This window comes from Cyprinodon tularosa, unplaced genomic scaffold, assembly GCF_016077235.1.
Source record: "Cyprinodon tularosa strain WSP-4 unplaced genomic scaffold, ASM1607723v1 ctg622, whole genome shotgun sequence".
NCBI lineage: Eukaryota > Metazoa > Chordata > Actinopteri > Cyprinodontiformes > Cyprinodontidae > Cyprinodon > Cyprinodon tularosa.
In genome coordinates this window covers 91795-152253 of record NW_024039366.1, presented here as the reverse complement: position 1 = coordinate 152253, position 60459 = coordinate 91795, and the positions used below count along the sequence as shown (strand labels likewise).

At 39.8% G+C, this 60459-nt stretch overlaps 1 protein-coding gene and 2 long non-coding RNA genes across 5 annotated transcripts; 2 read left to right on the top strand and 1 right to left on the bottom strand.

Annotated features, from left to right (window-relative positions):
* Positions 1-1178: 1178 nt before the first annotated feature.
* On the bottom strand, positions 1179-6233 carry LOC119798412. The gene is made up of 2 exons (XR_005282716.1): positions 5944-6233; positions 1179-1265 (listed from the first exon to the last, which is right to left on the bottom strand). It is a non-coding gene; the product is annotated as an uncharacterized LOC119798412 (long non-coding RNA).
* A 14750-nt stretch (positions 6234-20983) lies between these two features.
* Positions 20984-48286, top strand: LOC119798410 (oxysterol-binding protein-related protein 7-like). Of its 3 annotated transcripts, none has more exons than XM_038307869.1 (24): positions 20984-21002; positions 21131-21210; positions 22256-22448; positions 23750-23878; positions 24195-24248; positions 24340-24453; positions 24604-24771; positions 26207-26342; positions 26492-26610; positions 26892-26978; positions 27531-27687; positions 27851-27984; positions 29042-29134; positions 35384-35564; positions 35650-35724; positions 40346-40560; positions 40661-40798; positions 40873-40936; positions 41005-41083; positions 42517-42661; positions 42761-42911; positions 45811-45937; positions 46025-46147; positions 47520-48286. In XM_038307869.1, exons 3-24 carry the CDS (start codon positions 22326-22328, stop codon positions 47626-47628), a joined length of 2721 nt encoding a protein of 906 aa, XP_038163797.1. In that variant the 5' UTR covers positions 20984-21002; positions 21131-21210; positions 22256-22325; the 3' UTR covers positions 47629-48286. The 3 variants fall into 3 exon arrangements, with proteins under 3 accessions (XP_038163797.1, XP_038163796.1, XP_038163798.1); XM_038307868.1 differs by having other exon boundaries at positions 20991-21037; XM_038307870.1 differs by lacking the exons at positions 20984-21002; positions 29042-29134 and having other exon boundaries at positions 21012-21210.
* Positions 48287-58113: 9827 nt separating this feature from the next.
* Positions 58114-59043, top strand: LOC119798406. Its single transcript, XR_005282714.1, has 3 exons — positions 58114-58269; positions 58563-58726; positions 58898-59043. It is a non-coding gene; the product is annotated as an uncharacterized LOC119798406 (long non-coding RNA).
* The last annotated feature ends 1416 nt before the right edge of the window (positions 59044-60459 follow it).

The following is a 60459-nucleotide window of genomic DNA, read 5'->3' as shown; positions in this document are numbered from 1 at the left end:
ATATACGCCTGAAAGTGCACATACACAGAAAAAGATAATTAACTGGGGAGGAGCACATAGAACCGCCTTTCGTAAACGTATCAACAGAATAATTGACAATTAGGAGGACCACTTATTGAGATGATCCACCCAGAAATAAAAGATCTCCCTCTATAACTTTTAGGCCTGAGCAGAGCAGCTCTGTGAGATTGTAAAGCAACTCTTCACCTTCAGTTTGACCCTGGAGAAAGTTCCAGTGATGTGAAAGACCTCCTGCTTTGTTCCAGTACCAAAGAAGACTCAGCCAACAGTCCTCAGTGACTATAGACCTTTTGCCCTGAGATCCCACATTATGAAGGACCTAGAGAGGCTGCTGTTGGTTCCCCTCAGCAAACCAACAAGCAGCTATTAGGACCCACATGTGGAAACAATCATCTGATCCTGAATGTCAACAAAACACGGGAGATGATTGTAGATTTAGTAGAGGAAACAGGAACAAGTTGAATCCTGTCTACATCATGGTAGAAGAGGTTTAGGTGGTGAAGGAGGAGGGAGTGTCCTTGGTGTTCACCTGAACAACAAACTCGATGGGGGACACAACTTCAGCTGTCAAAAAGAAGGGAAAGAGCAGATTGTAGTTCCTAAGGAAGCTTAGGTCCTTCCGTGTTTGAAAGAAAATGCTACATATCAGATAAAATTACTTATAAAAGCTCAACAAACTAATAAACAAGGCCAGCTCTGTTCTAGGAACTACTCTGGGGATTATTTCACGTATTCTTTGTAAAGTAAAGACCATGTACAACAGTGATCTTCCTCTTCAGAAGACTTTCAAACAATAACGAAATGTCATTAAAAGGCTTCTCCGGATCTGGTGAAAGACAGACTGCCCTCTGGAGATCGTTCCTGCCTTCCTGTAGCTGCAGATAAACCTACAGCTACAGCCTATCAACACCTACAACACCTTGATGAAAAAAAATTAATTGAAATACTTAACAACTACATTCATCCATCCCTGGTTTACAATTAGGTTTAAATCCCATAAAATATCCTGAAATTCATGTTTTTTACATGTTAAGATAGGAAAAAAGTTGAAAGGGGTATATTAAGTGCTCTAACTTGTAAATGAAACCTGTGATACAGAACATTTGAACAAAGCAAAAGATGATGACTTTATAACACTGAAATACATACCATTTTTATTAAGTTTGCGGCCCTTGCTTCCCAGCAGCATCTTCAGGCTGTTTCGGAACATAGTTACAGCTTAGTACGCTTTTTGCGGACAGCCCCTGGGGACAGAAGGAGACAAAGAACTCATTGGTTAACTTTGCAGGTGGCTCAAAACATTGAGAAGTTTATGTAAAGTTTAATAAAAAGTACATTAAGGAATGATCAGCTAAGACTATCATCTAATAGAGCACGAATCACGCAAAGGCAGTGAGTATGGCAAGGGTCCCGATGTTTTCCCAACATTGACCTGGACTGAGTTTACCCTACTTCAACATTCAGGCGCAACAACAGGCAGCCCTGCTGTCTAGTTTGCTTCTCATAATTCCAACAACAACAATGCTGCACCTGATCAAACTGTACGGTTGTAGCCATTCAAAATGTCCCCACTTTCCTTGATGGGCCCCTGGCTGGGCCCCTATAATTCATTTTTAAAAATCAATCTTTGTATTAAAATATCCTTTCTGTCATGATTTGTGCACCATCTGCTTGCCAGAGCCTGTAATTCAGTCAAAGGGTGGAGTCCGACTAAAGAAGATGCACAGCAAGGAGAAGGCCAGTGGCTGGAAGTTGGGTGGGATTTTGCTGGGAGTTGCAGGGAAGTGGGCTTTCATTCGCCTTTGAATGATTGGAAAGGGCTATTTTGAACGGCAGCGACTGTACAATAACCCTTAAATTTAAATCGGAGATCTTCAACAGTGGGTCCGCGACCCCTAGGGAGTCCACAGAGGTACTGCATGGGGGTCGCAAAAGTTTTTTGTTGATTACATTTTTTTAATATTCCCTCCTGCAACTTTTTCCACTAATCAAATGTTTTTAAATCCACATTAACATGAATTCAACACACTGTAGTAAACAGATAAATGGAGGCAGAGGATGTCTTTCAGTCATCAATGAAAACATTCAGCGACACACAGGAGCTCTTTCAAGCTGGGCACCGTTTCATTCACAACACCTGTCCCATCAACCAGGAATCAGAATCAGAATCAAAGGCGTTGTTGGCCCATGTTTGGGGGTGCTGAAGCACCCATAAATTAAATCAAAGCCCCTCTGTCATGATCACAGCCCCGGTAGCTGATCTGATTACTCACTTAAATCACCTGCCGTTCCCCCGTGCAGGAGGAGCTTGGGTTTTGGCCCTTTCCATGGACCTCCAGGTTTTGGCTCGGAACACTGGGGAGGGTCAGTTTTGGTAAGCTTGGCTCCTAGGATCGGACTATCGCCTGCTCACTGGGGTTGCTGCATTGGGGACACTGATCGGCTCCTTGTGCTGCATCTTTTTTTACAGCCCATCGGCTGGATCCTGCCTTCCTCTGAGAGGACTGTTAAACCAGGTAAGTGACTCACTCAGATAATCATCTCTTGTCAGATGAACATGACCATTTAAGGGCTGGTTATCCTCCCGCAGCAGTGTGTTGCAGTGAGCTTGATGCAGATATTATTGATTGATTTATGCCCCAATATTGAAGCGTGGTCTGCACTCTGTTAGTCCACGCCACAACACAAGAGGGACAATCAGGCACTAGCTGTGGGTCTAGATACGGCCGAGGCGGTGAGGAAGTGGGGGCAAGTTTGTGCGACAACGAAGGGACATGAGATAGAAAAAGAGCGGGGATCCAGGTGGAAAAAGGGTCCCAGCGTTCTCGCACACCTCGCTCTTCTAGCTGGTCCATCTTCTTTTTGAATTGAGAAAGCTTCCTGGAGGGGAAGCGAAACGTCTTCAAATCTTGGAAACCAAGTCCAGTGGATTTCTTTTTTAAACTTTTACGGAACATCTTCACAAGTCGTTTTCCACAATGGCAAACATACAAAAAAAAACAAGTGGGTTAGCTACTAAAAAGAATATACACATAGTGTAGAGAAGATGTAGAATTGACCAATCAGAGGCCTCCTGTCTGCAGCACTGTCTGAGGTCACCTACAATTTTGGAGAGGTGCAGCAGAGTGTCTGTGGAAGGGGCGGGCATATCTGCGTTGTGGGGGGGTTGTTCATATGACAACCTCCATACATCAAAGGTTAGACAAGTTGTGTGCTACTCATCAGGGTCAGAAATCTCACTAATGTGGGAGTATGTTTGCCATCCATAGATGGTTTGAGGATTCACTGCCCATACTACATGCATCTTTAAAATTAAAACACGAATCTGTCAGTTATGTTAATAGTTTAGTATTTTTTGTAATATTCCAGGTTTATTTATTCATGCCAGTGGCACTAACAAGCATCACTGATTTTCCTTTCCACATTTATGTATTAAAAATGTCCATTTGAATAGCTTTTATGCATGATTACATGAAATTTACAGACATTGTTGATCTTGGCAGGTATCAGTTTATTGCGTTATTTTATAACTTTTAGAAAAACGCATTTTGGCATGGCCGCCCTACTAACTGTACCAAGCACATGTTTAAAACAAAAACATGAATATATGAACCTCTGTCTTATTTGAGTATCTTAATATTGAATGCCAAACCATAAGGTACATTTACACAAAGCACTAGAGGACCAGTTTGATATAACACAATTTCATAAAATATATATAATTAGGGAATCCCCGCTCCATCTTGCCATTAGTTTAGGGGTCCTTCGCCTGGAAAACGTTGAAAACCCCTGTTTAAATTATTCAAGCAAACTTGGTTACTGCACACACATGTCTGTTAGCCAAATGGATGACGTGTTCTGCTATGGAAATGAACAAAAAAGCGGAAAACAATTTTCATCTCTGTATATTAGCCCACACTTTGTAACTTTGGTTTCACTTGGTAATTTAATGTAAGATATGGGTACTGAAATACACTAACTTCTGATAATGTTAATCTTTTTTATGAGTTTTGTAAATAGTATAATTTTTCATTTTAAGGCAATCTGTCAAATCTCAAGGTTTATTCAAGTGTGAAAACATCGAAATCTCACTGAATTCCATTTAAAAACGAAAAACTATAAAATCTCAATCTGCAGGTCAATCTGCAATTGACTTGTCTGCACATTTCTCCACTGTGAGATCAATAAGGTCTATCTATCAGAGTGGTTCCTAGAATTTCTAGAAGTAGAATGTGAGGTAGATAGTTTAGTCCATCCATCCATTGTCCCAATTGGGGTCGCGAGGGATGCTGGTGCCTATCTCCAGCAGTCAATGGGCAAGAGGCGGGGTCCACCCTGCACAGGTCGCCAGTCCATCGCAGCGCAACACAGAGACACACATGACAAACAACCATTCACTCACACCTAAGGGAACTGTAGAGAAGTCAAATAACAGTCATGTTTTTGGACTGTGGGAGGAAGCCGGAGTACCCGGAGAGAACCCACGCATGCTCAGGGAGAACATGGAAACTCCATGCAGAAAGAACCTGGGCCGGGAATCGAACCCAGAACCTTCTTGCTGAATTATGTCCAGGAGCAAATGGATAAAAATAAACCGGAGGAAAAAAAAAAACATGAATCGATACTCTTGCGGACGTATCGATGCATTCAGATCGTCGGCTGTTGGATCGATGCAACGATACAAAACGATTATTATTCACACCCCTAATGAGTACGGTGGAGAACTTTAAATTGAACACAAGAAGAAGTTCCATTCACACAGTTAAAAGCTCTATCCCAGGTCTCATCTCATCTTTTTTTACAATAAACCCCAGTCAATAGTGACAGATGGGAAAATCACACTTCCTTATGTAGCTCTTTCCTACTCCTACCAAACTCAGCAGGGATTGCTGGAAAGTCAATGACTCAGTACAGTTGGTGGATTGCTTACATTTATAACATCTGTCCAGTTGGGATTACAAGCTTACCTTGAATAAGTTATACATTTGAGATCAGATTTAACGTTTGTCATAGTAGTTCTGTAGAAATGTAATTTAAATAGTTGTAATTGCATTTAATACCCTATTAATAGAATTGAAGCTATATCAATAAATTAAAAAAGAAGTGGACTAAATTACTGCACATAAACTGCCCAATATATGTGATTATTGTTGTTTTCAATTTAGCTGGGACACTAATGATTTGGTAAAATGGATTATTATTTTTTTTTTTGGGGGGGGTCTTTAACTGAAGCAGACCTCAACAATGAAGTGTAGTGTTAAGGAGATTAATATGGGATTATGCTCTTCTGCTCTGTCTGGGAAGAATAGGTGGCAGAACAGAATACAAAGGAACACGTTTGAAATATTGTTAACTTTGTTTTACATTCTGCACAAACATGGTTTAAAATCATCTCCAAATTGAAGTTGTACAGTGTGGGCAGACTGTAGTGTGGAATAATATCTCCATTCAGAGGGGAAACAGAGCTGTTTCCTGGCAAAACAAGCAGAAATGTCCTGCAGTTGGACAAACATCCGGCCCAGTTCAGCTATCAGGACTACATGGCTGAAGTTTATAACCTCAGGTGAAACAGTTCCACAGAGAGCATAAGGAAATGATCGTATATATTAATATATCCGAGTCTTCCTGCAGTGATTTCAGCATCCAACGCCTAACGGACAACAATAGCGATGCCAAAACACACCGACAGCAGGCTGAGCGTTCAGAGCACTGATCGGTTCAGTTCGGAGATAAGAAAAAGGATTTCATTATGAAAATGCGTCAGAAGGCGTGGCTGCCTTTTGTGTTTTGATGGATTTCAGCGATGTGATGGAAGATGTGTTGGTTTGGCAGCACTGAGCTCCATATTTGAACACATTCCGTCGGTCAGGCGATGGTGAATCACCCTGACAGGAGCGGACATGGCAGATGCAGCTAACCCACCTTAAGCGCTGATTTCCTTCCATTCACAGGCGATAGAAACGCTCGGACCGGTAGATAACGGTTCAGTCTCTGCGGTGCTAGATTCCAGCTCTTGGTGTCTCCTCCCACGTTAATATCATTCAGAAAGCAGCTGAATTCGAGGTACAGATAAACAGATTGGCGCCTCTTCCTCGTTCGCTTTCATCAACTGGTATCAGTGTAACATTTTTAACAGACAATGTCAACAGTGCGGCCCTTCAATCTCCCTTTACCGGTGAGCAAAGCGTGACGTCTGGATAGCTGCTTCTCCTGCTCGGCGGGCGGCGCTGAATTATTAATGAGAGGGGCGTGGCCTGCCAGGCAGATCAACTACAGGACTGCTCAGCAGCCGAATGAGGCCCTCTAGTGGCCGAAGAGATAAATGAAAGGTCCCTGTTAATTTTTTAATGTAGCTCAATGACACGTCCCTACGAAAGAGGATTAGGGCCACTGGAAAAAAAAAGAAAAAGTTAACTGTTTTTTAAATTTTATTTCAGTTTAACATGTGACAAAAGTTAGAATTCTGACTTTTTTTTCTCAGAATTCTGACTTTAATCTCAGAATTCTGACTTTTTTCTCAGAATTCTGAATTTTTTCTCAGAATTCTGACTTTAATCGAAGAATTCTGATTTTTTTCCCCATATTAAACTGAAATAAAATGTAAAAATCAGTTAACTTTTTTAATTTTTTCAGTGGCCTCTTCCGTACTTCCGGTGTCGAGGCCGGTGTAGGCATAAATATACGTAGACGCCTCATTGGACGCTGTCGACATACCTAGAGAGCAGCCAGGAATTGGATAAGCATCTCCCTGAAAGAGTTTTTGGAACTTGGGATTCTGGCTCGATCTGAATACCTCAAAATCTCCTTGCCCTTCACCTTTAGTGGGGGAAAAAGTAAGAACTAGCACATGATTATGCTGGTCAAATTGGGCCAACAGCCTTCTGGAAAATAACCAAAAAATCTCAAGTTAATCTAAATGTAGTGAATTTATTTATTTATTTTGGCAAACTGCTACTGTCACTACAAGCAGTGGTGGTTCTAGACCAAATGTACCAGGGGGCCAGGAGGGGGCCAGGGTGTTTTCATGGGGGCACAGAAAACCATGCTACAGTGTGTGTAATAATTACAGGGATATACAGTCAGAAATGTAGTATATTATACATAAGTATGTTATTTATCATCATCTACGAGCTCAGCCTCTTACAGTTTATTCTGAATGCTAATCGTGATTCTTGTAGCACAATTTCTAAAACTATTAATACCTATAGCAAAACCACTCACTGAGTTTGCAAAACTAAAAGCACAAACACTGCATTGCACTCAGTTTGCAATTTTGTAATACACATTTTGCAAAACTGTAGGCACAATACACTGCACAACACTCGATTACCAAATTTCCAACACACTCCTAGCTAAATTATACACATGTATGGCTATCATTAACACTATTTTGCCAACTGTCTGGCACACTTTCACATGTGAAAACTGTTTTAGATAATTAGTTCACTTTGCAATCAGCCTAAGCACTATAAATAAGCCACAGGTAAGCTGTCTATGTGGAGTACAATGGATGAAGAAGTAAGAGTGAGAAGAGTGAGAATCATCATAATTGATAATGACACCATCTTTCAAAATATACACAGTGTAAAAATTTCTTCACTAAGTCGTGTACTTGCACGCCACAGAATAAGAATGAAGCAAATTTACAGAGTTCCTTTCCAGAGAAACACAGAACATGTAAAGCAACTGCAATATGACTATGTGCAGGTAAGCTATAGTGTCATTGGTTCTGAATTTGGAAGTGCATACTGTAGTGCTGTGCATGGGCCTGATGTGATGCATTTGTTTTGTCTTGTCCAGAGAGTGATGGAACTGGAAGCAGATGCCATGGGAGATGAGCTACTTTTTGTAGATGAAGCCGGTTTTAACCTCAGTAAAACCAGGAGACGTGGCAGGAACATTATTGGACACTGTGCCATCATCAATGTCCCAGGACAACGTGGTGGTAACATAACCATGTGTGCAGCTATAAACCAAAATGGTATTGTTCACCATCATGCAACCATAGGCCCATACAACACTGCACACATTATTGCATTCCTGAACACCTTACATGACATGCTCACTGTTCAGACACCAGATATTTCATCATATGGGACAATGTTAGTTTCCATAGGGCTGCCTTGGTCCGCAACTGGCTTACAGACCACCCATTCTTCATGGCACTCATCCTCCCTCAATCCTCATCAACAGGTAGCCCTTTTACAGGCAATGGAGGAGGCATGTGGAGATATTGACCAGGCATCATGTCAGGGCTGGATACGGCATTCAAGAAGATATTTTCCCCGGTTCCTTGGACTGGAGGATGTCGCATGCGATCCGGACAAAATTTTGTGGCCAGACCCAGAAAGATGACATGATTCAATTCAATTCAATTCAGTTTATTTATATAGCGCCAAATTCACAACACATGTCATCTCAAGGCACTTTACAGTTCAACCAGATCATACAGTCAAATTGATACAAAGTTTTCTATCTAAGGAAAACCAGTTGATTGCATCGACTCAAATACAATCCCTCACACTAAGCATGCTTGTAGCGACAGTGGAGAGGAAAAACTCCCTTTTAACAGGAAGAAACCTCCAGCAGAACCAGGCTCAGTGTGAGCGGCCAAATGCCGAGGCCGACTGGGGTTCAAGGAGACAGAAGCAGAGATACAAAAAGCAGCTGTAAAAGGCGGCCCCGTCCAGGAAACACACAGCCAGGCAGACGAGCTCCAAGGCAGCTCCCATGCCAGAGGACGAAGACAGCACATCCATCCAGTCACGCTCAGAGAAACAGGACCACTCTGGAAAACAGGCCGATCTCCAACATCTATAAATGTAGGCTGATTGTTTTTTTGTTTTTTGTGAAATTACTATTTTGTGTTCTGACTTTGTCTTGGTTTTGATGAGTGTGAAGAAACAGCAATACTTAAAATTTGGATCCTTGTATGTTTACATGACACTATGATAAAAATAAAACCTCAAATTGACATCTGTTCACGGAGAAAGAGAAAGCCAGATGTGTTTTGTATTCATACCATCAGTGTGTAGTTGGCACATTGTGTGCTTAGTAGATGATGGCTTGTGTTTCCTGTTTGATATGAAAACACCATTTTTACAAAGGTGTGAAGAGTTACAGTTTTTTACAGTCGCTAGGATACATTTCTCAATACTTAGGTCACTTTTTCAAAACTCTTCACACAGTGAGCACAACAGAAGTATATGTGGGCTAAACTGTGGATCATTTATCATTGCTTTGGCACAAAATGCATTCAATGACTACATCTTTCAAATTACATTAATTCTTTTCTCACTTCGACACAAGAACCGCCAAAACTCTGTGTACCTACAGGACAATTTGCACATGCTTACATACTGTTTTCAAAACTGTTAAACTTATGTTCAAAACAATAACATAATACAAAACTGAATAAGACAGCAATTTGCTACATTTCTACAGGAATATTTTAATGAAATATATTTAACATCTTAAAATTAAATGCTATAAAAATAAGTGGACAATTGGACCAACCACAGCTGATTCTCATTGTAGATGAACATCTACACAGGTGTTACTCTTTCAATTTCATTACAAAAGGAGACAACTGCTGAATAGTTTTGTATTGTGATGTAAACATGGACCCAGCCAGAAACAGAGAAGTGGCTGAAAGAGGAAGAAGAGGGGCTGGGAGGGGGCGAGGAATACATATGCGTGGTGGAAGAAGAATAAGAGGAAGACCAAAAGCTGTAGTTTCAGATGAGATCAGAGCTACTGTAATTGATCATGTAGTAAATCATGGTCTCTCAATGAGAGAGGCTGGTCAGAGAGTGCAGCCAAATCTGCAACGCTCAACAGTGGCATCTATTGTTAGAGTTTTCCGGCAAACCAACAGGTAACTTGTATTCTGCAAGGGCATTTGACTGAGTTGCACATTACAGAAGTAAATAGACTTGTGTGTAATTGCTTCAGCATTTCTGCTTAGGACTCAACGGTTACCTCACACAGGTGGGAGAGGAAGGATGCTCACTGATGTGCAGGAAACTGCCATTGTTGATATGGTCATCAGAAACAATGGCATAAAACTCACTGAGATTCGAGACACAGTTTTGGCAGACAACATTACTTTTGCAAATATTCACAGTGTAAGCATCACAACTATTTCTAGAGTCCTGAAAAAACATCAGGTAAGGATGAAACAGTTGTACACTGTGCCTTTTGAGAGGAACTCTGAACATGTCAAGCAACTCAGGAACCAATATGTCCAGGTAAGATCACAATAAAATACAGAACTGTTTTTGAACAAAACACACACAAAGAAATTATTTTTAGGTAATGTTTACTACTGTAACAGCTTATGTTGCCTTGTGGATTTATTATAGAGAGTCATGGAGATTGAAGGCAGGCAAACGCCCCACATTTTCATCTTTGTGGATGAGGCAGGTTTCAACCTGGCCAAAACACGGCGACGAGGAAGGAATTTGATTGGGAAGAGAGCCACAGTGGATGTCCCGGGCCAGAGGGGTGCCAACATCACAATGTGCGCAGCAATATCCACTGATGGACTGCTGTTACACAAACCAATAATTGGGCCGTACAACACTGAACGTCTCCTTGCGACCCTGCATGATCTCTATGGAAGGGTTGTGCTAGGTGAGGAAAGGGATGCAGAGAGAAGAAATCCAGCAACATTTATAATTGTATGGGACAATGTGGCATTTCACCACTCTCGTGCAGTCACCGAGTGGTTTGCAGCCCATCCCAGAATGGTGTCACTTTTCCTCCCACCTTACTCTCCATTCCTCAACCCCATAGAGGAATTCTTTTCCTCATGGAGGTGGAAGGTTTATGACCACCATCCACATAATCAAATGTCCCTCCTGGACGCAATGAATGCTGGATGCCTGGACATATCAGCAGAAGATTGTCAGGGATGGATCAGGCATGCCAGAAGATTCTTTCCTTGGTGTATTGCCCTAGATGACATAAGATGTGATGTGGATGAGAACCTGTGGCCAAATGGAGAAGACCGAGTAGATTAGCATTACTATTGTATCTGTATCAGTGGATGATGTGAATACAAATTCTTGTGTTTTGGAATTACTCCTAAAAACAAATAAAAGACATAAAATATATTGAAGCATTCTGCATCATGTCTGATTCATTCCAGTAACCTCTATTGCAGTGAATTATTAACCGAGATTGTATAATGCTACATGTTGTTAGTGTTTTTTAGGTCATTGTTTTGTGGGTGACAAAGTGTGTTTGTTGGCTGTCAACCTTTGCTAGTGTTATGGAAGAATGTGTTGATTTGAGATATGTATGAAGTGATTTGGTAGTTTTAGTGCATTTTGAATGTTAAATGAACTGCTGTGCCAAGCTGAAAGTTGGTTTGGAGAACTGTGTGAAGAGTTTTGAAAAAGTGACTTAAGTATTGAAAAATGGGTCCTAGCGACTGTAAAAAACTGTAATCTAGCTGTGTTGCTTTTGCAAGAGAACTGCAATGTTTTAAGAATTGGGTGAAAGGTTTTCTTATTTGTGTGTAGAGTTTTGAAAAAATAGCCAATAGTTACAAAAATGTGCTTAAGCAATCAGAAAAAACTGTAACTTTAATATTTGCGTTGCCTTAGAATTCGTTATCTATAATTACATAGGAGCGGGTCTCGCAGCCATGGAGGCAGACATCTTTGCGCTACGGCAGCGCAGAGCCAACAAACTAGCGATTGCGAGATCGCACATTACGCACGTAAGTAACTACGGCAAGTTGAGAGACATGAACTGAGAACACAGACTAATGAAATACTATCTGTAAAATTATCTATGTAAACAAACCTCATCACTTGAGAAGGTAGGTGATGCGGACGTCGTGGAAGACATTTTGTCCCGTAACGCTCGCCGTACTGTTGGGGGGGGGAGAAGCGGTGGGGGGGAGATGTTCATGTTGCTGCGGTCTGCAGTCTGAACGTTAGATGGCGCTGAAAATTACACACTGTAGCTTTAAGATACCTGCATGAAGAGAAATTTCTATTCATTTAGGTTCAATAAATATTCTCTCTTAATAAGTCACTATACATTCGTAATTGAAGAAGTTTACATATTTTTGACTTAATTTATGCTAGAATTACTGTTTTCTATAAAATCTGAATTAGAACTCAATAAAAACTGATAAATTCAGCTCTAAAAATGGGAGTATTTTGTTTTTATTTGCTCTGAAAGAATAAAACATTTAGCAGATGAAAACTTGGATACTAACTGAATACCACTGAAGCTATCACCTCATTGTTTTTAAATAATTAGTAAAACAGGATTTGTAAAGAAAAAGAAATGAAATGGATCCAAAGGACCTCTCAGTAACCATGTCTGTTCCAGTGAAATTTAATCATTAGAATCTCTTTTAGTATTAGATTAGTACTGAACTGAAGATTAGTATCTTCAGTACAGGGCCATAAAAGGGGCCAGGTCATGATCTGCAGGGGCACTGGCCCCCGTTGGCCTCTGTCTAGAACTGCCCATGGCTACAAGCATGCTTAGAGGGAGGGATTGCGTCGAGTCAATGAGTCGATGCAATCAACTGGTTTTCCTTGGATAGAAAATTGTGAATCAATCTGACTGGATGATCTGTTTGAACTGTAAAGTGCCTTGAGATGTCATGTGTTGTGAATTGGCGCTATAGAAATAAACTGGGAGAATAGAGATAGGTCTGCTGTTCTTCCCAGTGAGTGCTTGTCTGCCATCTTTGGGTAAGGGAATCATTTTACCTTCTTTCCAGATAGTGGGAAAAACACCTTTTTATTAAGCATGCATTTAATATATGTTATATTGGATCATAAACATAGCTGCCCATAGGTGGATTAATGACCGGGCCTACCGGGCCCAGGCCCAGGGGGCCAGAGGCCCCAAGGGGCCAGGCCAACTTGGCCCCGCGGCCAGGATCCATAGAGGGTAAGAGGCCCCAAGGGGCCATGATCCATAGAGGGTAAGAGGCCCCAAGGGGCCAGGTCAACTTGGCCCCGCGGCCACGACCCACAGAGGGCTTGAGGTCCTAAGGGGTCAGGCCAACTTGGCCCCACGGCCATGATCCATAGAGGGTAAGAGGCCCCAAGGGGTCAGGCCAACATGGCCCAGCGGCCATGATCCATAGACGGTCAGAGGCCCCAAGGGGCCAGGCCAACTTGGCCCCGCGGCCACGATCCATAGACGGTCAGAGGCCCCAAGGGGCCAGGCCAACTTGGCCCCGCGGCCACGATCCATAGAGGGTCAGAGGCCCCAGGGGGCCAGGTCAACTTGGCCCCGCGGCCACGATCCATAGACGGTCAGAGGCCCCAAGGGGCCAGGCCAACTTGGCCCCGCGGCCATGATCCATAGAGGGTAAGAGGCCGCAAGGGGTCAGGCCACCATGGCCCCGCGGCCATGATCCATAGACGGTCAGAGGCCCGAAGGGGCCAGGCCAACTTGGCCCCGCGGCCACAATCCATAGACGGTCAGAGGCCCCAAGGGGCCAGGCCAACTTGGCCCCATGGCCACGATCCATAGAGGGTCAGAGGCCCCAGGGGGCCAGGTCAACTTGGCCCCGCGGCCACGATCCATAGACGGTCAGAGGCCCCAAGGGGCCAGGCCAACTTGGCCCCATGGCCACGATCCATAGAGGGTCAGAGGCCCCAGGGGGCCAGGTCAACTTGGCCCCGCGGCCACAATCCATAGACGGTCAGAGGCCCCAAGGGGCCAGGCCAACTTGGCCCCATGGCCACGATCCATAGAGGGTCAGAGGCCCCAGGGGGCCAGGTCAACTTGGCCCCGCGGCCGCGCCCCACAGAGGGCCTGAGGTCCTAAGGGGCCAGGTCAACTTGGCCCCGCGGCCGCGACCCACAGAGGGCCTGAGGTCCTAAGGGGTCAGGCCAACTTGGCCCCGATCCATAGAGGGTCAGAGGCCCCAAGGGGCCAGGCCAACTTGGCCCCACGGCCACGATCCATAGAGGGTCTGAGGCCCCAGGGGGCCAGGTCAACTTGGCCCCGCGGCCACGATCCATAGACGGTCAGAGGCCCCAAGGGGCCAGGCCAACTTGGCCCCGCGGCCGCAAGCCACAGAAGGCCAGAGGCCCCAAGGGGCCAGGTCAACTTGGCCCCGCGGCCGCGACCCACAGAGGGCCTGAGGTCCTAAGGGGTCAGGCCAACTTGGCCCCGCGGCCATGATCCATAGAGGGCCAGAGGCCCCGAGGGGTCAGGCCAACTTGGCCCCGATCCATAGAGGGTCAGAGGCCCCAAGGGGCCATGCCAACTTGGCCCCGCGGCCACGACCCACAGAGGCCCCAAGGGGCCAGGCAAAATTGGCCCCGCGGCCATGATCCACAGAGGGCCAGAGGCTCTCAATCATTATTATCAAAGCTAATTCTCAAATTGGATGGATCACACAACCTCACTCACATATTCTTTATCAATTATTAAAGGTTGTTTCTGAATTTTGATCACAGAACTTAATGCAAATATTCTTGATTGATTGACAAAGCTCATTCTCAAATTTTGATTACACAACCTTACTCTGACAAATTATCATTATCAAAAAGCTCTATCTCGAATTTGGATCACAGAATCTCACTCAAGTATTCTTAGCTGTGCCCCTCCCCCATCGAGTCTTTCATAAACCGGTCTGTTCTTTTAGAATCTCCTCATTTGGTATTTTGAACTCGTGAGAGACTGCTCAAAATTTGGTTTCCTTTCCCTCAGTTCAGACTCAGAGATAATTTGAAATCATTCAACAAGAAGTTTAACGCACACACACACACACACACACACACACACTTGAGTTGAGCATTACTTGGAAATTCTTATATTTTCCATTTTGCTGTTACTATCAGCATCTTCCCATTTTGTCCTTTTCTTTCAAAAAAGTTTACAGTCTGACATTTGTCACTGCTGTCAGTTAATAACTTTTTGGTCTTTGACCCATTTTGTCATTTTCTCGATTCGATCGTCACTGACCACTCTCTCCTGTCTGGCAGACATCGTTGCTGCCATCATAGCTAACAAGCTGCCTGCAGATAGCAACATTTTGGTGTCCTTTTTGGTGCTAACTGTGTCATGTCTGTGTTGGAAAATCTAGGGTTAGAGCTGTCAAATTGCAGGGGGCAGGCTTATGATAATGCCAGCAACATGTCAGGGAGGTATAATGGGTTGCAGGCTCACTTAAAGAAAAGCAACCCATTAATACACTATATTCCATGTGCAGCTCAATCTTTGAATTTGGTGGGAGTCAACAGCATTGACAGATGTGGAAATGAAGTCTCTAAGTATTTTGACTTGATTCAGTCTATTTACAACTTCACAACTGCATCCACACACCGATGGGACAGGGTATTTGGCAATTCCAACATAGATCTCACACTTAAAGCTTTATCCAACGCGCGTTGGAGTTGCCGTGCAGAATCTACCAAAGCACTGTGGCAGAACTACAGTAAAATAAAAGCAGCACTACAGGTTATTTCCACTGATGACACAGAGAAACGAGACACACGAACTGAAGCTGACAGTCTAGTGCGGAAGCTGGATTCACTTGAGATGGCCTTCATGGCAGGCTTTTGGGACACTGTTCTGTCCAGATTTCAGGCCACAAGTCTGCAACTTCAAAAAGCAGACATGGACCTTGGTACAGCAGTTAGATTGCTGGAATCTCTGCGCACCTTTGTTCTCTCCCAAAGAGATCTATTTGATCATTTTGAGCAGAAAGCCTTAAACATGTTGGGTGGCACCCCATCTTACAGGGCTGAACGGACGAGGAAACGTAAAAAGTTTGCTGATGAATCAGCATCCCCAGATGTTGTGCTTGAGGGAAGGCAACTGTTTCAAATAGAGACATTTATTGCCTCTATTGATCAACTGAGTTCAAGCCTTAATCACCGTCTGGAGGCCTACAAACATCTGAACAATTTGTTCAATGTCCTTTTCTCTTTGGATACAGAGTCCAATGCTTCAGTCCTTCACAAGGCCAAGATTCTCACTGAATCATACCCATCTGACCTCAATGAAAGTCTTGGACAGGAGCTTATACAGTTCAAATCTTTTATACAGCTCAACAACACTGATGAGGAGAGGACCCCTTCAGGACTGCTCAAAACAATAATACATTTTGGACTACAGCCTACGTTTCCTAATACATACATTGCGCTACAGATTTTTCTCACTCTACCGGTCAGTAACTGTGAGGGAGAACGCTCATTCTCTCTTTTGTCAAGAGTAAAAAATGAGCTGCGCACAAGAATGACTCAGAAAAGATTAAATGCGTTATCTCTAATGGCAATTGAGAGTGAGCTGACAAGAGAGTTGGACTTCAATGATGTGGTGGATGATTTTGCAAAATTGAAAGCACGAAAGAAACCCCTTGCTTAAAGGTGCACTGTGTAAGATTTTTAGGTTATTTCCAGAATTCACCCATTCACTAATGTTAGGCTACCTGTTTTCATGAATACTTACCACCACCATAAAATTCTAAGTATCCATTATGACTTGGAGAATTGCACTTTCGCCATTTCTGGGAAGTGTCACCTGGATTGTGAAGATAGGATTGACTTTAGGCAGAAGCTTGGTGCTTTCTCTGGCAAACTGAACCTCAAGCTTCATTCTCTGCAGCTTTGCATTCTTGTGCAGACTTTCATCCACAAGGAACTTTTCAACTTCCCCACTATCGTGAAGGGGCCATCAAAAGATTTCAGTGTGTCCAGCATGTCTAGTCTCTTACTCTCCTTTCTTTGAGCCATCTCTTGTTTCTCATCTGCCCTACTCTCAAATTTTGCCTTCATGAATTTACTCCAGTTGAGTTCAACCTCCCTTTTTGCTTGTGCTGCTGCCTTGAAACCTCTGAAGCTCCTGGCACTTCTGTAAAATTATTGACCTATTGACTGCGTTCAGTGTGCCCAACTTCTTCAGTTTGTAGTCCACCTTGCCACATTGTCTCTCCATCCCAATGTTGTGCACAGGGGTGCCATCAATGTTACTAGCCTGTTCACTGACAGGGTCCATTGGGAAGGTCTCCTCATCCATCTTCTGCCTGGCCAGGACAGTCTTCAGATGGGGCAGCGTGAGATCTGTCAGCTGCTTCACTTCATCCAAGTATTCGGCAGCCACGTCTGACACTGAGTTCAGGACATGTCCAGTGCCTGTCCAGCCACTATAGCATTCTTGGAAATGGGCTATCTTGACCTGCATGCAGCCCTTGTACCATGAACTGGCCTACACCTTTCTTTGTGGTGCTCTCCGATGCATGTTATCATTTTACCTTTCTCCTTCTCCTCAAGCTTAACCACAAATAGATACAGACTTTGAGCCTCAATTTGCTGCACAGCTGCTGTTATGCCAAAGTGCTTTCCTAAGATATTATTTTATTTTTAATGATAGAAGCGAGGAAAAGGGGGCAAAAATCATGTTCGATTTAGTTTTTTGGGTGGGGTGGGGGGTTTATTTCATGATAGCTACCAACTTCCAATACATAATATCTCTCAAATGACCCAATGCACCATCACTGAAGTGGGCATAATGATTTTCCAAAATGATTTTCCAAAAATCAGTAGATACCATCTTTTGTTTCATTGGACATTGATTTGCAAATCAGACTATGTTCATATCCCCAAGTAAAAAAATATCAAAATTCACATCCGAAACTCTGTCAATTAACACAGAAACATTGTTCTGGTATTGCATATCTGAGCCAGTAGGTCTATAGCAGCATCCAATCAGCACCAGTATAAGGCTGGTTTATGCTTAGAAACCAGGTCGTCAGCATTGGTGTCGTAGGTAGTGCAGATGTGCCCCATCCCTTCTGCAGAAAACCGGGTGCACCTCTGGGTGCACCTCTGGTTCTCACGTAGGTGATCGCAGACAGTGCCGCAGACAGGAGGCCTCTGATTGGTCAAATCTACATCCGCTCTACAATTCAATTCAGTTTATTTATATAGCGCCAAATTCACAACACATGTCATCTCAAGGCACTTTACAGTTCAAACAGATCATACAGTCAAATTGATACAAAGTTTTCTATCTAAGGAAAACCAGTTGATTGCATTGACTCATTGACTCAAATACAATCCCTCACACTAAGCATGCTTGTAGCGACAGTGGAGAGGAAAAACTCCCTTTTAACAGAAAGAAACCTCCAGCAGAACCAACCACTTTGCTTAAAGCTCAACCTCAGCTTTTAAAATTATACATACAAATGAAAGTCTCCCAGTCACCATCTGCTTCGCTAAAATGTGAGTACACTATCTGAATGGGTTAGAGCTGGCATGAGGAATCGCACATTTAAGGCCAATTTTGATTTTTATAGAGGAAAACCCTTTTGTCAAAGCTGATGTACACATCTTTCAGGCCCTATTTCATGTAAAACAAGCTTTACAAATAAGAGTCCTGGACACACATGCTGAAAAAAAAATATATATAAACAAATGATGTCAATATATGGTGCCAGGTGTCTGATCTTTTTCAATTTAAGTAATGAAAAAAGGTTTAGGATCTGACATATTGTTAATTTCCTTTGCTGAATAAAGCTGTAAAATGCTATGTAACTGTTGGTAAAGGTTAAACAGAAAAATAGCTCATAACTGCCCCTTTCCTGATTTAACTTCATTAAGATATTTTACCATGAATGCTACAGGCTCTTAATGCCTGCTGAATTAAACCTAGACACATATTCTAATGCACACACTCATCCTTTTTTATGTTAATGACTGAAATGTTGAGATCATAACTTTCATTGTCTATCTGAGGTTGCCACCTTTTATAAATGAAGATGAGGGACACCTATGCCATGGGTTTAGCCCCTTTATCAATATTCCATTTAAGCTGCACACTTGCACATTTGCGCACTGTTCACACATTCTCAGCATTTCTGCAGGGAATAAAATAAAATCCAACATCAACTGTTAATCAGTTACACAAATACAATTTTTTTCTATATAACTTTCATAATATCATCCGTTTCTCAACTTAAGTCCAACAATGAAAATGTGAGTGTGACTTTTTTTTCCTTTGATAAATTCAAGAACGTGATGAAGCTTAAAAGTAGACAGGTTCAATCAGCACACTCTCAGATCTGGAGACTGCAGCAATTAAATGTGAGGAGCTAAAGGACATCTCAGAGCCTGAGGATATTTTTGCTTCATTTCAAGCATCTAGCTATGATTGTGAAAGAAGATTCATTTTAAAACATAACAATTAAATTATAATAAAGTGCCATTTGCACACGACACTTCTTGTAAAACAATATATGTCTACTGTTTAATCTACCACATGGCACTAGCACCTATAAGTGGTCAGTTTGTGTGCAGTGTATGATTTAGAACTATTTAGATATATATAATAAATTTTAAATATTGTCTGTGCTGAATGCTCATAAAAATGTACTATAAGATCTACAAAGAAGCAGGAAACTCATTTGCATGCACAAAATAGATGCTGAAACATCTTTTAAATCTGGAAAATCTAAAAAAAGAGCATTTTATATTGTCAATATTTTTATTTTGTTGTATTAATTTTTACAGTTAGTATGATTTTCTCTTTAAATAACCACTTATATTATCAAATATACACAATAATAAAACAATTATCATTAACTCCACATAAACAATCAACAGAACCACAATAAAATTTAGAATCAGAATTACTTTATTAATCCCTTGCGGGAAATTCCTTTCTTGCAGTGCAACCTTTTACAGAAGAGAAAAAAATAAGAATGTAAGTACAATAGAGCAAAATAAAATATATTATATTAAGACAGAATAAAATAAGTAAAACAACAACCCACACATTAAAATTACACCCCTCCCATATAAACGGTGTAAAATGAGATATAGGATTAAAATAAAATAAGACTTTATTTATCCCTTGGGATTACTCCTTTAGGGAAATTCTGAAGGATAAGAATAAAATAAGAAAAGGATATGAATAAAATTAAATAAGGATCTCAGTATATACAATCAACAGTAATATATAATATTCTGCATCATATAAGTCTCAGGAGATGCTCAGGATATGAAAGGCTGATGCTGGGGATTCAGCTTTCTTATGGGTCTGTTGTCCTGAATCCTGAATGGTTTGCTGTGTGTCAATGTAAACACTTGCCCACATCCCAACATATTTCAAATGTTTTCCTCACCCCTACTGACTATGTTCAGTCAAAGGTTTGTTGCTTACCATTAATGTCTGTATTTTTGAAAGAGTTTCCTTCTGAGGAAATGGAGGAATAGCAAGTGTGGAATATCTCCTACTGGATAAATATGGGAGAAATTGTTTTACTGCAAAAATAAAGGACCATCCCTTATTTTAAGGGACGGGTGGAAACGGCCTACCATTTTTGCAATAATCCTGTTTTTTGTTTCTTTGTCTTTAGGTTAAATTTATTTTAAAATGTCCATATGATGTCATAAATACGTTTACTTCCACTGATGAGAAATGCAAACTTCTATGCCTCTTTTTTTTCCTTTGCCAAGTTTAATCATGTTCTCTGCTTTCAATTGAGGAGGACTTTTGAAATCCTTGCTCTCACACTTAACTCTTGCATAACTTGACTCATAGTTGAGTTACCTAATTGATATCACCTGTTCTGAGACAGAAAATTCAGAAAGCCAAATGGGTTTATTTGTGATATCTCCTCTACATTCAGACTGAGAAAAGCCTTCCTTTAGAAATAGGCAGTTAAGTTTTTTGTGTGACCAAATTTTTCCTGTACATCATGGCATCACATAGTGATTGTTATGACATATTTTCAACATAACAAAATGCTGACGCGGAAACATTGCTAGCTTGTGTGCTGCTGGAACATCACAGCTTTTAACCCCAGCTGGTTTTTTGAGGTCTATCATCTGATAAAAGCTCTGTTTCATAGCTTTTCATTCTTGTTGCAACATAGTTGATGATCCTGTCTGGGGAGGTTGTTTTTTTTTTTTCTCCAACAACTGGCTCCACCCAGATACTTGCTCGCTGATCTAAACCACTCTGACAAGCAGGTTTTCTCTCAGGTGAGGTAGTGCTTTTTGTAACATAGAAGAAGATGGTAGTTCTTTGCTCTGCTAATTCCCTTTCATAATATTTCATAGGATTCTACTCTACATGTTTTTTTTTTATTTTGTATTGTTTTTGTTCTCAGGAAAATTTGAAGGAATTCAACAGGAGGGATTTACTGTGAACCAAAGAAGTTAAGCTTGTAAATTATCTTGCTAATCACAGGTGAGTTTAATTTGTAATTAGACTTTTGGCTAGCTGAACTCTCTACATCTGCCGTCTTATAAACTTTGAAGATTAATTTATAGATAAGGTTATTGTAATGTATCGCTTGTTGTGTAATCTTTTTTTATATGAAGTTTTTTTTTCCTTGTCTCTCCTCCTCTCCCTTCCCTTATGAAAACAAGAAAGCAACAGGGCCAACAGGGCTGGTCTTAACTATGATTACCTAACTGAAAATACCTGATTTGATTCTGAATTGGTGAACAACAATTTAACTATATTGACTGGGTACTGGGTGAGTAGGCCCACTTTTGCTTACTAATACTGGTTATGATCACTAATTAAACCTCTAAACCAAAGTAAGACAGACAATTACTGTAGTTAATAAAAAAAAAAGTCAAGTTTATGTTGAGTTAAACATTGCTTCGTAATATAGATGGCCCCATGAAACACCCTTTCAGCTCTTGGTGATTTCTGCCAAAAAAATGAAAATATTCCATTTACTGATAGTAGTTTTCTAAATGGAAACATATCAGTTTATTTAAAAATCTAAATTTTTTTAGTTTATTTTTGTCACTTATTGCTCTAACCAGTCACACACTATTCTGATCAAAATAGGTACGATGCCTTTTGTTTCCTAAAGTAATGTTTTTTTTTTTTTTTATTAATCTCAATAAAACATAAAAGCTTTTTCACAAGTTAATGATAATTATACAGAAAATAAGAATTCCCTCAATTTCTTTTAAGTTCATTGGCAGAGCATTCTAAGCATTTATGAAATACACATTAAAAGCCTTAGCAATATAAAATTGAGCTGAATATTTACTTGTCACATCATAAAACTTCAACGTGAGCTTGGGCTCCTGTTCACTTTGCTTTTAGTTACGGTAATAACTTTCCATGTTAGTGTCATTGAAATTGAGAATCTTTTGTTGAATTTGTAATCAAACTACTTTTTTCCGACACAAAGATTACACTGCATCCTGTTATCAATCATATTTTTCTTTATTAAATTGATCAAACACTACTTTTGTTTTCTTTTAATCAGACTTCCATGAAACGCAGATAGCTCCAAAGACTTTCTGTCTCTGCAAAACCGTCTTCATCAAATCACCCTGATGGACCCTCAGGCGGGCAGCAGTCAGTCTGTCATTAGCTTCGCTGACAAATCCCCTGCCAGTACTTTCAAACCAACTCACTCTCGGAATAACAGCACGGGTTCATCCAAGTATTCAAAACAGGTGAGGGAAATGCACAACACTGTGTAATTGCAGCAGCTGAGAAAAAAAAAAATCTAACTCAATAAAATTTTCCAATAAGATAAATTTTTTTTTTTTTTTTACTTGGATGCAACAGTTTGGGACAATAAATGGGACAATACTGTCATAGTTTTTTTTTAATACTGTTGTCACGAGACGTTGTTTTCCAGTACTTTTTGTTTACAGATGTTTTCTGTCTTTCCAAATGGTTTTTGTTTTTTCTAAAGACTTAATGTTGATGTATATATTTGTCCAGATACCATATTTTTAAGGGAAAAAATGCTATTCTCTCTACGGCTGTTGAAAACAAGCTAAAATTATGCTTTCTTGAGTCTATTTTTTTACCTATTTTTTTATTTACTTTGTTTTTTACCTATGATATGGTGTTTGTTTTTTGCAGTGTCTCTGTTTTGCACAGCGAGAGCTTCTGGTAAATTTCCTATAATCATCTCTGAAAAGATGAGTTGCATTCTTGCTTTTAGTCTAGCAAATAAACGGCCTTACCTGATACTAGAATGACAATTCAATGTGCTTGAAAATGACCTCCATAGCCTTCCAAAAAAGTTTAAAAAAACAACAATCCACTGGACTTTGTTTCCAAGTTTGAAGACGTTTTGCTTCTCACCTAGGAAGCTGTTTCAATTCAAATGTCAGAAATGGCGTTAGTTTGACGCTTTATACAGAAGCCAAACAGTCTTTTTGTTTCAAACGGGTCCACCTTTTTGGAATGGGGGTCATTTGGTTTCCTTTGTTGGCCTGCAATGCCCCATACCGGTCTCTGAAATTAAATGGAATTGTTGGCCTGGCTGAAAAGGCGATTTCTTCTCTTCCCTGTAAAGGGTATTGTGATGATAGCGGGAAGGAATCATCTCTATCGCTGCATTGTAGGTTTTTGAAAGCTGAAATCTGAGTCCACCCCCTCTGTTTATTTATTTTTTCTTAACATTCTTTTTCTTAACATCAATGGCTTCTTTCACACCCTTCTCAAACCAACTATTTTCTTTGTCCATCATCCTTAGCCTCCATAGCCTTTCTCAGATTGATGGGCTAGTACAATTAACCTTCAGAACAATTGATTAGAAAAGTTCTTGTTTTTGTTTTTTTTGTTTTGTTTTTTTTTAAACCAGGAAGAATATACTTTGCTTTTCCTGTAACTGCAAAGTGTATTAAGAATTACTTGCATACATCTTTCTTACATTTAAAGCTACCCGATCAGTTTAAAATGCCCAGGGGCTTTGTCAATTACTATTCAAAATATTTATTCATGCATTTGATTTTGTCAGTCTCGTAACTGGGAGATCATGGATGATGGCTACTCTGCCCCTGGTTCCTCTATGGACCTCAGTATTCCTGGGATCTGTGAGGGTTATCTCATGAAGAGAAGGAAGTACCCACTAAAGGGATGGCACAAGGTGAGTTGAGTATAAATAACATCTTTTTGGCTCTTTAGGGTCATATCCATTAAAAATGTTAAGGTCTATCAACAAAATGGGTATGTATGAATTTTTTTTTTCTTCTCTCAAAATACAACAAAGTATTGGAATTGTATTTATTTTATAACTAGTATCTTGCTTGGTTGTATTTAGAAAAGTTTCATACAGACATTTTGTCGATAAAACAACCTGATTTTTAGGATAATTGTCTAAAACTTGTGACGTGTTTGAACAAAATGTTTGCTGAAATAACTCGCTTCCTGGGGTTTTCTATTGCCTCTTTTCTCTCCCTTAGAGGTACTTCCTTTTGGAGAAGGGTATTCTCAAATATGCAAAGACTCAACAAGATGTGAGTTAAAGATGTTCTGAGGATCCAAAAGAAAAAAAGTTTATTTTTCAACATGGTTGAAGAGATGAGTAAAACTGTTCTTGTGTTTAAGATTCTGAAAGGAAAACTCCACGGTTCCCTGGATGTCAGCATGGCTGTTATGTCGGTGAACAAAAAGGCCAAACGAATAGATCTCGATGGTGGAGACAACCTTTACCATCTTAAGGTATTTAAACTGTAATGAATGAGACAGTTTAAAACATTAGGATGCTTAAATTTTAACCTAGATTTATGTTCCTAAGATTATTTGGCATTAATCATTTGTCTCACTTTTTTTTTTCTTTTTTTTTTTTTTTTTTTTTTTTTTTTCTGTTAGGCGAAGAGCAGTGATCTCTTCTACATTTGGCTGACAAAGCTGGCTGCCCACCGTGTTTTTAGAAAACAGGAAGCAATGAGTGTCCATCGAGGTGTTCTTCATGCTCTTTCAATGAACCAGAGTTCACTGCCCATTATGGCCAATATGACCCACCAACACCAATCGACTGTGAGTTTAAATCATTTTTTGTGGTAATTTTGTTGTGATTAAATGTTCGTTTGTGTAGGAGGTGAATGACTTAATATATTACTAAAAAGATGTACTTCTGCAGTAGTAGCCATTTGAAATTAGCCCACTTTCATTGATGGGCCCTTGGCTGGTCCCCTACAATTCCTTTTTAAAAATCAATATTTGTCCTAAAATATTTGTCATGATTTGTGGACATTAAGATGTAAAGACAAGCGTCATCTCCTTGTCAGACCCTGTGAATCAGTTAAAGGATGGAGTCGGAGTAAAAAATATGCACGCCCAGAAGGCCAGTGAGTGGAAGTTGGAGGGGATTTTGCTAGCAGTCGCAGGGGAATAGGCTTGCGTTTGACTGGGAAAGGCCATACTGTGAATGGCTGCTACTATCAGTAATGGCGTTGAAAGTAACACTGTTACACTTTTTTTTTTTTTTTTTTTTTTTTTTTTTTTTTTAGTAACAAGTAATCTAACTAATTACTTGACTGTAACTATAATGCAGTTACCATTGCCGACACCCCGTTACTGCACGTTACTCAGGTCGCACAATTAACCTTTTTTTCATGATAGGACTCGTGCGCGCCTTGTCATGAGAGAGGGGAGGATGAGATTGGCTGATGTATAGTGAGATTCCGTCTGTCAGTTGGGTTGGTGGGTGTTTCTGCTGGCGGTTGTTAACGTACAGCACACACAGAGAGATGGAGAGTGAGGAGGACTCCAGCAGCAAAACAGCGTTTTCCAGATGGAAATACCGGTGTTACGTCGAGCTGCGTTTCCCCATCAGATATGGTTTCCGCTGCATCTCCGGACGCAGGCAGCACAATTCAAACGCGCATGCTCGCTAAAGGCGTGTAACAGCCACCCTGTGCTCGTGCCACAGGGGAACTAAGGAGAGCGAGAACGATCAAATGTTAGCCTATTTGGAGAAAGGGAGAAATATGGATGGATAGATGAATGTTGCAGTATCTATAACAACCCAAACACACAGGATTTCAGAATTAGACATTCCCAGTTATTAATTTCATACACTCACTAGATCTGAACGCCATGTTAAAAAAACTTTACACCCATGAGTAGAGGTAATGCAGTCTGATATTTACACCACATCAGACAGCGTTCCCACCCACTTTTTTTCAGTTACTTTTTGGGAGAAGTAACTATATATATATATATATATATATATATATATATATATATATATATATATATTCTACTTTATTTATTTATTTTTTTTTTAAAGAAGTGAAAATTATAGAACATTTGAATCAATTTTTTTTTATCATAATATTAAAATTTTAAATTGTGGAAATGTATTCTCTTTTCTGTCTAGTCCTCATATAAGGTCTTATTGTATCTGGTCTGTCTTTTTATTTTATTTATTTTTTTTCTTTTCTTTTTCTCCTTATATATGGTTTTCTAGCTGCCTCACTACGCCAGCTCAGCATCTGTAGCCGGTCCAGAGATGAACGCTGCTCCCATGTCCTCTTACTCGGGGGTCAACAACAAGGTGTCTGCTTGGCTCCAGCAGACCCACAACATTGATGCAACTTCTAATGGTGACGCATATATTTCTGATCTTTATTAGTCCAAACTAAATGGACAACATATTTCCACGTGTTTGGTATAGCCTACCTTATTAAAAGCCAGCATTGCCATACTGGTTACTTGTTCCCTTACATTTCAAACTTTTCCTACTGATAACCAGACCTGGCTCGGAGTCAAGCAGAACTGACAGAACTGGTTCAGCTCATACAGAGACTCCACTGGCTTGAAGGAGGAATCCCGCTCACTAACACTGACCTTGAGATGCGCATCAGCATGCAGGCAAGAACCCTGATCCCAGCTAATCAAATGTTGTGTAATGGAGATATATTGCTTTGATTTTATCCTTTACTGATAAGAAGGCCAACTGAGTACATACTGTTGTTTAATCATATAATAAAAAGGTGACCAACTTATTCTTTTGCTTTTGTTCTCCATATAAAATATTTACTGTGACAAAAGAAAACTCTACACTTGGGAACCTTTAGTTTTATGGTGAACAATTGTTTTATACTTCACAATATACTTGATTAATAATCGTTAGTATATTGTTTTGTTCTAAGAATCTTTTCTTGGAGAAACCCAAGAAGAAGTCCGGGAAGGTGGGTCACTCAAGGACTTTGTCTCGTGTTGAGGCCATGGGTGGAATGGTAAGACCTTTTTTTGTTTAATTATGTATGCTATTTCTCCACTCGTTATGTTCTGAATATATTCAATATGGACACTGGAAAATGCCTAACCGATAAAAAAAAAAAAAAAAAAGAATTTCTGTGAACTTCTTTACCAAGTACAAAACACTTGTACATGGTTTAAAAACTGGTCTTGCTTGTGAAGGCAAAAACTTAATAAATGTTTAAGCTGCTAGCAATTACTTGGTCCTGCACCATCTCGCTAATACAGTCATTGTTCAGTTTGATCAAATTGGTGTTATCACTTGGGGATAGCCTTGCCAGCCAGACTGGGTTCCACCGAGGCATAAGCCATTCTGACAAGGCCTAATAATCTCTAGTCTAAAACAAACTGGACCATTTACAGCATGGCAGCAGACGGTTTCTGTAACTAATAGCCAAGATTGTGTCTGTAAAAAGGGAGACGACTGACAATTTTGTTCAGAACTACATTGTACTAAAAAAGTTAAGTGCACCAATGCTTACACTTATTCTCCATTTTCAGTTTAATGCCGTCTGTCTTTCCATCTCTAGTTCACATCAAGTCACCTGAGTACAAACAACGGTTCCAATATGGCTGCGTCTGTTCAGTCCATACCAGACTATGTTTATACGCAGCTCTCAAACCCTCAAGTAACCTCACCGGAGGCTAAAAAGCTACACCAAGACATTTGTGTTCTTTCTCAGAGGGGTAAGGCCTTTTACCAAATGGTAGCTTTTTGGTAATATGACTTTGCTGCAGTTTTTAAAATTTATGGCATACTCCTATACAAATTTGACTGTATTTGCATTATTTATCAAAATAGACTTATGTTAGGCTGCAGTGGTGAGCTCTTGCAAATGATTTCTTCTAGTGCATGCTTCTCTGACCTCCATTCATGAGGTATTGACCATGGAAAGGGAGAGACTGAGACAGGCTTGGGCTAGCCCTGACCTGAGGCAGAATGCATCACAGCAGCTGGCAACACTGTGCACCACACTTTCTGAGGTAAGGTTCTAACACATGCATTCATTCGTGCTTTGAATACTTACTAATTGCCTTATCTCCCAATGGCATTCATCTTCAACCCTGCCTTTGGCTTAAATCCACACCTTACTATTACCAGTACTTGTGTACATCTAATTCATAGCATTCAATATTAAACCTAACCCCTCACCCAAACAGTCCTCACTAGAAATGGGAAGTTGTTCTCACTTAGCTGCAGGTAAAAGCAAATTCATTGTCAAACATGGAAAGAAGACCTCTAAAGCCCCACCACCATGTTTTTCACCAGGATTAAGTTTTTAAGATTCTACTGCTTACTAGCAGACATTTCATTAGTATCGGCCTAAAGATACAAAGGAAGCCAAGCCTTCCTTGTTTCTAGGAGGTTCTGTGTGAAACTGCTCAACAGGTTTGTGCTGTTTCTAGTTAGGAACACTCCTTGAGTTCCTCTCTTTGTCAGTATTCTTGTCTTTCCCTTCCTTGAACAGATATGGCTGTGACACACTGAAACTGAATGTCTTTGTATTTAAATGTACATGCTGCTGCATGTTAAAACCATTTAATTCTCAGTTGCTTGTACGGTCTGCCTTGAAAGTGACTATCATCTATATATTAATTGGGAGTTCATTATTTCAGTTACAATAAATTTTTTTTCTTCACATTTGGACACAGAAAACTGTCCATTGCCAGGTTTTAAAATCTAAATTTAACAATGAGAGCATGTCCTCTTTAACACCAAGATGTATTACAACTTGTGAGTTAAGTTTGTTTTTAAGTCCAGATTAGATTCTAAAAAATAAATAGAACCTGGCTAAAATGTTTCCATGCTTTGCTTTTTAAGATCTTTTAAGTTAAAGGTTGTAATGTCCTCTTCCAGGAACTGTTTGGTATAACTAATTTTCAAATGAGTGCCTACAAAAGGCATCTGCTAAATGCATAAACATTCACTGCAAAGAGGGTGCAGTGGATTCTACTATTCCTTGTTTTTCCTGTTTCCTACGCTATTTTCTGCATGGCTTTGCTGCTATTCCTCCGTGTCTCTCTGTATATGCATGTGCAGCTTGATGTGCAGTCCCATCTGACCAAAGTCCATTCGGTTTCCCTGTCCTCTGGCTCTACTGATGAATCCTTCTGTACTGTCTGTACAGATCAGGTGTGTACTTTACTTGATCGATCTTTTTGCCATGCTTCTATCCAATTCATCCAAGTCTTTAATGGGAAATTTATTTGCTGTGTGTCCTTCTAAAGAGATGTTGCTGTATACATTCTGCTGAATTAACATTTACATTTTTTGTGGTCCCTACACTCTTCTTCCTACCTTGCCTTACAAGATTGATTATAGAAGATGGGTAATTTTAAAGGTGCCTCTCAAAAATTTAAACATTCTAAAAAAAAAGGTTCAATGATTTCTAATTATTTCAGAGGGTGTGGCTCCATACTGAATAGATGTTTCCTAAACCCCTACATCAGGGGTGGGCAATTCCATTTCCTGGGGGCCAGTATCTTGCAACTTTTAGATCCATCCTTGGTCCAACACACCTGAATCAAATGGCTGAGTTACCTCCTCAGCATGCAGTCAGTTCCTCCAGAGTCCTCTCAATCATCAATCAATTACTTGATTCAGGTGTGTTGAACCAAAGGCACATCTAAAAGTCGCAGGATACCGGCCCTCATGAACTGGAATTGCCCATCCCTGCTCTACATGGTCTCTCATTCCGAGTCAGAAGTCAACTCAATTGTAGGAAAGACCACTGACTTATGTCCAGAAGATGGTAATTGACACTTTCTCTGGAAAGGTAAGCCCAAAAGGGACGTTGCCAAAGAGGCTGGGTGTTAGGTACCATATCCAAACATATTCATAGAAAGTTCAGGGGATGAAAAGAGCATAGTAGCCAGTCTTTAACCCAAGGCATTAGAAATGCCACACTGGGCTATGGAAAAAAAAAATAAAATAAAAAAAAAAATTGCACTGTTGCTTACATTCAAGTTAGCTTTGCTATTTATTATTAAACCATGGTTACAGAGTCTGAAGGAAGATTGCAGAGGCACTGAAGTCCTATAACAAGCATATCTGGGTAAACGAGTACAGTATTTTTCTCAGATGATCACAAGGTGTGTCACCAAGATCAAATAAATGAAGCGAAAAACAACGGATAAAATTCCATTTAAATATATCTTTAGGTGTTTTTGCCAAGAAAGTAGCAATTGTGAAGCTCAAGAAATAAATGGCAGTTTTAGACCCTCTGAGCCACTTAATTCAAAAACTGTGGAGTGTGGGTTTTTCAGTGAGTCTGGAACCACTGGTATCTTGTAGTGATTTAGTCTCTCTTGTCCTGTATAAAACCTTGCAGTCTGATGGTGACCTTCTTTAAACAAGTAAAAATACTGATGCAATACTCAAAATGGATTTGAATAAGACTGGCAAGCCCTTTTTATTTTGCTGTCTTGAAACAAAATATTTTGAGATATTTTTTGTTTCAAACAGTTTCAAAGTTTCAAACAAATGCTTACTTTGAGTTTGGCATTGTCAAAGAAAGCATTTTTCTAAAGTAGAATTATAATAACAGAACATTTTAAAAGTAGAATAATGCCGGATAATTGAGGATTTTATCTTGAGGAGCAATTATCAGTTTCATCCTTGTCGCTTTGTCTCCCAATCATCGTTGTAGATGCGTAGATTGATCAATATTGGCTTTTTTTTCCAATACAATTTTAAAGAAGCAACACAACAGAATTCATCAGGAGGCATATGACACATTTTAAAAGTTCTTTCAAATTTTACTTTGGGTGTTAAAGATGCAATAAGAGGAATTGGTGTCAAAGAAGATTCCTGGAATAAATCATAAGAAAGAACAGCTTGAAACGAAAATTGGGTTCATAAAAAAAAAGTAATACAGTCCACACTAGAAATGCAATGGCATTCTACATGAACATCCCCCTGCTTTTGGTGAAATTCCCTCTTTTGATTTTTCTAATGGGTCACCAGTATGAATCGTTCATGCTTCAACAATGAATGAAATAAGAAAAGGGGGTACAGACGACTGCAGAGTGGCTCTAATAATGAGCCAAGAATGTTTGTGTGCTCCTAAAGGGAGCCTTGATTTTCAAAATGCTGCATTCACGCTGAAGTCAAAAAGGTGTCCAATAGGGAAGGTGTCACAGGGGCACCTCCACCAGCTCCTCTTGGAAAAGCCTGAAGCACTCAAATAGACGGTCCCTCCAATGTGTCCTGGGTCGTCCTGTAGGCGTCCTTGCAGTGGGACATTCCTGGAACACCCCCTAAGGGAGGCATCCAGCGGGCATCAGAAAACGATGTCTGAGCAGCATCAGCTGATTCCTGTCGATGTTGAGCAGCAGCTCTACACAGAGCCTCTCCTGAATGATCATGGTCCTTATCCAGGGTTCCTACAAGTTTCCAAAAGTTAAATGCAATACTTTTTAAGACCACTTGGGATAAAATACTATACCCATTTCGCAGGCATAATAAAAACGAATTTCTTAATTATGAAATAAAAATGTATTTTTTGAGATTGGACAGCATTTCAGTTGTCAACTCCACACAGAGCTGTGTTTAGGTATCTATAAAACCAGAACAATTTGGGTGGTTCACACCAAACTCAGAGATAGCAGGAGAATTTTTTGCTCTAGCTGCGAAATTTATGTAAAAGTGGCTCTGGAGTGAAGATTAGTCAGGTGGATGGCACGATTCTGGTGAAGTTAGTGAAATTTGATCGCATTTGTGACCGCAAACAAAGAGAAGCAAAAATTGCATGAGATGAAAATCTGAACTTTTGTTTACGTTCGTTTCACTAAAGGAGGCAATTGGGAGAAGCTCTTTTTAATCAATACTGAAAATTATGTTAATGGAGGAGTCAGTGGGAATGCTATTAGAAGATTTTTAGGTGGCTTTTACAAAGTTGTTTTAATCTAGCCCTTGAAAGACTTTCCTCCTGTAACCTCCAGAGAAGACACCAGCCAACTGTTGCCTTCTGTCCCCTGGTCTGCCTGGTGTTGGCCCAGCAGGCTTTGCTGATCCTCAGCTGTCTTCTCCTGTCCTTCTGTCTAAGCTCCAGAATATTGTCTCACCTTTCTTCTGTTGTCTGGGTACACGGATAAATCAATGTTAATGTTGGTCCAAACACTCTTAGCTTTCTGTGTGTATGGAGCTGAGCAGAATTAAGTGAGGGGCGTGGAGCCTTGTGCAGCTTCCGCACCATAGCAACAGCCAAATTGATTGTATACATAGAGTATTCATAACAATTACAGAACTCGTGTGAAATCTGTCTCTGCTTCCGTCTCCTTGAACCCCAGTCGGCCTCAGCAGATGGCCGCTCACACTGAGCCTGGTTCTGCTGGAGGTTTCTTCCTGTTAAAAGGGAGTTTTTCCTCTCCACTGTCGCTACAAGCATGCTTAGTGTGAGGGATTGTATTTGAGTCAATGCAATCAACTGGTTTTCCTTAGGTAGAAAACTTTGTATCAATTTGACTGTATGATCTGGTTGAACTGTAAAGTGCCTTGAGATGACATGTGTTGTGAATTTTGCACTATATAAATAAACTGAATTGAATTGAATTAAAATGACAGTCCATCTTATGCATAACGCATGGCAACTAAATGCCCATGAAATGTCACAAGCCAGTGTCCTGAGATGGGCAGCAATGTGCCCAGAGGCGCCCGGCCTGCATAAAAAGATTTCTTCAATCCTGGATTTAACCTAGCTGCTGTTTACCACTTGCCAAAAGAAAAAAATAAAGATTTGCAGTTGCAGCAGATTCAGTGTCATGTCTGCTAGGAAGTTTGTTGGGCGTGAATTCAGGGAGGATTCATCACCCTCACCTTCACAGTCACCATATGATGATGACTGTGAAGGTGAGGGTGATGGATCCAATTTAACTCTGCTGACGGTTTCCTTCTGTGAACCTCGATTCAAATCGATTTTATGATAGACGGTGTAAGATTTCTGAGGAACACATTTGAGGGATTTCAAATCTTAACAAAGGCAAACCCATAATATTTACAATCCAGTATTGTTAACTGGAACATCCCAGAGCTGTGCTGCTGCCATTAACACCTTTGTTTATAGATGTTGGAGCTTGGTCTGTTTTTCAGTGTAGTCCTGTTTTTCTTATTGTGACTAACTGTATGTGCTCTCTTTCACCCAATACCTAGCTGTGTGTTTCCTGGACAGGGCTGCCTGTGAAGCTGGTTGACAGCAACCATTTGTATCTCTGCTTCTTTTTCTATATCATCTTCAGCAGATGGTCGCTCACATTAAGGCTGGTTCTGCTGGAGGTTTCTTCCTGTTAAAAGGAAGTTTTCCTCTCCACTGTTACCCAAGCATACTTGATGTGAAACACTTCTGTAAAGTAAATGAGTCGACACAATCAACTGGTGTTCCTTAGATGGAAAACTTTGAACCAATCTTGCTGTATGATCTGGTTGAATTGTCTGAGTAAAATGCCTGAGATGACTTGGGATGTGAATTGGCGCTATATAAATAAACTGAATTAAACATGGTTGCTGGGCCATTTCTTCAGTGTCTGGCAAACTTGCATGAGAAGAATTTTCAGTATTGATTAAATTGTTGGTAAATTAGCAATATGTGTGAACAACAGATTGTGTCCTCAAGAATGTGTTACTATGAGCTTAAGTCTATGCAGCCAGGATATTGAAATATAAGGTTGAAACTTCAGTTTTTTGTTTTTTACCCAGGCCTCAACAGTGTTGTTCTGGCAACCAGTTGATTTCACTATCTGATGTTGTCAATACTAAGCAATGTTATGAGCTCACCTGTTGCCAAGATAAAGCCAAAACACCCCTATATTTTGTGACAGTATTTGGTGCTTGATCGTGACTCCTTCTCATGCCAGTGTTCCAAAAGTTTGTCAATGGCTGTTCCAGAGAAAGATTTCATACTTTAATACATGGAATCATGCATCCCTAAAGCAACACTTTCTCCTGAGATCAAATCCTAATCCTGTTTTATTCTGTTCACCATATAAATGACTTTTTTAGAGGAAAAAGTGTGAAAGTGGTCATGTAATGCTGATGCAATGCAAGGCTATTTTGATGCTACAGACTAGTAGTGGGAGTTGGTTGACCAGTGTGCTGTATGGTGTGGTAACGGCTATCCTAAATGTAGGGAACAATTTTGAATTCAGGAGACCAAAGAACAGGTCAAACACCATTAACATAAAGTGCATTAAACACCTGATTACCTAGACAACAGACTAATCTGGAGATTCAACTGCAGAATTGATTGCAAGAAAGGACACAACAGACTACCTCTTGACCAATACACCCATCAGTACCCGTTTATCTCTTTAGCTTTGTACAAAAAATACACTTTAAATCATCTCAACTGGCATTTATTCCTTTATTCAAGTACAAAAAACAATTTAAAGGCTCTCAAAATGGAATTGAACGATTCAGATTAGCTAGCCGAATGAATGGAAAGGATGGAGCGTAGCCGCCTGTGGCCCCTGCTGCCTGTCACAACTCCAGTCCGGCGTGCGGATGACGTCATACATGCGCGCGCCGCTTTGTTTTTAAAAGATATAAATAATATAACCATGGATGTCTGGGGGACAGTGATTCGCCTACATGTTATGATTGCTGGCGTACCATAACGAATAAATAATGAACAGTTCAGTTTGTGCCTTCAAGGCTTTGCCCATAAGACGACGTTACTTGGATATAACTTAACGGAATATCTATAGAACAGCTCCAAATAACACAAAACTTATATGGGTGAGTAGAACATGATATGGGACAAAATCAAGGGCCCAATGTGGTTTTAAAAAAATAAAATAAAAAAGCGTTTCCCTTTAAGGTCAGATTGCCATATCCTTTTTTTTTTTTTTTGCCCATTGACATAAAGTTTATTTTTCGTCCAAAACTGAAGGGATCCACGCAAATCCGACGTCTTGAGCATATGTATTTGGTATAGGTATGCTGGTCTGACGGGGTATGCTCATCTGATAGAACACAGGTGTGTTAAGACAGAGGCATTAAAAGTTGCAGGCAGCGGAGTCCAATAGAAGCTCATTAGCAGCTGTGTAAAACTTGACTGCATAAGAAGTGAGGTAGTTCAGCCATTTGATTGAAGTTTTTAGGGTAATGCAAACGCATCTGAAAGTTTCAGGGAACTGGCAACATTTGAATTTTAGAGCAGGGTGCTGCTTATCTTTTGTTGTGGAGCGTGGTTTATTATGTAATTTATTGAGGTTGCAGTTTCAGAGCAAAGAACTTGAAGAAGTGTTGGCGTTTTTCTGGGAACTCTTCCAAAATTCTTCTACAGAATGATCCTAATAATCATCAGACTGTCAGTCTTTGGGATATTAAACTTGAAGAAATGTAATGTTGAAAATAAGATTTCTGTCCTTTTGCTATTTTTTACAGAGGTCGCCGTCTATAAGTCGTCATAGTCATCGTGCTCCTTCAGTGGCAGACTCTATGGCAGAATATTTTGATGCCAATGAGGTGATCGTATGCGAGACCTCGTCAGAGGCTGAGGCATCGGATGAGTCAGGCTTGAGTGACATCACTACAACCAGCACCTCAGAGCCTGATGAAGGTCACTGTAAGTTTTTTCATGTTTTCTTTCAAAATAGATGTTGCTGTTACCATCTTCAACACACTAATTCAATGTTTTTGTTTTTTCATAGCAACTGCCACTCTCAACTACAGAGAAAGTCTAAATAGTGCAACTGACAAGCCCAACCTAGTGCGCACCGATACAGGTAAAGAGCTTTTCTGTGGCCCCGATGATTTATATTGAACACAGCGGCATAATAAAACTTAATTTGTGTCATGGTTCAAAAATTCATAAATGAACCTGGTAAGCTTTTGAAATGGTTTTATACATTAGAAGTGTTGAAAATATTGCAGAGAAAACACCATTGTTTACCTAATTATGGTTTTATGAAAAATCAATGGCAGTTTGGCTTTATACCAAATCCAACTTGAACTCTGCACAAAAACTTGCCTGTGTAACGTTAGACGGTCCATCAGTTGTTTATTACTTATGTGACAGAGTGCAGCTTTATGGTGGTTTGATTTCCTCTTACACATAGGGGCTAACTAATCTTATAGTTGCTGTTTGGCAAAAAAAATATGATCCATAACACTTGAACCCTGAGTGGGCTTTGAAAGAAGTATGCTCACACTGAGCCTGGTTCTCCTGAAGGTTTCTTCCTGTTAAAAGGGAGTTTTTTCCTCTCTGCCACCTCATTCATGCTTGTATAAAGGATTCCGGTAGAGCTTGTTATTTCTTGGAATTTTTTAAACCAATCTGACTGTATCATCTGTTTGAGTTGTTTCTGTAAAGTACCTTGAGATGATGTGTGTTGTAGATTTGCACTATATGAATAAATTGAATTGATTTGGACTTAAGTGATCAGAAAATTTTTTTATTATGTAGTGTAGGATTTAATCTAGAGGGGTTATTTTGCCTCGTCTTTACAAGAAACTTCTTGACTTGTCAAACTTTGTCCAAAGTGTATTCTAAAATGCTGAAGGAGACGAGTTAATTTGGCGACAGTACAGTGTTGCCAAATAGTTTTTAGGGGAAGTAACCCTGGAGGTTAGGTCTAACATCCCCAATGCCCAAAAGTAAGTGTTGCTGTAAAAAATAATTGTACGCATTTGTGTGCTTCGTTACAAGGGTATAATTGGGGGAGTTTCCTAAAGAGTACCCACCTCAAAACAAAGCCTTATCTAAAATATAGTCTAAGCTTAGATTTATAAGTTGAGGTCCTCAAAATTCTGTAAGAATTGTAAATGTGCCAAAGGTATTAAATGAAATTCATGAAAAACTTTAAATTGACTTTGTGCCATTTCTTTAACTTTCTTTATTTGACCCAAGGCTATTTATCAAATTTGACCAGTATGATTTGGGTAAATGTAAAAGCCCCACCAGTTGACACCCACTTATATTTAAGAAATTCTTTATATCTTAGCTGGTAAGAGATGTCTTGGTCAAGCCTAATAGAGTTGTTGGAATTTGAAATGAATAGTGAATATAAAAAAAAATAACTACAGGGCTGCTTTTCAGATAATACTCACATAATTTAGAAAACCTTAATACAGGAAAGGGGATGACAAACCTAGTTTAAAATCATAACTCCAGCAAAAGGGGTATGTGTGTTTTTAGGAAGACTGGCTCATTTTGTTTCTCCCAGATGGTCTCCTGGACATCTTTACAGATGCCACACTCTTTGTCCCTTATCGGGACTTAATGAGTGACTTCAGAAGTGATTTAAGTTAAATTTTCTGTAAAATCTCAGCATAACCTTTTTTGTACTCTCCATTTCTAATCCAAACATGTATTAAAGGATGGAGGGAAAAATGTTACTGTGAGGAAAAGAAGCAGGGGCTCTAAGGCTCACACTACAGGCAAACCTGACCTAAATTCAATCTTTGTATCTATATCCAATTTTAGCCACCTCCATTTGTGGTTCGAAATCGTATCCATACTGGATAATTTTCAAAGCAACTGCATCCTAAATGGTCATGCTGCATATTATCTGACTTTGCTGGCTCTCTATCTACCTCAACAGAGACGTCTTTCATTTTTTTGTGAATTATGGGTTTTAGCATTAAAACACTCAGCAGGAAGCTGATACTGGATAAATGTTGTAAATTAGAATTCATAACGCCCTGCCTTGAAAATTTGAGCACCAAGGAAGGTTTTCTCATTCCGACAAATGTTTCCACATGGAATTGTTCTCCATTTTTGTAAATCTAAATGGTAGGCATCACACAATGTGGTGTTTGTCTTCCCAATTTCAAAATGTGAGTTTACAAAGTCTTTGGGTTTAAGAATAATCCTAGGGCTTTACCTAAGGTCCATAGAGAAATTGGCCAATTTGCCACCTACAACAGAGGTAATGGCAATATATGCACCAGGAACCACTTGCTTCTACTCTGATACTATTGATTGCTCAAAGCTACTGCTTTCCTTCCAATCAATGTGGTTAAGAAAAAAAAAAAAAAAAAAAAAAAGATTTGAGCCAGGATAACTGTTAAAACTAGGTGAGCAGAAAAGTTTCATCTGTCTTGTCTTTCTCCCCTAAGGGTTAGGTTTTTGGCATGAATATCTCCAGTATTAAACCTGAAAGTTTTTGACACTGTGTAATTTCCATACAGGCGTTTCAGAACAATTCAAGTGAAGAATTAAGAGACTAGCATAGAATATTTTCATGCTTGCACTGTTCTGACAGATGGAAAAATGGAAGCCGTTTCCCAATTCACAAGAACGCTCCTCAAGTACATCTCCTCGCCAAGTATGTTCTTGAGTAGAATGCAAAAAAGCTTGAGCTCTGGGTAAAAGGGAGCACGCAGCATAAATATGGGTCAATTGGAACAGATACGTACTTGTGACGTCACCACACGCTCGGCTCGTCTGGAGCTGCATCCTCTTAATAGTCTCTAGATAATAAATTCTTACCTTTTCCATTCGGGTGGGGGGATAATAGTTAACACAGCCAGATAAACACAAATGAACATTTGCCAAATAAAACAAAAAACTTCACCATCATAGCCAGCGGTACTTCACATGCGGCTATGCAGAGAGAGGACGGCTGCAGTCGAACTAAACGGCTGCTTTTAGCCTCGTAGATCCGCTGGTTGACACGGTCCTCTCAACATCTGAACTTTTTTAAAACTGCACATTAAATCGGTAAATGGGCCAAATAAAAGTATGTTCTCGACTTATCTTAAAATGTACTTTTATAAGAGATCTTTTAACCTAATATTCTGAGCTCTGTGAGCGCTAACCTGGAAGAAGCTGCAGTGCATGCTGGGGCAGCTGTCAATCTCAAGAATGGACAGGTCTGCTCTGATGCATGCGGGATAAAGAGGGAGGGGCGAGAACAACATTCAGGGATTTTTTCTGTTCTCAGTCTTCTTTTCTTGTGAACTGGAACAGTACTAGGGCTGAGGCTAACGATGTTTTTCGAGTACACGAGCACATGAGAACGCAAAAGTACACATATTGAGAAACGGCCAGAATTCAGCCCAAGTTGTTGTTAAACAGGATGTTTTAAACCAAGCACAGAATGTAGCCTATGGCAAAAATGTCAGTTATGCAACAAGAGGCGCAGACAGAACAGAGAGATGACTGATGACATAATTGGCTATACTTCAATACCTTCCAGGGGAGAGTACCTTGACTTGTATACAGCATATGTTCAGGTATGCTCTCCTGTAAATTAAACTGCTATTGGATGATGCAGAAATTCCCCCATCTGTAACTATAAAATGCTGTGCTGGTTATACTGACATTTGTACCAAATGAACTACAGGGTAAGAAACAGAGGGGCCAAAAGTATTCATATTTGACTCAACTAGGAGTATAAATCCTACTGTCTTAAAACATGTTCGTCGAAGTTTATCAGCTTTTTAATCAAGTAAAATTTTAAAAGTAGCATTTAAGCATATAATCTTTACTGCACTACCATAGTAAGGAAACATTTTCTACAATTCTGGTTAAAAATTACCACATTTAAGTTACTTAAATTTGACACTGTTGCCATTAGTTATAAATCTAATACTGCATCATCTAGAAAAACTATTTTAATCCTATGAGTGTAAATGAAACAAAATTAACCAGTTTATTTTTAAAATGTAAGGAGTAGAAAGTAGAGATTGCAAAAAATGTTAGTAGAATTGAAAAAGTTGTCTTTAAAAAAGTAATTACCCCTTGACACCCCTGGTAAGAAATGAAGAATTTAAAAAAGCTGTAACCTCACCTCAGGAGTCGGTTTGTAGAATTTATTTTACTGAACCTCACAGGAGTATTAAAATTTGGATGTTTTGAACATGCGTATTTGCAGAATCTCTAGCCATAAATAATCCAACACCTTTCTATGCTTTCTATCTCGGCTATGGATTTGTGTTGGTATAAGAATGCAGACAAGTCATTTCTACTTTTACTTCTGGACTACCTTCTTCCTTGTGTGAGGTAGCAATCTGTTATGAATTTAAATTTTTTATTTTTTTATGTTATCTGTAAAACTGATTTATTACCTGGAGCTATTTGGGTCATTAGCTAGTTGACTTAAATAAGAGGGGTTAGCTGATTTTTTTTCCCAATAAATCAAAAGAATATACACATTTGAGCTAAATGAAAGCTATGTTTAATATTTTCTTGACCTATTTAAGTGTTTTTAATAAAAGTCTTATTGTAAGAATTTTTTATGAAGTAGTCTTTCCCTTTTTCTTCTCTGTTTAGCATTATATAGATTTATGTCTGGATTATTGTTACTATTATTTTACTTTTTTGTTCCATTTTTGGAGCAAGCACTGTTTTTGTAAAGTCAATGAATGAATACCTGTCATTCCTGTGTTCCAACATTCCAGGGCGTCGCACCAAACTCCCTGCTCCTGGAGGAGACAACAGTCACATTGGCATTATGACCATCCTTTACAATAACATTGGCAAGGACCTGTCCAGAGTCTCTATGCCAGTGGCTCTTAATGAGCCTCTGTCTTTGCTGCAGAGACTTAGTGAAGAGCTAGAGTATACAGAGCTGTTGGACATTGCCAATAACACTGATGACCCATATCTAAGAATGGTAAGGGTGGCACTCTATGATTCACAAACTGCTAGGGCCATAATTATACTGGATAGTAGAAAAATTCTTAAGAGATATTTCTTTTTTTTTTCTTTTTTAGGTTTATGTGGCAGCATTCTCAATTTCTGGTTATGCTTGGGCATCTTGGAGAAATCGCTATAAACCGTTCAACCCTGTTCTTGGAGAAACCTATGAAAATCACCGGGAAGACAGGGGATTCCATTACATCAGTGAACAGGTAATATCAAAAGAAGTCATATGAGATTCATATTTAAAGAAGATATGAAAAAAGTGTTTTATATACCTCGGCAGGTTAGCCACCACCCGCCCATCTCAGCCTGTCATGCAGAGTCAGAAAATTTTACTTTCTGGCAAGGTAGGAAATTATTTATTTTATAGCTGAATATAACTGGCATAGAGAGTTAACGGTTTGTCTGTTAATAGATCAGAGGTGGAAAAACAAGTTTTGGGGAAAGTCGGTGGAGATAATCTCAACTGGATTGGTCAACGTTTCCCTGCCAAGGTGAGTCACTGCCACTCTGATATACAAAAAAGAAATAGCCAGATGTAATATCTTCATTTGAGCCCACACTTCTATTGCTTACATGCATGTTCAATCAGCTTCAAGTGGCCCATGTTTTATGCATTGTGGTTTTGCCATAAAAGAATAAAGCAAACACACCTACATAAGTAGAGTTTTCTCTACAATTTTGCTGACCTGGAGGTCATGAAAACTTACCCTTGTGTTGTGGCTGTATTTGTTTATCAAATTGAGGCCTAATTCCAAACAAGCCCAGAATACTAACCATGAGCACTAACCCTCTGTCTGCGTATTTCAACGGAGGGTCCGCCACATTAAGTGCCATCCCAAACCACATAGTGGGTAGGGCGAGTGGACTGTCCAGCCCTCAAATAGTGAGTCTGGATCAGTGCGGCTTTGCTGGAATTTGGCAGCAGGTGTAACAGCAACCTATTGTTGGAGGAATAAGGTTCTTCCAAATTCTGTGCTGACAGAATCAGAAGTTGGGTATATGAAAGAGTGTAGTTAATTCCAAAAAGGAAGGTCCTTTTTGAAATAGAACAAATGTACATGTTCAGATAAAACTAAGAAAGAGGCAAATGTTTTTTTTTTATGTCATCCTGCGCCACAGAGCTACAGCAACAAACACAGGGTGTCCCTGTGTTGCCATAACACTGACTATGGGGTTAAAGTTAGGCAGTCAAAAATTAGGAGCAATATTTATGATTTAATGTGTTTTAGGAGGAAAAATAAGGGCCAGCTAAATATTTAGCTATTATGCAAATGTACTTCCCAAAAAGCAGAGGTGAACTACCAAAGTAAAAGCTTGGGAATCTATATTACTATATATACATGTCTTGGCCTCGCTAAGAGTTAGCTATCCAAGCAGCTAAACAGATACTCAACAACTCCACAGAAGCAGATTCTTTGTTGTGAATTTACTGAATCTTTACTTTGTGAAAAGACGTTGCTTGAACAAGCATGGAAACAAACTGTAACACAGGCAGCTGTCTTTGCTGCAGGCAGGCTCAAACTGACTCCTGTAACACATCCTCTAACAACTTCCTGTCTAGCATGATGTCAAAATAAAGGCCTCTCAAAATCCATTTTTGTAATACGAATCAGAATAACAAGTAGTTACATTAGTCTTACTAAAAATGTAACCCAATGAAAGTAGCATAAAAGAAAAATATAAAACTACAAACAACAATATACACTAATATTTCCATAGCTGCGACTGGGACTTCATTGGGAGTGACTCTTGGTTAAGGGTTAGTGATAAGTGGGTGGTTTGTGATTCAGCCTGAGTCGATGTGAAGAGAAGGCATTAGCTAACTTTTTTCCATCTTGATTTCATTCACTACCAAACCATGAATGTCATGTAGATATCATAAAAATATTTGAGTAAAATAACAAAATCAATTCTGTGTATGTAGGTATGGGGATCACTACGAGTGGAATAAGGCAGTGACCTGCATCCACAATGTACTGAGCCAACAACGCTGGTTGGAGCATTATGGTGAGGTGGTCATCAGAAACACAAAAAGTGACGTGTGCACCTGCAAGATGACCTTTGTTAAGGCAAGATATGATCATGGATGCATATTTTATTTTTCCATTTTAATTTATTTTTGACTTGAGTGTTACAAAAAAATTTTTTGTTTTGATTTTCTTTTTTAGTCTCGCTATTGGAGCTCAGAGAACAGTAAGAACGAGATTCAGGGTGTTGTTTTGGACAAGGCTGGAGAGGTGGTCCATCGTTTTGGAGGCTTCTGGCATGAAGGCATCTTCTGCGATACCATGACTACACCAACCTGCATCTGGAAGCCCAGTGAGCACAATTTGTTTTGCATTATTAAGTTTTTACTTAAAGGAAAAGTCCGGTCAACAAGAAATAAACGATGGCTAATTATTTATACCTAAAACTAATACGTTTGCAGTGTTTAATGAATTCAGCATTAATCAGTAAACATTATAAATAATTTTTGTTGCGATCAGAGTCCAGGAGCGGCCATTTTTGCCCAAATATAGTACCTCACTCCTGCCATCTTCTAGCAGTGACGTCACGGTGTGGTAAGCCTAGCGCCATTCTCCCCGTTTTACAAGCAAAATCAATGGGAACTACTCGACACATCTGCAATCAACAACAATTACAGGTGCTGGTCATAAAATTAGAATATCATGAAAAAGTAGATTGATTTCAGTAATTCCATTTAAAAAGTGAAACTTGTATATTATATTCATACATTACATACAAACTCATATATTTCAGATGTTTATTTTGTTTAATTTTGATGATTACAAATGACAACAAATGAAAATCTCAAATTCATCATATCAGAAAATTAGAATATTGTGAAAAGGTTCAAAATTGATGGCCCCTGGTGCCACACTCTAATCAGCTAATTAACTCAAACCACCTGCAAAAGCCTTTAAATGGTCTTTCAGTCTAGTTCTATAGGCTACACAATCATGGGGAAGACTGCTGACTTGACAGTTGTCCAAAAGACGACCATCGACACCTTGCACAAGGAGGGCAAGACACAAAAGGTCATCGCTAAAGAGGCTGGCTGTTCACAGAGCTCAGTGTCCAAGCACATTAATAGAGAGGCGAAGGGAAGGAAAAGATGTGGTCGAAAAAAGTGTACAAGCAAGAGAGATAACCGCACCCTGGAGAGGAATGTGAAACAAAACCCCTTCAAAAATGTGGGGGAGATTCACAAAGAGTGGACTGCAGCTGGAGTGAGTGCTTCAAGAACCACCACACACAGACGTATGAAAGACATGGGTTTCTGCTGTCGCATTCCTTGTGTCAAGCCACTCTTGAACCACAGACAGCGTCAGAAGCGTCTTGCCTGGGCTAAAGAGAAACAGGACTGGACTGCTGGTGAGTGGTCCAAAGTAAATTTTGCATTTCCTTTGGAAATCAAGGTCCCAGAGTCTGGAGGAAAAGAAGAGAGGCACTTCATCCACGTTGCTTGAAGTCCAGTGTAAAGTTTCCACAGTCAGTGATGGTTTGGGGTGCCATGTCATCTGCTGGTGTTGGTCCATTGTGTTTTCTGAGGTCCAGGGTCAACGCAGCCACATACCAGGAAGTTTTAGAGCACTTCATGCTTCCTGCAGCTGACCAACTTTTTGGAGATGCAGATTTCATTTTCCAACAGGACTTGGCACCTGCACACAGTGCCAAAGCTACCAGTACCTGGTTGAAGGACCATGGTATCCCTGTTCTTAATTGGCCAGCAAACTCTCCTGACCTTAACCCCATAGAAAATCTATGGGGTATTGTGAAGAAGAAGATGCAATACACCAGACCCAACAATTCAGAAGAGCTAAAAGCCACTATTAGAGCAACCTGGGCTATCATAACACCTGAGCAGTGCCACAGACTGATCGACTCCATGCCACGCCGCATTGCTGCAGTAATACAGGCCAAAGGAGGCCCAACTAAATACTGAGTGCTGTACATGCTCATACTTTTCATGTTCATACTTTTCAGTTGGCCAACATTTCTATAAATCCTTTGTTTTTATTGGTCTTCAGTAATATTCTAATTTTCTGATATGATGAATTTGAGATTTTCATTTGTTATTTGTAATCATCAAAATTAAACAAAATAAACATCTGAAATATATGAGTTTGTATGTAATGTATGAATATAATATACAAGTTTCACTTTTTAAATGGAATTACTGAAATCAATCTACTTTTTCATGATATTCTAATTTTATGACCAGCACCTGTATTGAAGATTTCCAGAAGACTTCACTATTGAAATTCACCAGAGCTATAGTGAAACTGACAATGCCCACGTGCATGGCAGCTGGATGTTGGAATAAATTGGGTAAAAGTGAAAAAATAAAATTAGTTATTTCACCTTTCGAATTCCTGATCCTCCACGGACGGGTTGGTCGTTGGATCGCCAACTTGAAGAGGGAGGATTTACCATCGAACTTCTGGCCAGAGAAAAAACACGTAATATGTAGCCAACATTTGGAAGAAGAATGTTTTCAAGATGACTTTGATAATAGCGCGTTGTGACAAACACCAGATGCAGCACTGGGACTTGACAATAAAAAAGCTGAAACAAAGTGACTATTTTTGGGTAAAAAAAATCACAAGGCAGGGAGGGCTTCTAACAATCAATGTATTATGTGTCCATGGTTTTCAAAAAAAATTGTGGGGGATTCTGATCATTAATAGTATATTCTTAATAAATATACATATATCTGTTCTTTATTTCTACTCATTAGAATAAAATTTGACATTTTTTCATCAGTACAGAATATATTTGAGTATACAAGTTCAGTTCATCGCAAACATGGTCTTGGTCAATGAACAAAACAGAAATGTCTTGATCTTTTTTTTTTTTTTACTGTGAATACATTTTGGCAAAGTAAAACTGAGAAGGCTATTCTCTGAAAATACCATCTATGGAAATCAGTATTTATCTTAATAGTAATTTATAACTTGAAACTTTTCTTGAGAATTATGGAAATTGCTCCTTTGAAAATAAGCATAAAAATGGGGAAAAAATGTTGTTTGTCAGATATAGAATGACAAAATTGAGGATTTTTGATTACACTGCAATACCATGCGTAGCAAAACTGCAAGCCTTTAGGGACTCTGGTCCGTATCCATTTTAGGTGCCGGGTGATGAATACATGGGACGTTCTTGTAATCCATTGATAATTGCTTCCAGTTCTAATTTTTATTTATTTTTTGTCCAGATGTACAGCCCGATGACCACTTCCAGTTCTACGGTTTCTCACGTTATGCCAGAGAACTAAATGAACTGACTGCAGACTTGAAAGATGTCCTCCCCCCAACAGATACTCGCTTCAGGCCAGACCAGAGGTAATGAGCGGGTTTCCTTTATTTCAAAATATTTTAAATATACATGTTTTCTCTGAATTCTCTTAATTTGTTTTCACTGTTCAACAGGCTCCTAGAAGAGGGGAAATTGGCAGAGGCGGATAAAAGAAAAGACGAGGTGGAGGAAAAGCAAAGAGAAAGGAGGAAGGAAATGGCTAAAAGAGGAGAGGAACACATCCCTAGGTTCTTCAGGTAAATTATATTTTATAATCATTATGTGGACAAAAATATTATTACTGAGGGGATTAAACTTTTTAACTAAGGTTATCAAAGATGTAACTTTTTTTTTTTCTCTTAACAATACATTGTTCTACCAGCTCCATTGCTAAGTGCTGCAATACAATACACTCGTATTCACAATGAGCCTCTAAAGGAACCCACCTTGCTTTCCAGGGCTTAATGTTAGGGAAGAAAAAATATCAGTCTGTTATTTTTTTCCTTTTAAGGCTTACATACAATTCTGTCAATTGTGCATGTGTAGAAAACATTTGGTGGGCTTCCCTGGCATCCCATGTTTGCGTGATATTAGGACAGTCTATATCGCACATCTATATTTTAACACAGGATAAAACTTCCACACTTCAGTGTCCATTGTTGGGACACTAGATTATGCTTAGTTTTATGCTTCAGCAGGGGTTGACGTTGCCCTTCTGGCAAGTGGCTTTTTACATTTCATTTGCCCAGAAACAATTTTTACTTGCCCAGTATAATGTTTGATATATATATACAAAAATGAATATTAGGAACCATATTTATCAATGAAACATGTTTTATTGTAATTCAGTAAGTTTCCAGGTTCCTGGTGTGTACATGCATGCGTCAGATAATCAACTCAAGCCTACATTACCGTGTTAACATGCTTTTCAATCCTTTCTGCACATTCTTTTAAAACTAAACTTTGCTTTAAACTGTTGTGTGCTTGGAAAAATATAAATTGTAATGTTAAAAATCAAAACAAAAAAAACTTGACAGGTTAAAAACTTACACTACTACTACTCACCAATTAACATGTTTCGCTCTATAACATTTAAATGCACCACTCCAATGTCTAAGAGAAAAAAAAATTTTATGTAAATTTTTTAATGTATGACCACTGTACAGAAGACTGCCATATGATAGAAATATTTACATTGTGCGCATACAATTATTATTTTTCTAATCCCTGACTCATCATGTTAAATCTAGCGTGTATTATAGTATAGATTAAATTCATCATCCAGCTGCTGCTCTGCAGAATTTTCTCCCCAAGAGCTAAATCACGCCATCTAGCGGAAAATCATGCAGCTTTTTCAAATCATGCAAGAATGTGTACAAAACAACAAAAATGGTGCTGGCAATGCTTGTGGGTCATTTTTAGCGAATGGCAGTGATTTTAAAGTAATTTTGAGTGAGGAATAATTTTTTTTGCGTTCATTGCACTTGCCCGGCGAGCAAATGCAATGAAATTTGTACTCTCCCAACAATAAAAACTACTTGCCCCGGGAGATCGGGCAATGGTTAACATCGAGCCCTGTTGAGGTTATTGCACATAACTGACTTTATTTTTTATTTTATTTTTTTACAGAAAAGCACTTGATGAGGCTGGCAGAGAGGTGTGGCTGCATAATGGAACCTACTGGAAGATCCGTCAAGATCCAGGCTTTTCAAAGACCGAAAATCTAGACTTGTGGTAGAGCACTAAATATACATGGTGAAGTTTCAGATTGCAGAGTACAATTTTTCTTAAAGTACAAATTGCATCGGTACTGTGGTGACTCAACTACACAAACTAAGACTGTGTGCTCTGTACATTGCTCCTAGCATCGGGATTGCTTGATTGTTCATAGAAACATGAATGAACCTTAATTTAGTATGCAACATGGATGCAAGATGGAATGATGAAACCTGTTAACCAAATTAGTTTAGTTTTGGTCAAACTGTCGGTATCAGACTTTTTATTTTCTTCCATTTAACTTCTGTCTAATTTGTATTTGTCTTACCTTAAACACATGGAGAAAACATTGTATTTTCAGCTTTTACACATCAAGGGCAGGGGTAGTTATATTTTAGGGGAATGTGTTGTGTTGCTCTTTTTCCTGCCACACAATACAAATGTCTGACATGAATTGTATTTTCTCATTTGGTTTGGCATTGTGATCTCTTTTGGTGTTTTGAGTATACATTACATAATCAAGTTTTAATGTTTATTTTTGCTTTCATTTAGTGATCGACTAGAATTACATAGACCAAAATTGCTTGGCTTTTACCGATTTCAACATTTTGCCAACAAAAAAATAGAAAATTCTTATTTTAAGTCCCTCCCCCCTTCCAAAATAAACAATCCTATCAAGACTTTGCTTTTATTAATGACTTCATTTGAAAAGGCTTAAAAACTGGTTTGCAGAATACATTTTAGAATACAAGTTTTTAGAATACAAGTCCCTGACAAGGACCAACCCAGAGTAAAAAAATGACTTTGTTCAATGTCAACCATTGATTATAGACTGTAGGTTGTGGAGGCAATGGATTTGTGGAAGTATCTGGTGATTTTTTTCATGCCTCACACTCTACTACAAACTTAGTTGTTCAGAATAACCTGTCATTAAAGAGGATGCTCAAAAGACTTTGAGGATATAGACTGGATGCACTATGCCAGGCACTTAAAAAGGACAACGCCTCATGTGTGACTGAATTTATAAACTTCAGTCTGAATAACGCACAACCTAACAGAATGGTAAAGCTCCCCAGTGCAAGGGGGGTGAGATGGGAATTTGAACATTCAAAAGCAACCTAAAGATGTAAAACATAAAGGTGAAAACTGAACAGAAATCTCCAGAAATGTTTAAGAGATGTTGTGTGGTGCAAAGAATATCAAGCTTTGAACAGTATAACTTGATCTGGAAAAGCAGTCTAGTGCTGTATAAAATGATCCTTTGCTTCATGCTAATAGAGGAAACTGAGAATAATTCAAATTTCTTTTTAATACAGTTGCCAAACTTGGAGCCATTGCTCTAATGGGCCATCCCTTACCACAGCTGTCAGTAGTAATAAATACATGGGATTCTGTATGAATTATGTTCAGTATATTACAAATGAGATCAGTGGCATCCCTCTAAATATCATTAATTCATCCCTAAAAAGAGAGCCAGCATTGGAGTTTTCCAATGGGCACTGAACATTTGGGACTGCATAGTCCGCGAGAATCTGCATGCTACTTTTCATAACTATTAAATTCAAAGGTAGAAAAACTTAATTCGGTTTAGTTGGGTAGAAATTGTTTACACAGAGCTGTTCTTAAAAATGTATGGTAGTAAAAGCACAAACGGCCAATCCAGCTGCCACTGAAGCTTTTCTATTACCATTTTCTCGAGACATTGTTGATAAGACTTTGACAGAGATTGAATTGCTAGGCATGGCTGCCCTCTGACCAGAAATGGTCTCATTTTATCAAGAGTTGCACACTATTGTCAGCCCTCTGCAGTCTGCTAATGCACAGTGTGCTCAGCGTGTTGATGACCTAGAGCAGAGGTAATGGATTAGCAGACTGTGGTCCAGATCCGGACCCAACCTAATTTAAAGGGGTCATAGAATGCAAAACAGAGTTTCAGTTGTCATAGATGAATGACCCTATTTCAATGGGTGAAATGGATGTACAGAGAAGTTCAAACCCCATCGACACCTTTCTCTACAAATCTCACAGTTCTAAACTTCTACCATAAAACGTGTGAATCCAAATGAAGCACCGAACTGATGTCAATTCAGGGATGTTGCCTTATGTGGTTCTGGTCTGTACTTTTGTCACACCCCAAAATTGACATACAGTCCAGCCCACTGGTTCACTGGCCCAAGAACATGAATAGAGGTAGATGTAAGACACCAGTTTAGCCTATCGTTGGATTTACTTCTACAAGAATTACAAAGCAGGCCATTTCACAACCACAAGCTGGAAGTATGATTCTGCTGCTAAGCTGTTGATAGTAATGCTAGCATAACTGGTCTGGACTGGGCATTCAAACTGAGCCATCAGCTCCGGGGCTGGTCCGGGGACCCCGGCGGAAAGGGACAGAGCGACCAAACCCAATCCGATGACGTTATGCTTCCCTCCGCCTGCCTTACCACCAGTGTAGGGTCGGCTTTGGTCGCTCCGTCCCAAGCTGGCTCCCTGCCCCCGTCCATCTAACTAATTACTTTATAACGCAGTTACCATTGCCGACACCACGTTACTGCACGTTACTCAGGTCTCACCATGAACCTTTTTTTCATGATAGGACTTGCGCGCCTTGTGATGAGAGCGTGGAGGATGAGATTTGCTGATGTATAGTAAGATTCCGTCTGTCAGTTGGGTAGGTGGGTGTTTTCGCTGGCGGTTGTTAACGTACAGCATACACAGAGAGATGGAGAGTGAGGAGGACTCCAGCAGCAAAACAGCATTTTCCAGATGGAAATACCGGTGTTACGTCGAGCTGCGTTTCCCAATCAGATACGGCTTCCCCTGCATCTCCAGACAGCGCAGTCGGCACGTTCACCGCGCAAGCAACAGGAAACGCGCGTGCTCACTAAAGGCGTGTAACAGCCACCCTGTGCTCGCGCCACAGGGGAACTAAGGAGAGCGTGAACGATCAAATGTTACCCTATATGGAGAAAGGGAGAAATCAGGATGGATGGATGGATGCTGCAGTATCTATAACAACCCAAACACACAGAATTTCAGAATTAGACATCCCCAGTTATTAATTTCATACACTGACCAGATCTGAGCGCCCTGTAAAAAAACTTCACACCCATGAGTAGAGGTAATGCAGCCTGATGATATTTACACCGCATGAGATAGTGTTCCCCCATGTTAAGCAAGGGAAACACTATCTGACAGGCAGAGATGGCAAAAGTACTCACTTTCCGTACTTCAGTAAAAGTACAGATACTTGTGTTAAAAAAATACTCTGGTAAAAGTGGAAGTACTGATTAAACTTCTTTACTCAAGTAAAAGTAACAAAGTACAGGTTTGTAAATTTACTTAAAGTATAAAAGTAAAAGTAGAAACCACTTTTTTCAAGCCGTTGCCTACATTCAAATGCAACGTAGATTCCCATCCAATTAGATTGAATTTGGTATTGATGACGTGAAAAATAACGGTAACTCCATTGAAATGATTCAAAACTAAAGTAACGAGCCAATTTTTTAAAATGTAAGGAGTAGAAAGTACAGATATTTGTGTAAAAATGTAAGGAGTAGAAGTAAAAAGACGTCATAAAAATAAGTAGTACAGTAAAGTAAAAATATCAGTAAAATCTACTTGAGTACAGTAACGAATTATTTGTACTTTGTTACTTCCCATCTCTGCTGACAGGGTTTAGAAGCCCATCAGATACCGCTCCCCCCGATGTCATTTATGTCATACGGCGAGAAGGTGGGGCCCGTTGGTGAGGGTTGTGGGGGAGAGAAATGCAAAAATAACGCAATAGTTGCTTTTACTAGTAACTAGTTATTTTAATTGTGGAGTAACTCAGTTACTATTTGGGAGAAGTAACTAGTAACTAGAACTAATTACTTTTTCAAAGTGACATGCCCAACACTGGTCTGGGTTGCTGTTGCAAGCTACATTTAGATACAGTAGGTGAACCTGAGGCAAGCCGGGCGATGGGAAAGTGGGAGCAGAGAAAGTGTGCACTGCTGGAAGAACTGCGGTGAACTGATGAAAGAAAAATGAAGTGGTGAGCCCAGAGATGACCCTGCACATTTTGAGTATGTTTGGCTCAACCTACTGTTGTAAAGCAGGATTCTCCACCATGACCATAATCAAAAATAAATATTAATCCAGGCTCAAAATGAGCACCTTGATATGTGCAGGAAAATGGTTATCATCAATCAAACCCAGGTTTAAAGCCCTGCAGGGCTTAAGCCATAAAAAAATAAAAACTGAGTGGTGTTGGGCGGCCCTTGCAGCTCAGTGCCGCTCAGCTTATCACAACCGCGGGAGCCAAGCAACCACTGCCCCCTTGCTCCTTCCCAGCCAGCAGAACAAGCTCCACACTTCACCTCTTGACCAGCTGGAGACAAGCACAGCTTTGGTCAGGAACGGTTAAACTAGGGATAAAAGATAATCTCTGGGATGAATCTCATCCGTCAGGTAGACGCTGTGGCCACCTCAGGTTGTGGGTCTAAAGTGATTTCACCACATGACAATGTAAGCTTGCTATCAGCCATCTATGTGTAGACCCAACATTTGGAGCAAATATGCTTAAAGCAAATGTGCTTATTGCCTTGTAGGAGAGATTAAGTGAGATGATGTTGTTGGGAACTTCAGTCATTCGGGAAACAGTTGCATCTATGTCTTGGATGTTATTCTTGTCTCTACACAGTCATAAAAAATTTTAACTTTAGGTTAAACCTGACCTGAAATACCATTAGTGTAAGTCTGTGGTCCAACAGATCTATATTCTTCACCGCCTGCTTTAGTGAGGTCTTTACCTTTAGTTTATATTGCATCACTAGTCACTCTTACTTTACTGTTTAATTAATGTAAAGCCTTTTGAATTGGCTGCCATGCACCTAGGCCTCCTTGCTTCTTCCCGGCAAGCCAATTAGTTCCAGACTACCCCACTAGACTAACAGTGGACATCCAGAGCTTTGGTCAGGAAGCTTAAAACTGAAGTTAAAAGACAGTATGTTCTTATAAAAATGTTTTATCATGCGTATTATAGCGGAGAAAACACATTAATCCCAGACATCCAGTACCTTTTTAGCTCTATCCAATATACATGGCTTCAATAATTACGCATTCTATGTGTAAAGGATTTATGAGAAATCTCACTACATAAATAGGCTTCATATATATATATATATATATATATATACACTATATTGCCAAAAGTATTTGCTCACCTGCCTTGACTCACATATGAGCTTAAGTGACATCCCGTTCCTAATCCATAGGGTTCAATATGACGTCGGTCCACCCTTTGCAGCTAGAACAGCTTCAACTCTTCTGGGAAGGCTGTCCACAAGGTTTAGGAGTGTGTTTATGGGAATTTTTGACCATTCTTCCAGAAGCGCATTTGTGAGGTCGCACACTGATGTTGGACGAGAAGGCCTGGCTCTCAGTCTCCGCTCTAATTCATCCCAAAGGTGTTCTATCGGGTTGAGGTCAGGACTCTGTGCAGGCCAGTCAAGTTCATCCACACCAGACTCTGTCATCCATGTCTTTATGGACCTTGCTTTGTGCACTGGTGCACAGTCATGTTGGAAGAGGAAGGGGCCAGCTCCAAACTGTTCCCACAAAGTTGGGAGCATGGAATTGTCCAAAATGTCTTGGTATGCTGAAGCATTCAGAGTTCCTTTCACTGGAACTAAGGGGCCAAGCCCAGCTCCTGAAAAACAACCCCACACCATAATCCCCCCTCCACCAAACTTTACACTTGGCACAATGCAGTCAGACAAGTACCGTTCTCCTGGCAACCGCCAAACCCAGACCCGTCCATCAGATTGCCAGATGGAGAAGCGCGATTCGTCACTCCAGAGAACGCGTCTCCACTGCTCTAGAGTCCAGTGGCGGCGTGCTTTACACCACCGCATCCGACGCTTTGCATTGCACTTGGTGATGTATGGCTTGGATGCAGCTGCTCGACCATGGAAACCCATTCCATGAAGCTCTCTGCGCACTGTTCTTGAGCTAATCTGAAGGCCACATGAAGTTTGGAGGTCTGTAGTGATTGACTCTGCAGAAAGTTGGCGACCTCTTCGCACTATGCGCGTCAGCATCCGCTGACCCCGCTCCGTCAGTTTACGTGGCCTACCACTTCGTGGCTGAGTTGCTGTCGTTCCCAAACACTTCCATTTTCTTATAATACAGCTGACAGTTGACTGTGGAATATTTAGGAGCGAGGAAATTTCACGACTGGATTTGTTGCACAGGTGGCATCCTATCACAGTTCCACGCTGGAATTCACTGAGCTCCTGAGAGCGACCCATTCTTTCACAAATGTTTGTAAAAACAGTCTGCATGCCTAGGTGCTTGAATTTATACACCTGTGGCCATGGAAGTGATTGGAACACCTGATTCCAATAATTTGGATGGGTGAGCAAATACTTTTGGCAATATAGTGTATATATCAGTGGCGGCCGGCACATAGGGGGCGCTGGGGCACCGCCCTCCCTGATAAGAAGAGAGAAACGTAAAATATATTTTTAGAAATTAACTCATGTCAGTTTTACTCTCTAGAGTGTTTAACTATAAGCAAAACAAATTATATAAACTACGTTTCCCTATCTACTGTCATTAATTTGTGGATTTCCACAGACAGACTCCTACCGCCTCTGTCTTGGGGCTGTGATTAGACTGCCCCACATGTGCAGAGAATCTGCCAATCATGTACTATTGCTGGGTAAATTTAATAATTTAATGGCCAATCAGCTTCTCAGAACTTTATGGTATTGGGGCGCTGAAAATACTGCCTTTTAACAGGCTTCTGCCCCCAATGCGCAGGTGCAGACAATTAGAGGGACGATGGCAAATGTAACGAACGAGATGCAGCTTCCACTAAATTTGGTGAGATCCTTATTTATCTACCCGTTTGCCAGAAGAACATCCCTGTTGTAGGGTAGGAAAATTTCATCTCATGGTTATTGTGACTGTGACGAATCCACCTCGTCACTTAAAACAACCTCTCTAACTTTGCGTGCCACACACACATTCCTGTTATACTGTGCTTGTGAGGACCAATACACTCGCGCTGAGCCCAGTAGCTCCATTAACTTAAAACACACAAGCTGTTCCTGGTTTACTGCTGGCGTATTGAGGGTGCACACTTAATATTTCAGTGAGGTTAGCCGTGTGTGTGGTAGAGACTGACATTTTTTCGGGAATCCCATGGGTCACGGGATTCCCGTGGGATTCCCGTGGGATGGGAGTCAGTATTAGTAACGATCACGTGATTGGGACGGTACAGGATTAAACATTAACGGGAGCAGACGGGAGCGGGAGCAAACCAATAGTAACTAAAAAAAACTAGGATCGATGCCAAATAATAAAATAAAATAGAAAGAAAAAAAAATCCAGTACTTGCACGGCGCCGCCATTTTGTAGTTTTTTTCCTTGAAGCCTACACTATAATGCGAGTCAAAAAAACTACACGACCCAAAAACCATCAGTGCTTCCGCTGAGTTCTCTGAACAACAATGGAGGGACCAACAGTTAGTGGCGAACACGACTTTGAAAAATTTGATTTGCAACGCAAGCTGAGAAATAAGGATGTATCTGTAAAACTCACAGAGCTGACAGGAAAGTCTCAGATATTACCGAACTTCACAAGAGTTCAGTATCACGGTGTTAACACCCAATATGCCGCTTGTAAAACGTGCTTAACCGTAATCAAGTACACTAGTGAGTCCGGGACGAGCGGTCTCAAAACACACACTTGCAAGGGTAATACTGGAAAGAATCAGCCTTTCATTTCTTCGTTTGTCAAGTGTAAGGTACCATCACATGTGAAGACTCAATTGACCAATAAAATTGCTCGCATGTGCAGTCAAAATATAACACCGTTTGCTACAGTAGAGGGGAAAGGCTTCATCAGCGTTGCGCAGGACCTGTTCGATATTGGAGCCAAGTATGGAGAGGTACAGGTGGAAGACATACTGCTGTGTGCACGCACAGTGTCCCGTCATGTGGAAGAGGAGTATGACAAAGTTAAGTAACTTGTCATGGAAGAGCTCCGTCAGGTATGTAACATAGCGTTATTTTGTAAAACAAAAACTTAGTCATTCAGCAGTCTAATCAATAATTATCCTAACACTAGATTTATTTTCTTTTTTAACTGCTCAATTTCTCGGTATTCTGAGTGAGGCATGTATTATGTTAAATATTTGTGGCCATGTAATAAAATACTTAATTCCTTTTTCTGCAGACTGCAGACCATGCTATAGCCACAGACCTTTGGACAGAGGAGAGGACCAGCACACACTACATTACTGTCACAGTTCATTACATTATGGATTGGAAGCTAATGAACCGGATTTTGGCTACAAGGGAGATGGAAGGTGTCAAAACCGGTGACAACATCAGAAGAACTGTGGAGGGAATTCTTCAGGTACACTATATTGCCAAAAGTATTTGCTCACCTGCCTTGACTCACATATGAGCTTAAGTGACATCCCGTTCCTAATCCATAGGGTTCAATATGACGTCGGTCCACCCTTTGCAGCTAGAACAGCTTCAACTCTTCTGGGAAGGCTGTCCACAAGGTTTAGGAGTGTGTTTATGGGAATTTTTGACCATTCTTCCAGAAGCGCATTTGTGAGGTCGCACACTGATGTTGGACGAGAAGGCCTGGCTCTCAGTCTCCGCTCTAATTCATCCCAAAGGTGTTCTATCGGGTTGAGGTCAGGACTCTGTGCAGGCCAGTCAAGTTCATCCACACCAGACTCTGTCATCCATGTCTTTATGGACCTTGCTTTGTGCACTGGTGCACAGTCATGTTGGAAGAGGAAGGGGCCAGCTCCAAACTGTTCCCACAAAGTTGGGAGCATGGAATTGTCCAAAATGTCTTGGTATGCTGAAGCATTCAGAGTTCCTTTCACTGGAACTAAGGGGCCAAGCCCAGCTCCTGAAAAACAACCCCACACCATAATCCCCCCTCCACCAAACTTTACACTTGGCACAATGCAGTCAGACAAGTACCGTTCTCCTGGCAACCGCCAAACCCAGACCCGTCCATCAGATTGCCAGATGGAGAAGCGCGATTCGTCACTCCAGAGAACGCGTCTCCACTGCTCTAGAGTCCAGTGGCGGCGTGCTTTACACCACCGCATCCGACGCTTTGCATTGCACTTGGTGATGTATGGCTTGGATGCAGCTGCTCGCCCATGGAAACCCATTCCATGAAGCTCTCTGCGCACTGTTCTTGAGCTACATGAAGTTTGGAGGTCTGTAGTGATTGACTCTGCAGAAAGTTGGCGACCTCTTCGCACTATGCGCGTCAGCATCCGCTGACCCCGCTCCGTCAGTTTACGTGGCCTACCACTTCGTGGCTGAGTTGCTGTCGTTCCCAAACACTTCCATTTTCTTATAATACAGCTGACAGTTGACTGTGGAATATTTAGGAGCGAGGAAATTTCACGACTGGATTTGTTGCACAGGTGGCATCCTATCACAGTTCCACGCTGGAATTCACTGAGCTCCTGAGAGCGACCCATTCTTTCACAAATGTTTGTAAAAACAGTCTGCATGCCTAGGTGCTTGAATTTATACACCTGTGGCCATGGAAGTGATTGGAACACCTGATTCCAATAATTTGGATGGGTGAGCAAATACTTTTGGCAATATAGTGTATCTCTCTCAAATCAGATGGATTTTATTTACATGGCATATAAAATAATACTTATTTACATGGCATATAAAATTAAACTTGCCAGTTAATTCATAAAATGTCTTTAAGACATGTACTTCAAAATAGTGCATTGTGCAATAAGAATATTTCACAAGAGAATGACAAGATGCTGAAAAAGCATATGAGTAAGCAATTATTTTAGTAATATAATTAGGAAAATTACACCTGTTAAATACATTATTATTTATCATTCTGTTTTATGATGATCTTATATCTGGGCTTCTATTTACTAAGGTTTTATGTTTTGTCTTTGTAAAAAAATAACTAACAGGAATTTGGCATCCTAAGAAAGGACACAGTCTTTGTGACGGATAATGGCTCCAACGTAACAGCAGCTTTTAAGGATTATATCAGAATCTCCTGTGCTGGTCATAATATCAACTTAATCTTAAAACATGTATTTGACCACTTGGATGAAGACAACCCAGTCCACGGTAGAATCATCAAACTGTTTAGGGACACAAAGACTATTGTCACACACTTCAAAAGAGCAGGGTAAGATAACATAAAATATTGCCTTGTATCTAATTATGAAATCAAATGATTTTTTTTTCTTTTTTCCCAAAAAGACCCACTAATTACAATTTGTAATCCCTGTAACCTTGTCACTCCTCTTTTAATTTCAGGTTACAAAAAGAGCTGGACCAGTCATTAAAGCAAGCTGTCGAGACAAGGTGGAATACCAGACTAGCAATGCTCCAGTCTGTTAATGATGCTCTGAGGTCAGTTAAGCTGCATGAGATCCTGCTCCGCAGAAACGAGCTGCGTTATCTAAACAACATAGATTACGATCTGCTCGAGGACATCATCAAACTCCTGGAACCTTTTGATGAGGCTACCAGACACCTCTCTACTGAGCAGACACCAACCCTTCACCTCGTTCTCCCGACCAAAGCGACTCTACTGAGGGGTCTGTCGATCGTGGAAGGAGACAGTGTGGTTATGAAAGAGGTAATACAAAACATTAGTGATTTTTGTTGTTAAGGTGGGGGGTGACTGAAGTTGCTGACAGGAACTTGGCCCTATCCAATAACAGACAAATAAACACAAGAAAATAATTGTGTGTTTGATCTTGTCCAGCATAAAGTGTAGGTTAATTATTAAATACATTCATAACTGTTCCATGAGTAATATAAAGCACATTTTTTTCTGCCTTAGAACTCATGCTCCATTAAAATGATGTTGTATATATTATCATGATAACAATGCATGTATCATTATGTCATTTCCCTCTCCTCCCCTAGCTGAAAGTGAAGTTAGCCCAGGCAGTGGAGTTGGAAGTTCAAAATCCACCATTACCATAAGCTAGCCACAGCTTTCTCACCTAGCTTAAGGAGTTTCTGATTCCGTGATTTAAAAAAGCCGAGTGATTTTACGCTAGATGGCGTGATGTACATATCTATTGAAGGTGAGTGTCTGAAAGTCTGAAACATGTAATAGTGTTTACACAGATACACTGATTTTGTTTTTAAAAAAATTGGAACACTTTTTTTTAACAGATTCATTGACTTGTTTATATATTTTATTAGTTATTATTGGCATTAATAAGGTTATTAATTTTTATTGTTGATGTTTAAAGGACCAGATATGGACAAATTCAGCGCCACAGAAGCTGTGGAGAACTGGTGGAAAGATGATGATGGAGCCAAACGACCCGGATTTAGCTCTTGGGAAGAAATTTCTACACAGCAGCAGCTGGATGATGAATTTAATCTATACTATAATACACGCTAGATTAAAAATGATCACTCAGGGATTAGGAAAATAATAATAATTGTATACGCACAGTGTAAATATTTCTATCATATGGCAGTCCTCTGTACAGTGGTCCTACATAAAAAAATGTTCATTAAATTTTTTTCTCTTAGAGTGGTGCATTTAAATGTTATAGAGCTAAACATGTTAAATGGTGAGTAGTAGTAGTGTAAGTTTTTAACCTGTTAAGTTCTTTTTAGATTTTTAACATTACAATTTATATTTTTCCAAGCACACAACAGTTTAAAGCAAAGTTTAGTTTGAAAAGAATGTGCAGGAAGGATTGAAAAGCATGTTAATGTAAGCTTGAGTTCATTATCTGACGCATGCATATACACAGCAGGAACCTGTAAACTTACTGAATTACAAAAAAAAACATTCAAAAAACAGACATGTTTCATTGATATATATACAAAAATGAATATTAGGAACTATATTTATCAAACATTATACTGGGCAAGTAAAAATTGTTTCTGGGCAAATGAAATGTGAAAGTCACTTGCCCGAATCCTTAACGTCAACCCCTGAATATATATATATATTATAACAAATATACCTGTAAAATTTTAAAATTATAGAGAAAGTTAATATATTTTCCAAGTTATTATCTAATTATATATTCGAATGAGGGAGAAGCAGCACCCTCAAAATCCGGTTAGCAGTATTACACCCTACTCAAAACTATTTTAAAAAATCATTAAAAATCCATAGTTTGCAGTAAAACCCCCGAAAAAAAAAATCACATGTCGAGGAACACATCCTGCATATCCTAGAATTTTTGTAAATGATTCACTAAATAGTTTAAAGAAAGAAAAATCTTTCAATTTGAACGCCATATACTGAAGTAGTTGGAATGCCCCTTAAATGCTCGAATACACATAGATTCATGCCAAAACTGGCAAAATTTACTAATATCAAAGGGTAAATAACTAGTTCAAATTTGGCTAGGATTGCTATAAAACTTTTTGAAAAACAACAATTTCCTGTTAACATAAACTTTTGAAAAATCAGAGTGACAGACTTTTAAGTAGAGCTATGCTATGTTTACCATCAAACAAGGAGCAATTAAAGGAATATATTTCAAAAGTTCTAGCTCTTTTGGGAAAACGTCAGATTTTTTTTAGAAATATTTTAACATAGTGATTCTATTTTCATCAAGGTGCTGTTTGATTTAAAATGGTTGAATTCATGAGAGGTTTAGATGATGGCTCCAATGAAACTTTTTATAGGTGGTGGGCTCATACAGATGTGTGCCAAATTTCATTATCCTTGGAAAGAGCATGGCTAGGGGCTGAATTATTTCCTGGCATTATCTGTCCACTTTTTTTTAGAAGTGATCTAAACCTAGCTGCTGTTTATCACCTGCAAGAAAGAAAAATGAAAAAG

Coding starts and splice junctions, on each gene's coding strand:
- LOC119798410 (XM_038307869.1), top strand. CDS start 22,326: ATGGACCCTCAGGCGGGCAGCAGTCAGTCTGTCATTAGCTTCGCTGAC. Junction 24,772..26,206: donor CCCACCAACACCAATCGACT/GTGAGTTTAAAT, acceptor ATGGTTTTCTAG/CTGCCTCACTACGCCAGCTC. Junction 40,799..40,872: donor TCCATTACATCAGTGAACAG/GTAATATCAAAA, acceptor ATACCTCGGCAG/GTTAGCCACCACCCGCCCAT.